This window comes from Astatotilapia calliptera, chromosome 18, assembly GCF_900246225.1.
Source record: "Astatotilapia calliptera chromosome 18, fAstCal1.2, whole genome shotgun sequence".
NCBI lineage: Eukaryota > Metazoa > Chordata > Actinopteri > Cichliformes > Cichlidae > Astatotilapia > Astatotilapia calliptera.
Window position 1 is genome coordinate 16,698,014 of NC_039319.1, and position 52,856 is coordinate 16,750,869.

Below are 52,856 nucleotides of genomic sequence, written 5' to 3' on the forward strand. Positions count from 1 at the left end.
GACAAGGATGCCCCCTGGGCGCCTCCTGGGTGAGGTGTTCCAGGCATGTCCCACTGGGAGGAGGCCCCGGGGCAGACCCAGGACACGCTGGAGAGATTATATCTCTCGGGAACACCTTGGTATTCCCCCGGATAAGCTGGAGGAGGTGGCTGGGGAGAGGGAGGTCTGGGCCTCTTTGCTTAGGCTGCTGCCCCCGCGACCCGGCCTTGGATAAAGCGGATGAAGATGGATGGATGGACATTTGATAGTGTCTTATAATTCCACCATACAAAATCGTGGACTGTGTTTTTTAATGTATTGACCAGGCCAACTCGGCATGCGGGAAGTGTGTTAAGCAAACAACCTTTAATAAACAGTATGGATCAAAATAAAGGAAATGATTCATCTCGCTTCTTAACTGGATTACGTGAGAAGAGCAGCTCGCATTATTATTGCTTTTGGAGGACTTGTATTTCCCTGTTGCCTGGGAGAATGGAGCCCGTTGACCTGTTGGAGCTAAATCTGTTGACTGCTTGAGTTTGATTGGCACAGATTTCTCATGATACAGGGATAAAGTGCTTATTTTACTCTGATAGTGATTATTGAATGTTGACCAGTGGAGCCTGGTTGGTCTGATTTAATTTATTTGTAACATTTTTTCACCCCACCTCATTTCCTGGTTAAGTCATAACATCACATGATGATCTCATCATCATATGACTGAAGAAGACTCAATACCTGGACTAGATTTTGTTAACTTTGTGCGTGTTAATGATTATTACATATCATTGCTCTTGGTTGGTTGTATTTGGTTGGTTGAACCAGACAGAACCATTGTTAAAAATAATCTATGACACAATTATCACTTTGGTATTTACATAGTGTTAATAAATTACTATCTTTTTACCATTCAAGTGTTACCCCTCAGTTATTCTGCTTATTACTGGGATATATTATAAAGTGCTACGATTTAGCCTTATAACTGTTTTGGCTAAAATATGTTGTATTACTGCATTAATTCAAATGTTTTCTCAAGAAATAAGGTGAGAATTCAACTACTAAATATAATGTAATGTGATGTATCATTATAATGTTGTTCAGCAGCATGCATGGAAATGCTTACATTGTAGCAGTGCAGGTCTTGTTACCACAGAAAGCAGGCAGCCTGACATGGTGGCCAATAAAATCAAAAGTACAACAACCCCTATTGAGTTTCACGGTCACATTTGACATCAATCACTGATGTCCAGGGTCAGCAGTGTGATTTTATCCACATGACTCCTCTGATCACTCCCTGACACTACTCAGCAATGGGCCTCTACATCAGTTCTTTACTGAAAGGGCACTTACTGGACATAAGGTTGTTATTGCCAGAGGTAGTTTGAAAAAACCCCCACAAAGCGGTAATACCACTGGAGATCTCTTAAACAGTGTTCTTCAGTCTATGAGCGACAAAACCTGTAAGTGTGCTTTTTTTTTTTTCGTCAGAAAGAGAGAAAATTGTGTTGACTTTGGAGTCTCTTTTGTTTCTCCTCATCACAGGAGTGAGGGGTCCAGTGAATTTAATAGGCCAAATGGCTGACATTTTGATTTTGGCAGTGGGCTTTTGACTTTGATGTCAACCCCTACAATTTTCCTTGCAAAACAGGTTGTGATACGTCAGAGCGGTATGTGCAATATTTACTGTATTTCCCTCTCTTTCTCCCGTGAGACCACTTTAAAGTGAGGAATCAGAATGGAAATGATCAATCACAAAATCTCCTAAAATCACATATTTACTGTTCAAATACTGCACGTTGTGTTCACGTATTGGCTTGTTTTCCACTCTCTTACTTAATCTGTTTAGTTATCTGGCTTATGAGCAACTTTTTGAGTCCCCTCACAGTTCTAACACACATTTAAGTTGTTTTTCCTGCCTTCAGTCTCTGTCCACCAAGTTACATGGAAATTCCCACCATGCAACGTGATAGTACAGCAACAAATCGAAAAGGACGCATGAATTCTGCTTACGAACATTAAAATCAAAGGTCACGCTGCAAAATGTTCACTACTGGACATATTGTACTCACGTGTGGTATATTCATAAAAGCAGCTAGTTACTCATTTCTATGCAAAATTAATTCTGATTTGACATGTCATGCTCTGCTGCCAGAATTCTGAAGCCAGATTGTGCCATGTGTTTTTGTTTTTCTTTTCTTGCGCATGTGAAAGACCATTTGGAAGCAATTTTTCTCTGTTAATATGAGTATTATTTTAATTGTGGTAATTATAGGTTAAACTGTTCAACCACTCTTAGGTGCTCAGCAACTTTTGACAACAGGTCAACTCTTTTTAGTCTATTTCATCTTTTGCATTACTTCTTTTTCCCTAAAATATGAGCACACACAATAAAAATCGTAAGACTGGTCATTTTTGATCAGTCTCTAAATACAATTAAAATAGTGGCATTTTTAACATTCCCATAAGAAATCTGTGCTCTGTACTTTTCAGTAATCGTGAACATACATAAAATAACATCTAAAGAATAGGGCTTGTTTTTCAAATAAATAACCTGTCTTTGACACAGATTACCACTGTGACAAATCAGCACAATAAGCAGCGAGAAACTGAGGAGAACGTTTTTAGCAGTTCGGGTGTTTGCTGACTAACTTCTTTGCGGTTTCCTGTTTCTGTGACCCCTAAATCACAAGAAAGATATAGTAGTCTAGCTTAAAGTCTGGCAAAATTTAACCTTGAGCAGACCTTAGTGGTGGGTGGTACAACATATTTCACCTAAATGAAGCCTACTTACAACTGAATTCTGCCAGCGCCTACAGTCTGAAATGTGACAACATCGTCATCGTTGTTTGTCCTTGCTAGTAGAGTAATGTCTGAATTGCAGAGCAGATTCTCTGTTTGTTTGAGCTGGCCCTAGAGCCCGATATAGCTCTTTAAAGTAGAATTTTCAAGAGAATAGTTTATGTAAACTGTATTAAGGTTTTTGTGAGAAAGTGAAAGTGGTAATTGTCCACATTCCAACAGTTTCAATCCATAAACTTTGGGACCATCAGCCGTGAACAATCCAGCTACTAGCAATTTGTGTAGCAGATAATAATCAGGCTACATGCAAAGCAGCGTTCCTTTGACAGGCATTAAGGCTGTGGCCCATGCTGTAAGGGATTTGAGACATTTAAAGGAATGGTTGGTTTAGTTTAAATAACCTTGGACAAGAGGAAAAACTAGACCTCCTCTGGCCACATTAACAATTTCCCTCCAAGAGAAATCCAGATCATTTATCAGGATAAACCAAAGTGTGGATACATTCATACTTTAGTCTACACAAAGAAGATATGTGGCACTCAGCTTGCATTTCATTTATTACCTCTTCTGCACTTCCAATTTTCAGAGGCTACAAGAGACAGCTTACAGAACCCAAGTGTAATCAGAATAATAACACAAACACATCTAACGACAACTTCTCCGAAGCAGCTATGACAACAATCTAATGTCTTCACCACATGCAGACACACGCAACAACTGCAGCGTCCTCAGTTGTGATTTATGCCCCTTCTCGCAAGTCTCTCAGGGTCCTCTTCAGCACATGGTCACCTCGTGAACAGCTGGGTGAGATAATTTGACTGGTACTGGTAGACTGGATTGCATGTCCTTTCAATGGGTGCTCTATTCTTAAATGAATGATCTGGTTTCATTTGAGTCAGATGGCTCACTCAGCAACGCTCTTACAGCATCAGGTAAGAGTGTTGCCCTAATCAGGCTGCTCTAATGTTTCCAGAAAAACTACGGGTATTTAGAAATGTGCACCAAATTGCTATAAAATAAAGCTGATGGTGTGTCTATAGATGGAGTAAACATGGTTAAGATGGGATAAACTTAAATTATAGACTGTGTCATTCTAACTTAAATTTTGCAAGCACAAATTTAGTACAAGTGATGTGAATTATATCTATATCTACATATGTCTACATAAAGTTTTAATGGAGTCCATCAGTCATCCTGATGGACCTGACGACTGGTTTTCAAGTAGCTGCCAGCTGATACATCGGGGGAAGTGTATCGGGTCAACAAAGAGCTGCCACTGATCTTGGTATTTTCTTCCTCATCTAGCGCTGCGCCAACAGGTGCTACTTCATTCAAAGAGATTAGGTGATCTCTGTCCTCAGATTCCTGCCCACTTGGAATGTCCCACATGCAGAGGGAGACAGACTTCTCTCTGCTAAGGTGGGAGGAGAAAGCATGAAAAGATCAGCCTTTCGTGCTATAATGCTAGAGCAAAAGCAAAACTTGCTATTCACTGAATCATTTAATTTTAAGGTAAAATAAATATTTCAGCTCATAGCTTAGCTTTTACTGGTTTTCTTTGTCTAACTTGTGATTGCTTTGGATTGCTAGTCAGATAAAACTGTCAATCCGGATCAAGATGTTAGATGTTGAAGAAGTTGTCTACTTGCATTTATTTTTCCTGTTGATGGTTTTATTTGTCTTCATGATAATATCCTCGAAATAAAACAAACGAGAAGAACTCAAGCAGATGAACAAATCTGATGGAAAAGAGGTGGCATTAAATAGGAGGTGAAAAGTCAGCAATAAACTTAGACTTACAAGGCAAGGCACAATGTACATTCCAATTCCTTTAATTTTAAATATGTTTATATTGTCTATCCTGTAAAATAGTCAGATATCTATTCATATTAATGTACAGAATTCACCAGCTTGCTGCTACTACTGCACATTCACCCAGTGTATATACTATATGTGTGTGTGTATATATATATATATATATATATATATATAAAAACACCCAGCACGCCCCTGCGGGCGGTTTATCCTTCAAGCTCGGGTCCTCTACCAGAGGCCTGGGAGCTTGAGGGTCCTGCGCAGTATCTTAGCTGTTCCCAGGACTGCGCTCTTCTGGACAGAGATCTCCGATGTTGTTCCTGGGATCTGCTGGAGCCACTCGCCTAGCTTGGGAGTCACCGCACCTAGTGCTCCGATTACCACGGGGACCACCGTTACCTTCACCCTCCACATCCTCTCGAGCTCTTCTCTGAGCCCTTGGTATTTCTCCAGCTTCTCGTGTTCCTTCTTCCTGATATTGCTGTCATTCGGAACCGCTACATCGATCACTACGGCCATCTTCTTCTGTTTGTCTACCACCACTATGTCCGGTTGGTTAGCCACCACCATTTTGTCCGTCTGTATCTGGAAGTCCCACAGGATCTTAGCTCGGTCATTCTCCACCACCCTTGGGGGCATCTCCCATTTACATATATATATATATATATATATATTATATATATATATATATATATACATATATATAATGTTCTTCCTCTACACCCCCCCCAATTTTTGCACATGTCGAGGAGCGTGTCAGGCTACATTTCACTGTGTGTTATACTTGTATAACTATGCATGTGACAAATAATAAAGAACCTTGAACCTTGAAAGAACCTTGAACCTTGAACCTTGAACATGCCGGAGATGGAACATTTTTCCTGTTTCCATCCCGTAGCTTCTGTCTATTATTCTTTTTCTTTCTTTCTTTTTTAGCACAACTGCAATTGTCCCCCATCATCATTATTATTATTATTATTATTAGTAGTAGTAGTAGTATTAATATTATTATTATTATTAGATATGTAACATGGGGGCCTGTCTTGGGGTCTTGGAGCAGGCTGTAACCTCAACTATACTCTACTTTAAAAAAAAATCTGCCTTGTCTGATTAATGGCTAACATAAACCTTTTCAAGTTGTTTTTGCCTATTTTTGATTGAAACACTGAAGAGAAGGGTACAAAATAAAGAGGGAGAGATTATGAAATTTTGGTACATGACTATGCAGTTGACTGCCAGACAATAGCTGGTGAGACAATGTGGCAAGCTCCTTAATTATATTTAATTACAGTGTTTTGATGCTTTCAGTGCTGTTGAGGTGAGAATAGGTGAGTTGTTCTGTGTTACATGTTCACTTCATGCTCTTACTTCCCATATTGCTTCATAAAAGAACCACAGTCCCATGCAAACGTCAGGTAGAGACATAATCACAAGATATACTGGACTTATATGAATTAAATGCTTCATGAAGTTTTATTTTATGTCCACTTTTCCACTTCAGCCAGGCTTAAAAAAATGCATTTAATAACAACACTGTTCAAATTTCCTCTGATATTTCTCTTATTTTTTTTGGCAAAATCTCAAACTGCAGAAATTACCTGTAATAATCAAAATAAAGTTATCTATTTATTCACGGGCATATTTGGATGTAAAATTAAATGGTATATCTTGATAAATGTTGAAGTATGTCACTACAAATTAAGAATGGGACCATGGTGATACAGTGAGAGTAGTTTGTAGATGGGGTGCAGCCTGGGTAAAAGGAGGTCACACATGCTTTGTGTCCCCCAGGGAGTCTTACTGGGCGAGACATGAGTGCAGTCTGCATTTTAGGTGCAGCTCCTGGGCGCCACACAGATGAGCTCATGAAACGCTATGCTGTCCCCCTAACAGGGGTTGGGGCGGGGAGGGTGAGAGGAGAGGGTATTCTTGCCATCAATCACCCAGGGTGGATCTGAGATCTACTGTTCCTGGATGAGTCCAACAGGCAGGAGGAACATGGGGCCAAGGCCACATTAAAGGCATTGCGTGTCACGCCTCAGCATGAAAGGGTTGGGATGGAGTCAAAGGAGAGAGACCATCAGGATAACAACCAGGAGGTGTGGTGCCACGCAACTGGAGAGGTGTAGCAAAGCAAGGAGACAAAGTGAAGAGTGGAGACTGGGGTAGGGGAGGGACACATCTGAAGGAGAAACTTGTGAAAATTGAAGACTGAGGCAAATGAAAAGGGACAAACACTGTCAGAACACCAGCTTACAGCATAAAGCGGTATAGTCAAAATCTCTATCGTTGGCCAAATTTATATAGTTTCTATCGTATATCGTTTATATCGCTCACCCCTAAAACATTATTTGTGAAAGAATGTGTCATTTTAAATCGCTCACTGAATTTGAGGGTGTTACCAATGCGGAAAGTTTCTTACCTCTTACCATCGACTGTAAGTGGTAATTTTGCAAAGTGGAAGCATTTAGAAGCCACAGCAACTCAGAATGGGCCACCAAGTGCAGACTGCTAGTGTGTAAAAGTCACCAGTGCTGTCCTGGTTCAGTTCCTCTTGCATTCATATCAGCACAAAAACTGTGCAACAAGAGCTTGATGTTATGATTTTCCATGTAGCTCCTGTAGGTGTACTGCGTAGGCGGCCAACTACTTTTTTCCATATAACTTATCTTCTTTTGTTGCACCAGACTATGGCCATCCTGATTTTTGCCTTAAAGTGGGGAATTCTAACATGTCTAACATTCATGTAGCTTCCATAAAATTACCCACTAGATAGTGATGTTCTACTAAAATGCCTAAAGCTCAGTGTTTTCACTGCTGCTATCCTGGTGTTTTGGAACCACGAAGGTGAAAAAAAAAAAGAAAACAACAATTGTTTCAAGAATAACCTGCTCATTTTTTCTCAGACATTAGAGAAGCATCTTCTCAACTAACGTTCAGCAAGAAAATGATTGCGTTTCCAAAAATGTCCATGTATTCTTTCAAATCCTCAAGGTATTTTAAAGAGTGCTGTTTATTTGTCTTTATCATCTGTTCTCTGAACCTTACAGGTCATCAAACAGCTGCCTACCCAGTTAGCGTATTGCCGTCCTTCCAGGAAAACATGGCAGCTGCAGCCAACAGTGATAGAGAGAGCGGGAGAGAGAGGAGGAAGACAGCAGGAGAGAGCATAGCTATGTGCAAGGGAACTGGGGAGGCACTGGGGCATAATTTAAACAGGAGACGGCTGTTTCACAGACAGGAAATGAGAGGAAGGCTAGTTCCTGGGATGGGACTGAATTGGATGGTTCAGACCCAGACCGGTATCAGAAGGAGACTTATGTGGTGTTCATAAGGATAACAGTAAGGTCATTGAGAGCAGCATTTCCTTTTCTGATCATTTGGCGAGCTTGTCAGCACCAGTATCTCAGTTCCCACATCCCTCTAGAATCATTTCTATGGGCTGGATTCAAACTCTGAAATTCAGGCCGGAGCTGAATAAGACCTCCTGTTGCTGTGCCTGTTTATAAGTTCAGCTCCAGTTCTTATATGCTGACTACTTTGATTTGAAGTTTCGGGCAGCTTCCATCCGATGGAAGGAAGTCAAGTTGAAAAGGCACAATATTACATAAAAAAACAGTATAAAAATATGCTTACAGCTGAGAATGCCCAATGCGACCTGATCTCTTTGAGACCGCAGTTTTGATTTAAAACAGACACAGTACACCATAGTCAGAATCCCACTCTACCTAACGGTTCTCATGTCAGTGTTCTGGAGGAGCAGGCAGTCCTAAGCTGCTCTGGACTGTGTAACATCCAGCCATCTTGTGAGTTCTCACTGATCAGACTCATGAAGAGCAGAGTCCTGTGCCAGCCCAGCAGATTACTGCCCCTAATCAATCTGATTAGATTGAGAGGGTGGACACCTTGGCTCACATCTGGGCTACATGCTCTAACTCCCCACAGTTTAGTCTGACAGCTAACAGAGCCAAAGCATTCAGCTATGCAGGAAGCTGATCATTCAGTGATACTGATGGTAGCAAACTTTTTATGCTTATGTGCAGTTCTGCAAGATACAGAGCGTGTGTGCCACTCCGTGGTATTAAGAGACCACCGAGCCGGGCTTTGATAAATGAAGCAGAGTAAATACAGTAATGGAGGAAATTCTCACATGTATTAAATCTTACTTTAGGTTAATATAATGCTTTGTTCTGGTAGATGACAATTTCAGGAACGTGTAGGAAGTGAGGCATCTGAACATATTAACTGCTGTCCCAATCTAGCTGTTCAAACACATCAATTTCTATAGTAACATTTCATAACACTCCCTTGTGAGGTCATTTCAACCACGCTTTAATGATATATGCGCGTAGGCCGAGTTCCTCTCACTTTTCTCTGCTCACAGGCAAGAATAACAGTCACATAAATCATCCCAGGCCTCCTATTTTAAACAGGTGTCACTTTGATGATAAAAAATGACATCTTAATTCAGAGGCGCAATGCTGTGTCAGAACGGATTAACACATCAGAAGCAATTTTTATTTTTTTTGGTTCCAGCATCATTTGGGTGGCGGTTGAGCGTGTCAGTAAATATTGGCCTCCGCTTCTCCTGGGAGGGCGCAGTGGAGTGACACAGTCAGCCTTGATGTCTCTGGAAGAGGAGTCATCTGTCAGGTGATCGCTGTTGGAGGGTCACCTCGAGGAACAGATGAGAACATTTTAAGATGTGTTTTAAATTATGTTGCTTAAGGTTCAATTTAAACAGTCATGCCTGTGCTTAGACTGCAGGACAGTTTGAGCTGCGTATCGTTATTGTCTGCCAGACAAAACTTTATAGTACCACTGTAATTTCAATTGAATGTCATAGAAGAGGTAAAGCTGACAGTATCAGGTTAAAATTACAAATGCGTGTGTGCTGTTCCAAGCTGGCACCAGCTGTGTGAATAGATTGCTAATATATATGTATATATATATATAAAAAAAAAAACACCCAGCACGCCCCTGCGGGCGGTTTATCCTTCAAGCTCGGGTCCTCTACCAGAGGCCTGGGAGCTTGAGGGTCCTGCGCAGTATCTTAGCTGTTCCCAGGACTGCGCTCTTCTGGACAGAGATCTCCGATGTTATTCCCGGGATCTGCTGGAGCCACTCGCCTAGCTTGGGAGTCACCGCACCTAGTGCTCCGATTACCACGGGGACCACCGTTACCTTCACCCTCCACATCCTCTCGAGCTCTTCTCTGAGCCCTTGGTATTTCTCCAGCTTCTCGTGTTCCTTCTTCCTGATATTGCTGTCATTCGGAACCGCTACATCGATCACTACGGCCGTCTTCTTCTGTTTGTCTACCACCACTATGTCCGGTTGGTTAGCCACCACCATTTTGTCCGTCTGTATCTGGAAGTCCCACAGGATCTTAGCTCGGTCATTCTCCACCACCCTTGGGGGCATCTCCCATTTTGACCTCGGGACTTCTAGGTTATACTCGGCACAGATGTTCCTGTACACTATGCCGGCCACTTGGTTATGGCGTTCCATGTATGCCTTGCCTGCTAGCATCTTGCACCCTGCTGTTATGTGCTGGATTGTCTCTGGGGCATCTTTACACAGCCTGCACCTGGGGTCTTGCCTGGTGTGATAGACCCCAGCCTCTATGGATCTTGTACTCAGAGCTTGTTCTTGTGCTGCCATGATTAGTGCCTCTGTGCTGTCTTTCAGTCCAGCTTTGTCCAGCCACTGGTAGGATTTCTGGATATCAGCCACCTCCTCTATCTGCCGGTGGTACATACCGTGCAGGGGCCTGTCCTTCCATGATGGTTCCTCGTCTCCCTCCTCTTTCTTGGGTTTCTGCTGCCTGAGGTATTCACTGAGCACTCGGTCAGTTGGGGCCATCTTCCCAATGTATTCTTGGATGTTCCTTGTCTCATCCTGGACTGTGGTGCTGACACTCACCAGTCCCCGGCCCCCTTCCTTCCGCTTAGCGTACAGCCTCAGGGTGCTGGACTTGGGGTGAAACCCTCCATGCATGGTCAGGAGCTTTCTTGTCTTTATGTCAGTGGCTTCTATCTCCTCCTTTGGCCAGCCTATTACCCCAGCAGGGTACCTGATCACGGGCAGGGCGTATGTGTTGATGGCCCGGATCTTGTTGGCCCGGATATATATATATATATATATATATATATATATATATATATGTATATATATATATATATATATATATATATATATAATATTGCTAATAGGTATCAGCGAAGCGACTGCTAATACAGGCCAAGGCAGTAAGCAAGGCCCATTTTGAGTAGCATTGCCTGCTAAATCTAAAAGACTTCCTCATATTTAGTAAGAATATCCCATTTCATGTTCTTTAATGATACAGCAAAATAAATGTCTGGTATTTATATACTCTAACTAAACACTCAAAGTATTTAAATACGACAAACCAGAATAACTCAAGCATACATGACTTTATTCTATGTACTTTAATTGCATTTTTTTATCTATTACCACCAGTGTTGGGACTAACGCGTTATTAAGTAACGCGTTACAGTAACTACGTTATTATTGTGGTAACGAGCACGGTAACTAGTTATTATGCCAAAATCAGGAACGCGTTACTCGTTACTGGGATTTGGATAGGGTCGTTACTCGTTACTTCGTGTGGTGGCTATCGCGGAGCTTCCACAGATTCAGTAACATTAGCAAGTGGTGGAGGCCAGCAGGTGGATGAAGGAAAAGGGACGCAGACGGAAAAGAGACCGAGGCGGCCGCCGGTCCAAGTGTGAACTGAACTTCAGGTAAGAAGTTATGACCTGCAGTCTCTCTGGGTCAGATATAAACCAAGTTTAGGTGGAGTTTATTTTCGTTATTCTGACTTTTTCCGTACTGCGTGCTAGCTAGCATGACGGAGTTTCTATACAGCTGGGTGGTGCTATGATGTTAACGATGTTAAACTTTATTTTGTTCATAAGTTATTAGAGTTGCCAACCGTCCCGTCTGGTATTCAGAGAAAATATTACGCGTTTCTTATTGAGGTGACAGTTTGTCCCGTAATTCAGCTACAATGGAAAAGGCACAAAGCTGGAGTTATTCTGTGTCTTTACGTTGCACAGCTGCCTCTTCTTCTCTCATTCTCTCCCCTCCCTCTCCCGTTTCTACTTCAATCATGAAAACTGATCAGTGATCAGCTGATCGTCTTTTCTCTCTTGTGTGTTTATCGCCCACTTTGCGCCGAAAGAGGAAACCAGCGGATGTCGCGCTAAACAACAGCAGCACGTTTGATCAGCTGTTGTTAGAATTTATTTAATATTAATTTCTAGTATCAGCTGATGTTTGCTGGAGCCACAGCTGCAAAAAAGCTGCTGGTCATGATATGGTTTGGTTATGTGGTGAGAGGGAAACATGAAGATGAAACCAGGAGATGTCCTTACTGGATCATCAGAGCTGAACAGGTGATGGAGAAACAGGTTTACCTTTTAGGTGACATGAATGAGTTGAAGGGAAGTTATGAACTGTTTCTGAGAGACAAATAACCCCAGGATCCTTTTCTAAGTAGCTGACAGCTGGTAACTGTGCAGGTGCGGGTCTAGCAAAGTGTTGCCAGGGGGGCAGGTAGGGCATTAACAGGGAATGGGGGGCACAAAGAAATACTTTTCTTTCTTATTCTCATTTAAAATGTCTAGCTTTTAAAAAATAATTATCTGAATCTTACAACAAACGATTGATAGATTGATGCATATATACCATCAGACAGTGTACATCACTGTCACAACAGTGTTTATTTTCATTCAAAGGCTTTATGATTTTTCCTATAATGGTGGGCCAGTCTCTAGTCAAAATGCCCGGGATGATTTTTTTGTCCCAGTCCAGCTCTGTATGCAGCTCATCTGCAGTCTGGTGTTACCTACATCTTCCTATTCGGAAGGCAGAATTTCCGAGTTCTGAGTACAATCGAAAGCACCACGACTGCAGTTTTTGTGTTGGATGTAAAAGGCGCAGATGACACTGTGACGTAGGCTAGAATCATGGCAGCAGTCAATGACGGTCCAGGCGTGGGATTTCTCTCGTGGAAATATGCACATTATCTTTTTCTTTCTATTGGTAGGTGGCACAGTGCACTTGTGGCAAGTAAGCAAGCTAGAAGACTGGCAAAGTTATGGAAGAAACACATTAACAAGAGAATTCTGAGTAAAACCAAAGTTACTTTCCCTAGTAACTAGTTACTTTGAAAGTAACGAGTAACTTGAAGTAACTGAGTTACTTTTGAGAGAAGTAACTAGTAATGTAACTAAGTTACTATTTTAAAGTAACTTACCCAACACTGATTACCACATGCCGATAGGTGCTTAGGGGACAGTTTGAAGTTCGGTATCTTGCCCAGGAATTGTCCAGCATGTGGACATGGAGTACTACCTACACGGCCTCTCAAAGTAAAGTTTAGTGATCTGACAAAAAGGTATTAAAGTAGTCAGTCAAATTAACCATGCTTTGTAAAAATGTGTTTATATCCTAAAAATGATCCTAAGAAATTTGAGTAAATTGAATAGTTCTAGTGAGGATAGTATGAGAGAACTGTATAAATTTTAAAGATATATTTCATCAGTATATGGAACTATGGGCTCACACTAAGTTTGACTTTTTTAAATATATGGTTAATGTTTAAGTCTCCATCATAATAAAACTGTTGGAATAATCCATCCTTCATCAGCTAATAGCACAAGGGAACTGACATGCAGGGGTCTCTGCAGACTTGCGCTTTCAGTGTTTATGGACACACCCGGTAGTTACCGTCTGTTTCTTATAAAGGATATCAAAGAGGGAGCGCTGCCTGAGCCACAAAGCACCTGTTTCCTGACACTTCCATAACACGTGTTTGCCGCCGTCTTCAAAAAGCTTTCAAAGGATGAAGACACCGGCCGTGCTGCCTTAGCTTACTACATTACATGTTAGATCTAAATCACAGAGCTGCGTTCATTTAGTTGCTGACTGAAAAGTTACATTTGTTCTACGCTGTCACCACACTCTGAAATCTCTCTTAATTTTGCTTTATCTTTGCAATTATCTCCTGAGGTATTCACATGTTATACATTTGGAGTTTTTACTCTTCCATCTGATAAAACTACAGTCACAAATGCAGAGATCAAAAGTACAAAAGGACACAGACGGTGTTGTATGCTTTGATACTGATGGTCAATATAGTCAGTATTGTGGCCGTGATAATGCCTGAGGACAAACATTAGCAGGAAGACAGGAGGGTTTTTGGTCTTGCTGTATGAATAGATAGTTCCATTTATAAACACACATGTAAAGTGATAAAGTCAAACCCAAAGGAAGGAGAGGAAGCAGTGTTATCTCCCTTGTTGCTGGTAACAACAGGGTGTCTCAGGTAGGATGTGATTGTTTCTCTCTCCATGTTTGTACATGTGTGGTGTTTTTAGAAGATCTGACGCCTTGCCTGCTTGTATTTGATCTAGTGACTGTAATCATGCCTAAATTAACCTTACTTACTACCAGGGGTTAAAGTCGGATTTGGCAGGTGGGGGGAGCCCTAAGATAGATTTATAGGGGCACACTCTGAAAGAAGAATTGCTTAGGAATAAATGAGAATAATTTGTTTTGCAAGCTCCAGTGAACATTTCTTTTTGTATGGACTGTGATCAGTGCTGCTCCTATTGTATTGTGTATTTAGCCAAATGAATTCAACAAGATATAAGAATATACCAACCACTAGACACTGTAAAGTTAGTATAAATGTCAGTGTTGGGCAAGTTACTTTGAAAAAAGTAATTAATTATAGTTACTAGTTACTTCTTCAAAAAAGTAACTGAGTTAGTAACTGAGTTACAATATTCTAAAAGTAATTAATTACTTGAAAAGTAACTATTGCGTTACTTTAAAAAAAAAAAAACAACCTTTAACCCTCTGGGGTCCAGGGTATAATTGGCCATTTTTAACTACTTTTGATTTTCCCTCCACATTTTACCTTTAAAATCGATTTACTTTGCCTTGTTTGGTATCATCCTTTTCAGCACAACCTCACGTGTCTGAATTTACAGTTATGTTTTCATTTTGACATACTGTATTAACACAACTGATCTAAAATCAGATAAAAAACATAAAATCAGAGTAGAAAAAGTTATATTTTTTACTGTAACAACCACAAACATGTTTAACGAATCATATTTCATAACTTTAAATGCAAATATAAATTGTCAATTTTAAAATCCTATGCACAAGTTTTGCAAACAACAAAGTTATTTGCATCCATTTACCTTTTACCTTAATTTTTTAAATAACCATTTCAAACTATTTACAGAACAATCAGCTGTTCTGCATTCAATATGATGCCACACAAATTATTTGTGCCACTCCAAATATTTCTGTCCACTATAAAGGAGAACATCACCGCCTGATACCTGCAGGTCTGACAGCAGCAGGTGTATCACTCCTTTTTCTACCTGGAGACAGCAGTCGCCTCATTGTTTTGATACACAACACAAAACTATCCACAACACTACATGCTAACTACACAAGACAACACATTAACTACACACTCCAAACACGCTAAACGTCACAAATCTCTCAACATCTTAAACCTCGCTCTCTCTATCAACTTACATTAAAATTGATGTCTGCTGAACTCGATATAACCAAGTAGTAGATGAAACCAGTGCAACATAGTGCATCCCTGTAAGTTTTATCATAGTACTGCAAATTAACCAGTTTAGCCTGCACTAAAATGAATTAGGACACTGTATTACAGTTTAAATTTCAAATTCATAAAGATCCACTGGCTGAGCAGTGCTTACCTTTCAAAATAATATCTTGTCTTCCTCTCCTTTCCTCTCTTTCTTACATCTTTCCCCATCTTTTAGTGTTGCACACTTTCTCTCTGTCCATGTGAAATACTAGCAGGGAAAAACATGCGCACAGTTGGTGAATTTGGTGATATTTGTTGAGCTGCTTGAAAAGTTGTGTTTAAAATTACCCGTGAATTTTAAAAAACGAACAAGATGTTTAAGTACCATGTCCGCAACTTTACAATTGCATAATGAACACATCCCGGGAATGAGAAGGTAAAAGAACATGTTTAAGGTGTAAGCTCACAATGAAATGTCATTTTTTGGTCTTTTTTTACTGAGCAAATATAACTATGCTGTCATTGGAAGCAACATCAGGCTGCACACGAACAACAAAGTCAACTCATTCAGCAGGAACATGCATGAACCTGCCTATTGGATTTAATAACTCATTAACTGAAGGTGCCAGAATGCTGCTCCCCTGCTTTAACCCCTGCTTACTGCCTTGTGGTTGTGTGCCACTAATAATCAGTCAAGGCGCAGTTTAATTCCATGTTGGACTCATAAAATATGTAGTGAAGACTTTAACAGGTGGACACCAATTCAGTATTTTACCAAATATGAGATATGGTCATAATCTTTCCTTCTGTTCCTGAATAATTTATAACATTGCATAATATTTTTTTGCCAAACAATGTAATTTAAGAACAGCACAGTGGTGAATGAGTTTGCATGTTCTCACTGTGTGTGAGTGGGTTCTCTTTGTATAAACCGTCTTCCTACCACAGTCTAAACAAATTCAGGTTAGTTTAACTGGTGTTTTTAAACTGGCCATGAATAGTCATCCGTCTCACTGTGTTGGCCCTGAATTAGACTGGTGACCTGTCCATGATGACCACACAGTTTCACTTCCATTATATACATAAACTGTTAACACTTTGTAATTGATCAGCATTAACCCAGCAATTCCTGGATTATGGTCAAAACACATTTTGTGAGCTCACAGTTAGCTTAAGTATTTAGCGACAAAAAGCAATCAGTTCCGAATGAGTGTGAAGTTAACCCCTAAGGGTGTTGAAGAGCTATCACATTCCCAAAATTAAGATGGACTGAAGCATGCAAGAATGATGCTGGTGTAGAGGCATAAAAAATCAACACTGTGTTTAGGAAGACATTTCATGATGTGGCAATCCAGCTGTCACATCATTAACATCTACTTGTTAGATCTATTCACACACTGCTATAATGCTTTAAATAAATTCTCCTCATTTTAAATACTAAAGATGGATTTCTGCTGCTTATCCACCTGACTTGTAAAGACCTAACCAAATTACCCCGAGAAAATATCAGACCACATACTTTACATGCTGGTCCCACTAGTAAAGCGTTAAGAACCTTATGTAGACTTTAAGTCTGATGTTTTGATGTCACTGTTTTTGAATCTTTTCATTTTTCCACACTTGTGTCCCATCAAATTCCCCAATCTAAAGTCTAATTTAAAGTTCTTGCATTGCAGTTTCCTGATTTGAAAATGTTCCCAAAATCCAGATACATCAAACAACATGTGGCCACAGTCATTCATGCATATCGAGTGTAATATAAACAAAACTCTGGATTATGTTCAAGCTTTAAGTTAGGCACACTCAGACAGTCTGTAAACATGGCAAAAGCATCTACTTTTGCAAGAAAAAAAATTGGCTGAATTTGCTTTTCAGTAATTCTCCACTCTTAGTTGTGGAAATTGATTTACATATGGGATATTTGAGAAATTAGGTTACCTCTGTAGCCCAGTCAGCTATGTGAATGTGTCTGCACTGAGAAACTCACACTTATAGTCACCTGCTCCTTCTTTTCCAGTGAGAGCATGTTTAGCAAAGCAGGGTACTGCATGAAGAGATTTCCCCCCCAGTTTCTGTCTGGCTGTTCAACTGCCAACCCCATCAACAGACATTACCTACCTAACTTTGTAAAAGTCAAAGTATTTCGTCTGAACAACCAACCAAGCCAAGGGAATCAAAGTCAGGCAAACAAAAGGCAACTTGTGGGAGCAAGATCACTTAAAAGTAATTACAAAAAGTAATGAAGCTACATTAAAAGGTGCTATTTGTCTTTGAGCAGTGGTCTTGCTTTAGAAGTGAACTGAAGGGTGTAAGTACATGAACCAGTTCTTCACAAACCAGGTCTGTTGAAAAGTCGGCGGTTCATGAACGAAAGCGGTAAGGTGGTGAGGTCAGGCGAATCAGGAATCAAAGGTTTGTGTACAGTATGTGCATTCTGGTGTGGTTCACAGGCGAATCTTGATTGATGACCACATTATCAGAGTGTTCATACAAAATGCTGCTCTGTAACTGATTCAAACAAGAAGTTGTCCCAGCAGAAACAAAACAGGATGCTTAGTAATGTCACATGAGTTAGCCACAGTTCCTTGATGACAGATAGCTCTGCATAAAGGGTGATGTTTTGTCATCTGGATGTCGTCAGCTCTGTCTGTCTTTGTCCTCACAGTCTCTGATCCATCTCCCTACAGGGCTAATGGCAGTACTTGTGTTGACCATTACATACAAAACATATTTACTGTTCACATGCACACACACAGACACACACGCAAAAAATCAGATAAAACATCCACATTAAACTACTACCTCTACTCCCCTTTCTTTTTTTTCTCTGCCCTCCCCCCACCCCTGCCTCTCCAGTAATGAAAACAAGATGTTCTTAGTCTCCATAGACAGAGAGTAGTAGCAAGTTAGGGCTCCAGTCTCCGCTCCACAATTCTCTTAAACCCTCATCTGACTTTCTTAAATATGTGACAAAAATGCATTAACGGAGACTTTAGGGGCAGCACCTTGACTGCTGTAAATAAAAACGTGCTGCTCAATGCGAACTTTCCCTCGCCTGTTAAAGGTGGGGAAGTGGCTGAGCCTCATGGAAGTGGGTACTCTGAAGGACTGAGATGAAGCTCGTTGAATAGGACATGAGAAAATTGGGAGTTTCTCTGCCGGCAGGCATCTGTCTCTCTGCATATTTGTGTGTGTGTGCATACTGTAAGCATCTGAGTGTGCACTTTCCACTAAAAAGAGGTGAGTATTACTACCAGACTCTGCACCTGACCTTCATTTTTCAATTTGTAAACCAATCTTCTCACAATTGGGCACCAAATTAAAGGATAAACACAGAAGATATTCATCGTGTTTACTTCAAAGCCCTAAACATCACTATACCTTCCTTGCTCTGTCCCCTTCACTTAAGCCCCCATCAGCAGCATTCCCACCCAATCACTGCTTCTTTTCCTGCCATACATTAGTCCTAATCACGGTCAGTCCTTTTTTTTTTAAGCCAGTTATCGCTTGTCACTCTGTAGCAAGCGTGTGATGAAGACATATAGTTGTTGGTGCTTTCATTTTACATGTACTTTCTCATAATCAAAGTGTGTGCTTGTGTCCTCCTTCTTTAAGACTATGTGCAATTTAAAATATGTGTTAATTGTGACTGATGCACACTGTTAATGGTTCCGATCAAATATTCCTATATTCCCTGTGTTGCATGTCACTGTTTTTTTTAACATGTTTTTTATATATGTAGCAATGTTGCTTCTTTCATGTGATTTTATCTTAGCAGAGGTTAAAACAAGAGAATGACTGTTATCATGTAGTTGAGTAACCCTGTGTTAGCAAGTTACAGGTATCCATGTTTATCCAATTTTAATACAGGAAATTCGTTTTACTTTACTTATCATTAGCAGTTATTTAAAAATTCACTAACAGCAAAGTTAGCAATGTAATATCCTCAACCCAATGTTTCACTGTGCTACACACGACACTATTTTTCCTTATTTGACACAGTTTAATATAGGCCTGGCCATTTTAAAATTTGATTACACTACAGAAATTGTAGGAAGATATACTACATAACACAAAAGCAAGTTGTGTTATGTCTAGATTGTTTCTGATTTGTGAATGTCTGCATGTTGTTGTTTCCCTGTTTCAGAGCTTTCAAGCTTGAAAGCGCAAAATGTGCGTATGTTTACTTGGACTGACACTTGTGTTTAGTTAGCTGCCCCTCAACACATTTTGGGCAGACTGTGTGAGTGGGTGTCTCAGGCCGCCAGTTTTTCAGAGCTTTCAGACATTTTAGTCTTAAATTAATTTAGTACTAGTTTACATGGTAAAAGTGTTTGGGAGAGACATTGATCTCAGTCAACAGTTCATTATCTTTAGTGGGCAATTATCCACATTGTCACGTTTGCATTTATCCCTGTGACTCTAAGGTCACAGGGGTCTAGTGTAATTCAAGCTGCATGGATGACTCCATGGCCTTAGTCTTTAGGGTAAAGTACACCCAAGGGAACTGTCTCCACAAGCACACAAAAAGCCAGTTTGGCTCAACCCATTTTGATACCTTTGCATTTTTTTTAGTGTAGGTTATTTATCTTGCTTTTGTATTTGCAAATACAGATGTGTTCAAAGTCACCTTCACTGTCGTTTTCCTGTAACTATAATAACTCACCATACCATAAATGTCCATCTATCAATTTATTTTCTGCTCGTCTAGTTCAGGTTGGTGGGATGGGGCTGAAGTGTACCTCAGCTGTCATAGGGTGAGAGGTATAGCACACCCTGGACACATCGCCACTTTGTTGCAGGGATAACACAGAGAAATAGACAACCATCATGCATATTGTGAAGAAGCTGAAGGAGAGAACCCACACAGACACAGGGAGATCATGCAAACTCCACACAGAAAGGACTGGATTCAAACCTAGGACCTTCTTGTTGCAAGGCAGTGGTTATTCCCGTCACACCACCATGCTATCCCGTGCCATAAATAATTTTGTAACTGTTGTTTTACATACTTATCTACAAGTTTAAATACCCAATCTCTACTTGCTAACACTTGTTTTATTATGTGCAAATCATTTGCCAAAAAGAGAGAGGGAGTTAAAATCATTTGATTAAGAACTCATTTAAAAACTTTTTTTTTTTTGGCGTAAATACTGAACAGATATTTGATTGATTTGTATACATGATTATAATTAGGACATTATTTGAGTTGCAAGTGCAACCTTTAAAATGAAAACTGTTGTAGCAATACAACATCATAGGAAAATTTATAATAAGCACTGGACTTGTATTTCTAAATCCACCAGATGAGTTACGGATGTATTTAATATAGAAATGCACTTGAATCACATACTTGTTTCTTTTGGCAAGTTATCGAAGATAATATTCGTATGTTGATGATTATGAGCAACCATGTTGTGGTTTTGCCAGGCTAGATGACTCCCCCACCACCACATGTGGCATTTGGCCGTCAGAAACTCCTTAAACAATTTCTCCCTATGACAATACACAATACTTCATACCATAACTGACCCATATGTGTGCAAGTTCTACAGTTGTGTCTGGTAAACAAGATCAGATTTCGATTTCCCTGATTTTGAAGCCAACCATATGTGTTCAGACAGAACGTGCACATTTTCTGATGTGGTTTGATTGCACATGAAGTCAATGAAAATACAAGAGAGGCATAACCAGTTAAGATCAAAACAAAATTAAAATGTTACAGCTTGCAACTCTGGCAGACGCTGGCATGCTGTCAATGCATTTATCTCTACCTCGATCACTTAGTATGCTGGTTGTTCGAGGTAAATATGCTCAAAGGTCAAGCAGTAGACTGTGAACTGCAAGAGGCAATCCTATATAATCAACAAATCTATACACTGGGCCAGCTTTACTGACTACACAGCAAATTTAAGGATAAACAAGTTACTTTAATCTACATCATGAACCTGAATGCATAACTAAAACTCTGCACAGTATGTATGTGTGAGTTGTAATAGCACAAAAATAATATCTGTGTGTACAAAGCATTTTCTCTAGGTCCAGAAGCAGATTATCCCCAACATTTCCAGTTGTTTTGCAGGTTTTCAAGTGAGATCATACTAACAGCATAAGCTTATGAATGACTCATTTTTAGTTCCAAAGAGACATGAGGGGTACTTACTAAATCTGACATGCACTGACTCTTCAGCACAAACTTCTCAGTTATGTTACATCAGTTGCTGCTGCTGTTTAGTTTATATGGATCCTTATTAGGTACACCGATGCAGCTGCTATTCTTCATATGGTCCACAAATAGCTTCACACTATGACAATATAATAACTTAACAGAGAACACAGAGACATAAATTCTCTGTGTTAAGCCGTTACAGTGCACTGCTGAAACACTAAACTACTAAACTACTGTTAACTGAATAATTAACTTGAGCAGCAATAACTTAACTATAACTTAATTTGCTTACAGCTGTAAATGTATACCAGCAGAACTGAACTCCCTGCCCTGGTCCCTCCCACCTGTAAGTATACATGCACTGGCACGTAACTATCAATCCAATTATTCATCCATCTATCTATCCATCCATCCATTTTCTGATGTAATGTAATTCAGGTTAGTGTTAGAGTAAGGCTGGGGCCTGTCCCAGCTGCCATAGGAGGAGAGGCTGTGCACAGCCTGGACAGGTTGTCAGCCTGTCACATTCTGACACATAGAAACAGACAAGCATTCACGCTCATATTCACACCTATGGCCAGTTTAGAATAACAAATTAACCTAACGCTCGGGTCTTTGGACTTTGGAAGTAAAGCCAGAAATTTCAAATGTAACTTAGTTCAAGGTTAAAATATAGCAGCTGCACCTGAAGGCAAATACAAAGGTATAATTTGCATGTATAACGTTTAAGGTGTTGAATGATGCTTGGTTATGCAGGATGGAAAGGCATTATGCGGTGCACTCTCAGAAAAATCGCTGTGGCTATATTTCATTAAAAATTTCAGGGGAATATTTAAAATAGAGAAAGGCTATCCAGCACAAATATGAATGGCTGACTTTAAACACCTTAATGGCCCTCAGACCAGAACTTGGCAGTCACTGGAGTTGTGAGTAATATCCGTCTGCAGGCAGCTAGTTCATTTAAGAGACGAGCAATAAATGGCTCAAGTGAGGGGGAAGAAAATACTGTGGTTCATTTTAAACAAGGTATGGGCTTGTCCATTTCCTTTGTTTTTCAGTTCCAGAATGGAAATCATAAATAATAAATAATAGCGACTTTTTTTGGTTTTATATATAGTATGGCACAACAAGGGTGCACTAACAAATAATGGCATCAAATAACTTGTAAAAGATTAACCAAATCCAGATTTTAGGTCACAAGTTCAAATATGCATCACTTATTTGAAGCTTTGCATTCCAGCTTTGACCTTCTAAATGACTTAAAAGTCACAATGAGAGAATGAGTCACAGCGTTAGTACTAAGCACCATCTCCCTGCAGTGACACATTTTTTAAGCAGATCCTCATGTTTTCTTGAGCATTGCCTGTCTTAATCTTGGGAAAAAGGCCTATTTCCTTCTGGTTCCAAGTTCTCCCACTGAGGGACAAAGTGTGTCCCTAAGTTCAAGCGGAACCTCGGGCAATGTAAAGGGGTGAGGAGGACAAGAGGTAGACCCATGTTAGAGCCAGGATATACTGTGGGAGTGTGTGGGAGAAAACTGAGAGGTTACTGACCTTACAGGGAAATAAGTAAAGCTTGAGAAAATACACAATAAACAAGAGACAGATTACAATCATCTTAAGTCATGGAACTGAAGAATATAGCCTCCATGACATAGAAAGGTTGCAGCAGAGAAGAAGCAAAGAAGAATATCCTGCACAGATACAGCACTGCCATCACTACTGCCACCATCCCTGGACTGCGTGTTGTTGTAGATTTAACAACATTAAAACACAATAAAAATTGTATGAGTGAAATGTCTACATAACAAAGCTTAACCAAACATTTAAACATGCTAGCTTAAGTAAAGAACTGTTTGCTGGTGTGACTTTAATGACAACATCTCCCAACAAAGAGACCATGCTTCCAGCAAAAATTGATGCTTTTACAAAATCTATTGAACATTTGATTAATAGTTCATCATTACAAGTGTTCATAAGAAAAGCAGTTATTGAGGAGGAGATCTTTGCTCTAGTTCACACAAAAATTGTTTTTGTGTCATTTGGATTCTTACTTGAAACAAGCAAACCACAATTTCAAATAAAATTCTAGATAACAAAAGAGCTCAGCGCTGTTTCTGATGTAACAAAACCGAAACAGTTTCCTATTAGAGTTTCCAACAATTATGTGTCACCACTTCCCTATACCTCTTATCAGAGCCCATGTACACAATGGAAGTGACTGACCTGTGCAGCTCCGATGACATACAAAATGCTCCCAGAGGCTTTTGGTCATGTAGCAGCACCAACAACCTTAGTGGACGTACTTGGGAGGTTAGCTGAACTCCGCGCAATTATTCAGTATCTCTGGGCATCTGTAAGACATTTTCTATGATATTACACAACTGTAATATTTTCTGTTAGTCGGAACATGTGATCAGATATAAATTACACAGACTTCTTACATTTCACAAATTCATGTTTAACCTGATACTTTAAATGAAAAATGTATGATTGTGAAATATAAATGGAATCACTGCAGCACACACAAACACATGCCTGGATGCCCATTAGCAGTTTAGCAAAGGAGATAGCCCCAGTGTGCAGAAGGGTAGAAAGAGAAATGTTGTCACAGGCCAAGATTAGAAGGTAGGTTGATAGATCCTCTCCTGCTTCTAATGAAGCCCTGCCTCATATTAGCCCTGGGTGAAGGAAACAAAAAGGGAGGGTAGCGTAAGAGGCTACAATAGGGGCCAGGAGGAGAGAGTTATCTCATGCTAACTTAGTTAGCTGATAGGCTCCAGGGATACAGGAGAAGAAGGGTCAAGACCCCTACCAACATCCCTCTGGGGACCAAAGCACAGAGAAGTCAACATTCCTGAGAAACTCGGAGACTTTCCTTCCCTGGAGAGATGGAAAGATGAGGGAAAGACTGATTGAAGGGGGAGACACAGTGGGCCTAAGAGAGCAAAAGAATGAGAGAACTTTGCATGTTCTTTCCATTTAGCCTCCTCACAGAATGACTGCACACACAGACACTCACTTCACTTTATGCATCACATACGTTTTCCAAGCCATTTACAATCCCAGGCATTGTTAGTGACTCATAAACTCACATTGACCTATGTACACTCATTCCTGTCATTATTTGTGAAATATTTTTAGGCGAACTCCTAAAATAGTCTTTCTCTCTCTTCTCCCCTTGGGTAAGTAATTTCCAGAGCAGTGGTGAATGGCGCCTGCAGAAGTCTGAGGGCCAGGAGGAATTCGTACTCTTTGGCAGAGAGCCTTTGTTAAAGCGATATATCAGGCTTATCGGTTGCATGTGCATGCAAAAACAATTTGCATGATCTGTACCTGTGTTTGTTTACAGACAATATGGGGACGCAGCTAAAGTACCAAATACCATGCGGGGGGCTGATTTTCACTTAATCATCAGCCTTGTGTTAGACCTCTCTCAGCTGATGTTCAGCTGAGGCATGAACTGCCAAATATGTGAACATTAAATTTTGGAGTTCTTGAAATCAAAAGATTGAAAAGGTTTAAGTTTGAGACTTTTCCCTCTGTTTCCTTAAGCCTTTTTTGTCGATTCAATGAACAGTGAAAACCATTATAATCAGGGGATTATTTTGACCACAACCCCCCCCCCCCCCTTTTTTTTTTTTTAAAACAAATTGTAATATTTTAGAGTCTTTGAAGAAACTACTTAGCATGAATGTGGCCCAGACTGTGTAAACTGTGCCGGAGCCAAGACCTCTAAACACAGCAGATTTCAAGGTCTTACAATGATGCATTTTAATGGCACTTTTTCTGACCTCCCAACTAAATCCCCATCACTCCCCCTACTGTACAGATAGCACACAGAGGAATTTGAATCTCAGCTTCGTGTGGGTTTGATCGTGTTGTGAAATCAGGAACACTTAAGGAGAGTACGCACACTGACACAATGGACATTTGTGTGTGTGTGTGTGTGTGTGTGTGTGTGTGTGTGTGTGTGTGTGTGTGTGTGTGTGTGTACTGTTTTCATGTTTTCAACATTCAGCTGGCAGAGGTGCAGATCAGAAGGCCAGTGCAGAATAACAAAAAACCAATCTTCTGTTTCAGAGTCATTTCCCATTCCAGACTGAGTAAGCACCAAAGAAGGGAACTCCGCCCTGACAGACTGAGTGAGTAAGTCACCGAAAGCAATCATTTGTCTTTGTTCTGCACAGCAGGCATTATTTTGTCCTGTGTGTAAGCATTTGCCTTTCTTCATCATCATCTAATACAGCGAAGCTTTGACAGCCCTCATTCTGCTCTAGAACCCAGCTTGTCGTCTGCATCTCGCTCATGACAGCCCCCACAGCAGAGTCCTATGCAAACATGTAGGAATGTATGAGAAATATACCCTCCTGGAATGCCCCTGGCAATCACTGCTGGCCAGCGAACGAGCAAGAAGGCGGTCACATGTCTTCACAAAGGTCCAGGCAACTTTACAGCATTCTCAATCACTCATCGATGGTCCCTTTTTTTGGCAGTCATCTGTGGGCTCTGTGCAGCGAGAGAAAGTAAATGTAGCATTGCCAGAAACACCGCACAGCGCTGCCGCGCTGCTCCGAATAGGAGCAATGCCCTCCAGGCACCCCTAGTCTGGGCTCAAAGCCTCCAATATCTGGCAGCAGTTGTTAGTGTGCTCAAGGGGTGGAAGGATATTCAAACTTTCATCCCTGGTTAAAAATAGGCTGGCCCTCACAAAAAGAAGGCCCTGCTAATAATCACAGCTCTGTACTGGCTGTCTGAAGCATCTGGTCTGAGAATGTGTCATTTTTTAGGAGGGGCCTGGGAAACTGTAGACACCATGCTTGCTGCCCAGAATAAGAACCATGGGAATGATTGAAGGGGTCTTTTTTTGTGTGTGTGGGCCGCTGAACTAGGACTAGCCTGTCTGCAGGATTGGACAGCCTTCCTTGCTGCCTCCCGGCTGCCAAGTCAGGCATAACTCACTTAATGGCTGGTTTGCCAGAAACAGATGATTTTATGGTAACACATAAATGGCTGGGGACACAATGAGGTCAGGGACTCGTGGACATGGGAGCGATGTCAACTCTTGAAGGTCAAAAAGAAATCTTATATCGACAAGAGAGCGTTTCAGCTGGTTGCGGCACATGTATTCATGTAAATTAAATACTGGGACATTAGATTTGGGCTATTATTCCAGATATTTCCTTTAAACTTGAGGCTCACTTGACTTTTACATGGCGAGAGTTATTTTCTTCTTTTGAATATGTTTAGACAAGAGTTCATTTAGAAGATCCATGCCATTGTCATGTTTATATGTGTGGTAAATGTAGTTGCTAGCCATTTAGGGAATAGAACTGCATTTGATTAAGATTAAAAATATGTATTTTTTGTATGTAAATATGTAGATTTATGTATGTAGATTCTTTTATGTATAAGAAAGATAGCTGTTGCCCTTATTTCCAGTCCTCATATCAATCTAAGCTTTTTGGGGTCTACACAAAATCACATAAAATAATAAAAAGGTTCAATTCACAACGTACCAGCCAACTTAAAAAAGTTTAAAAAAGGAAGACAATTTGTTTTTTCCTGTGTTTTAAAGTGGAATGTACTACTAAATAAATGTGTCACTGTTGCTGACTAATTCCAAATAAACCACTTTGTCTGTTTATATTATATATTACAAAGTGTGGGAATGCTCAAGTATTACCACTATTCTTAATTTACAGGAAATGTGACAGGTGCACTGTGAATTGCCTTTTCTTGAGGAAGCAAACTTGCTGCTGTCATTAACCTGGCTAACAATTAGCTTTTAAAACAGAGAGAGGTGTTCATGGGAGACAAACTGGTTAATGAGTTGTCAGACCAGTACTTGGCTTGAAAAGCTTCCAGAGCTGAACCTGGGAGGGATGAAAACCATCGCAGAGCAAAATGTCACAAATAGTCTGAATAGAAAATCCGTGATCTGCAACTTACATAACCTGTTGTACTTTTATTTATTTATATTTGTGACCCAGTAGTTGTTGCTCTGAAAATAACCATTGCAGAAATGTGTTAAATTTTATAAATAAATGGCATTAATCTGCAACCTAATGCGAACAATGCATGAACAAATCCATTTTATTAAATCCATTTCATCGTGTGAACGAGCCAAAGCTTTTCAGCAGTGCTGCAGTATTAATCAATCCAAATTTCGGTTTAAATGGATATAATACTTGTTTGTTTTTGTAACTGTATATTACTTACCCCATTACTTGTGTTTAAATACTCGAGATCTAAACAGTTTTTGTATTTTTCTCTAACTCTAACATCTTATATTTTAAATGAAACTTTGCACATGTTTGCCAACAGTTGTATCCAATATAAACCTGGCTTGTTGCTATACTAATCAATTATGATCTGTTATGGATTTTCAATTTTTCTCGCTCATTATGGAGTATGGCCATAATGAGCAAATGACAAACTGTGAATGAAGTACTTGATTTATTTTTGGATTATGGCCCTGCTGAGTATAAAACTGTCATAAACGAACAGAGGATGACCACAAAAGCTTTGTGTCCGTAATTTGTGAAGAATTAACAAAGACACATGCAGTCTCTGTCACGTAGTGAAACTCGTGACCTTTGACACCCGCTGACCCACAAAAGCACAAGCACACTTGGAGCTGCTGGACTTCTGGCTCGGTTCTGGAAAAAGGTGTATAATGATTGGCTGGGTGAAAAGTTTAACATCAATAGCACTTTAAATGAAAAATGACCGAAGTAGGACAAATATAACACGACTTAAAAAAATTGCTTTTGAGAATATTCATTTAAAATCATGCCTGAGGATGGTTTTTTTTTTCTAAATCTGTACATTTTGTACTTTCCTGGTAAATAACCTTGCGGTAATGTACAACTTTAAAAATTTATCAGCTTGTTTGTTTGACAGTGAACATGTGTGTCAGTACTGCCTGACCTTTTTTCCAATAAAAATAAATCACATATAAAGTCCAAATCTGTTACTCCATGGTTAGTGTATAACCACAAATGAAGAATTCACAGGAGGTGAATCAACACACAACATCTTTATAAGAACAAAAAGTACATTTCAGATTAAAGAAATACGAATCATTGGTTAATTAATCAATGAAAAATTTTTACAGCTTTTGTTGAGTTTGTAAGTCTGTCCTTATTTTGATATTTTTCACTTCTAATAGTTCTGCAGAGGTGAGGAAGATTGTAGTACATTGAAGGAGCTCTGTATGTGTGTTTGTAATGTGTGTGTATCCACTTACTACTAATAAAGCTCCATTACTCTTGCGTTTTAAGGCATTAGAGATGTCAACATTGTTAAGGCATGTGTATTGTTTTCTCAGTCAAGGAAAATTAGAAAATGAATTCCTCTGGGCTGAAGTGGAGTGTGTTCACAAGAGAGGGTAAGTGAGGGTGGTGCTCATGTGTGGGGGTCAGAGGGGAGGTGGTGGTGCTGCTAGGAAAGGGATGCCAAATTGTGCTCAGTCACTGGCAGATCATTTGCACTGAGACAGCTGAATTGTGGGAAAAGAGGAAGCATGGTGGCTCTACCATTTGTTTTACTTGTTTTAGCCTCTTACCCACACATGCTGAGTACATCCTGGCGTAAACTCACACTTTTCTATTCGATTTAGTAGTAATTTTATTAGATAAAAATATTCCTGGAAACTGACTTCATCAAACTCCAACCCACAGTCTTTTTTATATGATATTGCAGTACATTGTAGCATATGTGTAAGTAGCTTAAAATATTTGTCTTTGCAAAAATGGTGCATTAACTAAACCATATGCTCATTATGTGTTATATTGGTACTGACTGACTGTATACAAAGAAACTCTCTCTCTGCATCCCCTCCTTTCTCCATCCCTGGCAAGGAAAGAGCAGCTCAAGCACAGTTGAGAGCAGTTATGGCATTAGGACAACAGAGGCGTTGCCTGGCTTTAAATAAGGGGACTAATTGTAGCACAAGGAGGGCCAGGAACCAGCAGTGGCACATGGGAGGTGGCCCCTGAGCAGCTCGGCAGGGTCAACCCGGCCTCCCAACCACGTGAACAGGAAAGGTGTGTGAACTTTTGCCTTGCCTCGCTCAGTCCATCATCCAGCAAATGGAGCACATCAGCCACACTGCAGGAGAGAGGCGGGCTGGGGTGGGAGTAGGTGAACACCTCACACAGGCTCCCTTTGTGCTTTGGGCAAGACTTCGCATTACTGTGAGGGGCAGCTGTGGACTTCAGTTAGGGACATGGGCAGGGTATTGTGAAGCAATTCAAGGAGAGGAAAATACTGCTGGAACAATTACCACTTTGGCATTATGATAATCACATGTCTTCTCCATATTTGTTCATTTTGTGTTTAAGATGAAAACTGATCTAATCAGATCTGTGGCTTTAACTACGACCACCTCAACTGACACATACATAACAATTAGACCAAGCAGGAAACGTCTGTGCAAACTCATGTGTTGCTTTCTGTGGCTTTAGATGTTTCTACCTAAAACTCATTCAAATACTTGCCTAAAATAGATCGAACTTTTTTTGCATGTGTACTTAAATCAGGTCCTAAGATGGATTATTAGCCTGTATGTTTATTTTGTATAACTTCTCAGACTTGTTGGTGAGATGTCTCAAACAGCAGCCATCCTAAAATTACTCTGACTTTTCACAGTTTGACTGTCAAACACTGGCATCTTACAATAATATATGAAATCCATTTTTGTCTGTCTGTTTGTGTGTTTCTTTGTCCAGTAACCCCTCCTAGATGGTCAAAAGTTCAGTAACCACTTGGAATTCAGGTACATGTTAGACCTATGAGGGTCTTTATCTATATCAGATGTTATGGATGTAAGGTGCCTAGCAACTACCTAGAAGTGAGCTAGAATTAGCATAGATTTAGCATTTCTACACCTAAAACACCATATAAAAATCATATCATTTTCATTTCACAACAGTCACATCTAATTTATATCCACAAAAGCTGAATGATGCCTGATGTACTATGACATATTGCCTGGTAACCACCTATCGACAGGCTAAAATGAACTGTTTTTTAACCTTTATTCACCTACAGCAACTTATGAAAGTAGGTTGTTGTTTTCATTTCCCTGCAGTAACATCTCATTTACAGCCTCAAAAGAATGATACATGCCTAGCAACCGCATAGCAACAGGCTACAGTAAACCATTTTTTGCCATATCCACAGAACTGACCACTTGTAATATTTTACTTTTCTAAATGCAATTAAGAATATCAGTTTGCTGACAATACCAAAAGCCCAAATAGTACTACAGCATGGGAATGTACAAGTAACAAATAACACAAATTATGGCATTTGCAATGCAGTTGTTCAACAAAAGGAGTATTCTGCAAATGGCTCACAATACATACGTAGTTCACTGGCACACCTTAATAGAACATGGCCATGGTTAATGTTATTAGTCGCTTTCCTTCCACAACTGGTGAGTAAGTCCTGCCACGACTGGTGAGTAAGCCCTCTTTTATGGACTTCTAACTTTTAATTATCTGTAGTGAAAGTACTGGTAAAGTATGCAATACAGCCAGTTTATTTTACAATGCCAATTCCTCCTCCACTCAAACCAGAGACGAAATTTGTTAGTTGTGCACCTGTGAGCAGATTTTCAGACTGTGAGACATCAAAATTAGATTAGAAGTGAATCTTGAGCCAGTCTGATGTGGAAACTATAATTTTTCATCATATGTACACTAAAGCCATTTTGACACATCACCTCTGGAAAGTATCTGGAGAATCGGTTCAGGGCTTTGTCCAAAGTTAATTTTCTTACCACACAATGGGCGCTTGCCTGAATCAGACATGTTCTCACCACTGGAAAAGCATTCTTTAGTTTACGGCGTGTACCTCAGTAGAGCGTCCAGAGCATTAAGAACACATAACTCTGAATTTATGAAACAACAGGATCCTGTGCTATTACACTGGCTCAGTGTGACCTTATATGGCCTTTGTATTAGGGAGCTGGCATGGTAAAATCGATCTACTGTAATATTCTACTGATTTGGACATTAACATTCTCACATAGATCTCTGCCAGGTAGATATTTTGGGCATGTCATTATATTTATAATTTCATGCCTGGGACTGGGGGGTACAATGCTAGCATTGTACCACGTTTACATTCCTATTTGGTGCTTATATGTTGTATTAAAGTTGGTCGATTTTGTAAGGAGCAAAGTAATAAACTTGTAAAAATGACTCAAATGATTCTTCTGTTCTATGTAGATCAACTGCTGATAATCTATTTATCACATTGCCTCCTACAGCCCTGTGCTTTAATAAAATCAGGGATAACTAAGCTTTTAATATGGTCTTTATAAGTCTCTGATTTAAAAAGGAAAGGAAACAACAACTGATTGTGAAATTTATTTGTGTAATCTAATTAAGATGTCACTGAACAGACGGAATATTGGAGGGGGAAAAGCCACAGATTTTGTCAATCTTTACAATTGATTTAATTAACTGCAAATCTCTTGCTGTGACCCCTATAATCCTGTTTTTTTGCCTTTTTTCACCCGCTAAAAATTAAAGTTTAACTATAAATAGAGGTGGATAATGCAGTTGACCCGAGGGGTTAATTCTCAGGCTTTTGGATGCTTTCATCCCCTAGAGGCCCCCGGTCTATGCTCTCCTCATGTTACATTACCATGAACTCGAGAACCACCACAAGGAAATTAGTTCATATGAAGAAATCAAGCCAGGATTTGGTCTGCTTGGGTACCTTTGCAGGCGCTCCTAAGACAAGAGGCCCGAATGGGCTGTGCCTAAGTCCCGGTTAATGCTCTGACTTTGTGCAGCGTCATGAGGTCAAAGGGAATTCAGACAAAAAGAGAAGCTGGGGAATAAAAGAGGCGAATCGCTGATGAGACTACAGCACACAGGATTGGTGTGTTAGAATGTGGAGTAGCTTTCTTCTCTCAACGCCTGTCAGAAAGACAGACAAACACACGTGTGAGATGGAGAAAACTTAAATGAAATATCTCAATTAATACCAGATGAAAGTTCTTGGTGAGTTCAGCCAGTGTGAGCAGCCTCTGTGAATACTGCACAGCCAGCAGCATTGCTGACTAATTGCTCCTTTACATAATCTTAAAATGTTTTTACATAATCTCCAATAGTGTTTACACGTGAAAACTTCTTAGGATTAGCGTTATAAAGGACTTCCCAGTGCCAGGATAAATATACATCTTGTGCAAGCGAGCCAACCGTTTTAGCATTTATCTTTCTCAATTTGTTCACCTAATCAAAATAGAGTTGGATAAATAGCTATATATGGCCTGAGTATACATACAGAAGTCAAACAGCAGATGACATGTCAGTCAGTCCACACCTTTATTTGCAGTATTTATTTGACCATGTTAGTGACACATAGAACCTGAGGCCATTGGATTTATGTCACACCAATATGATAAATGCATCACGCTACAACACATTCGCACACCACAAGCTACACAGAGTCACAGTGTACAAACAAACACACGTGTGTGCGCAGCTACAGTCAACCCAAATTTAAGAAACCAAACTGATTGCCTGAGCAGCTGAGGTCTGGAAGCTCAATTCAAAGTGCTACTGTTGGACCTCCTGGAGTGCTGAAGTCTGGGAAAAATGGCCACTGAAGATTTGTTACTGAGGGCATCGAGTGACACAAGACATTGGAACTTAATGGCACGTGCACTTTTTTATTGAGTACATAATTTTACAACAAGCTGGAAAAAACACCCTGTTATTTCCCTTGTATTTTAAATGCAAATCCAAACCATGTGTTTTACACATATATACTAGATAGTCGATCAGAACGGAGAAAGGAAAAGAAATTTTAACTCCCAAAAAACTTGAAAAAATATAAAGAGAGGTCAAATAAAGTATGCATTAATTCCATTAATACAATACGTCCATGCTTTCTTGATTACCTTTAAAAAAAGAAAAGCTTTTTCATTTCTTGTTTTTGTTAATGTTTGTAATGCTGTTGGTCATTTTTTCAACACCAACTTGCAGATTTCCCTGTTACTTTGAAGGCTTCAATTCATTTTTGGGGGGGAAACGTGTTATAGACAAGTTTTCTTCTAAATCTAAACATAATGTGAAGAGTTTAGATTCATAATCTGATTAGAAGATATTCTTAGTAAATGATTGCCTGTTTTATGTTCCAGCCCTGTGATTAACCTGTTCTCATATCAGCTGGGAAATTTCCTTTCCCTGCCACTACTATCTAAAAGATAAGCAGGTATATTTGATAGATGGATAGATAAAACATTTTCGTTATACTCCTTACAGTTGCATCCCTGTACTACAGCAAGGGGGAATAAAAGAAGGTGTAAGATTTCTTCATCCCTGGGTTGTGTACATGTGTGGGTGTGAAAGCAGTGTTGTGATGCCCAACTGAGTCAGTCCAGCCCTTGCTGTTTATCCATAGCTAACTGCATTATAAATGGTCTCAACTGCTTGTGCACTCAGTTACAATGACTTATCACGCTTCAGACACCTTATGGACAAAGCCTGCAAATTCTTCTGCCATTGCAGGACATCCTATATGAGCAGCTCACAGTGTGCAGAACTGTCTTGAATCATTCTTGGTCCAACTGCACATGCCCCCCAAAGTTCCCCCCAGTGTCTCAGAACCCTGAAACCCCCAGTGCATGCATTAATCTTGTACACCCGGGAGGGAAAAATCCAGCAGCTGCCAATGTAGTCCCACCCAGCAAGCTGTGTCCCAGGAGTTCTACTAATTTCAAGGTCATGTGGACACCGCCGCCCCTTTCGCCTTACTTTGCCTGCTTACCTCAGCTGTGAGGATAGGAGAGGAAGTGAGAGAGCAAACAGCAGAAGAGCATGGAGAATGCAAGGCCTTCAAAAGTAGCACTGCCACACGGAGCTCGTTGGCTGTCAAGTGAGAAGTTCCCTCATGCAACAAATCCGAGAGCACAGATTACTGGGGTGTGACAGGGCATGTATTTCTGGAAGAGGGAGGACAGGGGAGGCCCGATGCTGTCTTCAGAGTTCTCTCCATATTCAGTGATTGAATATTTCATTACTGGCGCCCAGACCAGTACCAGACATTCCTAAACCTCCCTCCTCCTCAGTGACCCCTCTCAGGTGGCAAAGGCAATAGATGTGGCTTCTATTAACCCTTGTGTGGTGTTTAATGTTTTTGCTACTCATTATATTTTTGGGTTTACAGCTATAAAAATATATGTAAAAATACTTCACAGATGTTTGCTTTATTTCACCTCCAAGCAGAGAACATATAAGAGTCTACTTATAAATAAAAGTGCATTTTTTACGTGATATGTTATTATAAAATAAAAAAAAATGATCATAATGGTGGTATAAGTGAATGAAAAGCTAAAAATGAGATTTTATGTCCTGTACATCAGATGTTTGTGTTGGTCCTTGTTGTAAGACTAATTCCTTGGGCAATGAGACCATTAAACCTGACAACTTTTTGACATTCATATTTCTCCACTTTGTGACTGCTGAGACTAGTTTTGGAGCTGACTTCTGGTCAGGCTCATCCTTGTCTTCAAAGTCACTGTAAGACTCGAACTGATGGTGCTGAATTGATAGGTCGAGGCTGAGTACTGAAGGTTTCAGTCCTGGGGTTCTGGGTTGCCCCAGACCATTTCCTGTGTTTCATTCCCCTTCACTATCTCCCCACCTTCTTGTTTAAGTTTCCTGTCTAATAACAGCAAAAATAAAAATTTTGGCATCTCGGTGAATAAGTGGCTGCATAGGCAAAGGTGTTTATTTATTGTGTCCCATCTCCGATATGCAGCCGGTAGGTAGTGTGAGAAAAAAATCGAATGGTTCCCACAAGACAGGATAAAATGTGTGGGAAGAAGCAGGTGTAGGTGCCTAAAATGTAACAATGTTGGAATTTGTGCGGCAAGAGCAGGAACGCACACACATAGACACACAAACTCACACATAATATTAATGCGGAAAAAAGCATTCTAAATGTGTTATTTTATATGTTCTTCACAGAAAATAAGTCAAAGGTAAAGACTCTGGGGTTGAAAGACTAATAAATCATATTTTTTTCTTTTGGTAAATGTTGAAACGGGTCCCAAAAGACACACAAGAATTAGTCTGAGTCCACGGTGGAGACACAGAGGCCTGACCAAAATCTGCCTTGCTTTTGCAGATGTCTGAGAAAAAGCAGAAAACAAACATGCTATATTGGTTAAATATCAACTGTGTTTTGTAGTAGTTTCCAGTGTTCTTTCGAACAGCTGTGTTAGATGCTACCCAGTCAGGATGCTGACGTTTAGAAATGTTTATATAACAAATATGTACTAAATTAAAACACAAAATAGTAGAAATAATATACCGATAGCATGGGGAATGGATTCACAGAGACCCATTACATGAAAATTTTGCCTAAATTACATAATAGCAAATAGAATTACTTTCATTGTTCTATTATTATATGCTGTATGTATGCAAAACAAATATTTCTTAGTTCACTTGAATCCAAAGAAATGTTTTTTGACCTTTTTGAACAAATTTGACCCTTTGATTGTTATTGACTGCTCACAGTCACTGTACCGTTAAATAACATTTATAAGTTTATATTACCAACAATGTCTGCATGGAGAATGCAAGCTATGTAACAACAACCCAAGACAGTGTGTTCACAAAAAATTTATTTTGCCTGCTGTAAGTCAAAAGGAGATATTTAAAACAAGAAAATAAATGTTTTATTTTGGTGTAAGCCTTTCTTTGTTGTTTCGAGCCAACTCTTATGACTCTATGCTTACATGTTGCCATGACTCACATACTTTGTTCTGCATGAGTGAAGTCTTTTAGCCCTGTTTTCTCAACACTTCTTTCAGTGTAGGAAATGTGTTGAAAGGATGCCTTCTTTGTCTTGGATATAAGTGAGATACTCACAGTAATAAATAACTCCTTCAGTCAGCAGGATGAACTTTCTTGTCGACCTGGGATGTGCAGCAAAAAGTCAAACTTTGGACAGAGGTCTGCGACTCCCTCTCTGCAGAGATGCCTGCTATTTTGGCATAGCACAATATAGCGTTCCGAAAAAATGGAATTACATCAAACTTATCACCTGTTTTAAGTCATGCATAGAGAAAGAGTGTGCTTAACATGTACCGTGGCTAAGCTTTTGTTTTTGTAAGTAATCAAGTACTTTTTTTGTCCATTTGCCAACCCTATGTTTAATTCTAATTCAATCAGCAGGTCCATATGTTGCAGCTTTTTTCTCTTTCAAGAATGGGGCCTATGAGGCTGTTTCATTAATCATGCCTTTAAGTCAGCTCTCCCACCACTGTCCAGCAGACTCATTAGCTGAATCTGAGATGTGGTAGTCATAAATTGTGCTGGGTGGGTAGGCAATGGTATGTGACAGCCATGGGAGGAATTATAAGCTAGGTGATCCTATTGTTAAAAGAGAGCATGGTTACCTCCAAGAGAGGGATGTAGAGGCTGGAAGAGAGACGTTAGGTGTCAACAGACCCCAGTACCCGATTCTCAGCGCAGGTTGGTTAGTAGTAGGACACTGACAGTGGGAGATGAATGGGAGGGAATTATCTACTCACTCGGTCAGATAATTGCTCCATTTGGCCCTGAGTTAGAGAATAGCTTCTAATTAGCTCCCTGCAGTCCCCTAGACCTTCACTCCTCCCCCAAAAGTAAACACTCTCACACATGTTGGATATTTAACCAACTGGGTCACTTTGATGAAACCTACAAAGATGCAACCTCCTCAGCCACTTGGCAACATGTCAAATTTAAATGATTTTCCACTTCTTAAAAAAGTGAGGTTATTTGTTACTTACAACTGATTACCAGTTTGGTGCAGGTTTACTTCCACAGTAACAGAATCCGATAGGTGTGAATGATTTGCAGCTCTGCAATCTCATCTGCATATATGGGAAATGTGTCAACAAGGTGCCAAGTGATATCAAGTAAAATAAAAAGCTTTCTTTGCTTTAAAAGGACTAGTTTAGGGTAATGCTCAGAATTTGGTGTTTATATCATATACTGCAGAAAGCCATTTTCAGGTGCTCCCTTATTCACAACAGGTCCGCACAGCGGGCAGCTATGCATATTTGATTTTGCATATTTATTTATTTATTTAATATACTGGATGCCCTTCCTGAAACAACCCCCAGGGGAGGATCTCTTGCTGGTTAGGTAAATGTGTAAACTACTACACTGTAGATTCCATTTATATCGTTATGGTAAATGTGAAGCTAGCCAGCAGCCAGTTAGCTGTAAAAGAAAATGTTGCACTGGCCAAACCCGGCTCCACCCTCCAAATTAAAAAACTAAATAAAAAAATCTGCATGCCAGTACCAGTAAAACTCACCAATTACTAGCTTTTATCTTATTTGCACAATCCTTATAAAACCATGTAGAAATAACTTCTGGTCTGAGTCAGATACTGAGTCATCCACTGTCTTAATTTTAGATTTTCTCATCAAACCAGAAAGTATTTTCCTCTAATGGTGAACTAGAAGAAACCTCACTTCTGCTCAAATATAATTCAAAATTAATCACCCTTACTATGGAGCTATTTTTTCGTCACCATTAGCTATTGTCTGTGATATGCATACACCTATCCTCTTCCGTTCAGCTGAAAGATTTAGAAAGAAAAACAAATCAAATTTGCTACAACAAACTTGCATGACCTTTTGGGCTGTTATCACATTTACAACCGCTGAATGGCTGTTTTCACCATCAGCGGGAGGCCATTTACAACTGAACTTCTCTAATTAGCATTCTGTTTATTTCTTCTCACAGTTCAAGAGCAACAAACCTCGCCCATTTCCTCCTGTTGTTGATAGGATCCATAAACCCACAGTCTCATCAGTAGTCTAGGCTTTACACTACAACCACAGTCTTCTTCAATATTTGTTGCTCTGTGATTCAATACATCTCACTAAATCCTGACCTCTGTTGAAAGTTGATGAATATCTTTGTGTGAATTCAGATCCCTTGCTTAACCCTTCGCAAATCTCAAATCTTGATTTAAAGACATTTTAAAGCAGAGGAAATAAAAGTCATTCAGAGGGCCATTTGGGACTTCTGTGGGGAAGATAACCTCAAGCGCTGCTGCAGTAGAAGGCGGTGACAGCTTTAGTGCACATGCCTGTGTCCCTGTGAGTGGACTGCGTAGGGACCTCTGACATGTGCAAGCCTGCAGAGTAGCCCAGTTTTGTGCTGCTGCTGCTGCTGCTAGGGTTGAGTGGGGTTAAAGTGGGTGATGATAGCTTCAAGGATTAAAAAGTCAGGAAGGGTTTATAGCACTGTGATAACCACCCTGACAACTTCTCCTGTTAGCTTGAGATGTAATATGGACACCATGCCACGAGAGGCATGATGTGAGTGGGACACTACATCAAATGTAGACATGCTACATTAGACAGACTATGACATTAACACTGTCACTGATGCACCGAGTGCTCTCAAAATGGTTAAACCAGGCTTTGTATTCATGAATTTCTCATGACAGTCTCAATTTCAGGTTCATATTTTTATATTTGTGGAGGTCCATCTCATCTGTCAAATGTTTATTTGAAGTGACTTCAGATATCTCAGGGTAACACGGGAACTACGGGCTTCGGCGATTTCTTTGGCAAATGGGTGGAGATAATGGGGAAAGCACCCTGGGAAAATAAACTGCTGCCAATGATCCTTGTGTGCAACAAAATCCCTTCTCAAACTCCACTGTTTATGGATGTTGGGATTTCTTTCTGCAAGTGTGAAATATTTTTTACCGAGGTCATGTGACTGCTTATTAAAGCAAAGATGGCTTTAAGGCAGGGAAACAACAAAATGCTTTGCTCATTGCCAAAGCTGACATAATTGTCCCAATTTGTGAGTTTAGCAGACATGTTCAATTGCAGGCAAGGATTCACTTCTGACTACAATTAATGAGGGTTCGGCAGTGGTCCTTAGAGACAGGGGGATATCATTAAGTCATTAGTATTGTTTGACAACTAGGAATTTATCACTTTTCCTTTGGAGGACAGTTGGAGTAAATAGGGGGTGAAAAGAACATAAAGACTTAATATGCCTTTAGATAGGAAAAGTGTAGTTACCTGTATTGATAACATTTTCAAGTCAGATATTGTGAGCATGTGCAAAACTCTGGATAAAAATTAAAATAAAATTAAAACATTAGCAGGACATAACCTAGTTTTGGTTGCTCAAATAAGCATAAATCATAATTTACAGAAGATATTGGTGAGTTGAGAATGTGTCACACGTCACCTGTGGGAGAATGAGTGTAGCAGAGCTCAGCAAAGTGGATGGAGCTGATAAAGCTGGATTGTCTGGCTGTAATCAGAGCCAGATGTGGTCAAGCCCCCACCACGGTGGTCCAACCACATCTGCTGTGTCAGAGGGACAGGAGAGGGGGGGAGGGGGGCACAGCTGGATGACCTCTAACCTAAAGAAGGGAACCACGAGCCTAGGTTGACAGCTGCCATGGATGAGGCAGGCGACCTGCTATCATATCCGTTGTTTGCGTGTTTTATGAAAATTTCACTTCAACGGTGATACTTTAAATGTCGAAGTTTAAAAAAGGACAAAAAATGAAAGGAAAAAGAAAAAGTGAAAACATGCTTCAAATGTGGACTGAATATTATGTGTAGCTTGTAAACGCACATTTTTGGCCATTATGATTTAAACTGTGTTTCCATGCCATTGTTATGGGTATATCAAGGTAGTGTCCTTTCACACTAAGTCGGCTTCCTGTTGAAATGCACATAGAAGCGTTTCTTTAAGTTTTTGTCCACTGAAGGAGTTGGGTGCAAACAGCAAGAGGAAATCTATCACTACTGCAGCTAAACTGACTGACATTATCTCCACGTTCACTCTAGCCCAGAGACGAAGGGAACTGTAGCCGGGTGATGGACAGCTTTGTGCCTGGAGCTATTAGTAGATCATGGGAGAAGCGTACCCTTCCTATTCTCAGTTCTCACTGGGAGGAGGGGGAAAAAAAGATACTGATGTGATTTAGCTTACACGACCACATTGCTGCTGAGGTTAGCCATTTGTTCCATCTCCATGGAAGGTGAAATCCTACATAAGCATTCATTTGTCTGTTCATTTGTTCTTCAAGTTTCTCTCCATGTTTATCTTTCTAATATTCTGTGTGTTGATTTTCTCCACCTTTTTCCCCCTGAATAAATAATAGGCACTAATCCTCTCTGTTTTTTAATGTATTTTTTCCCTTTAGTGTGCACTGGACTTTATGTATTTTCATTGCTAAACAGTCTTACCCGTATACATGGAAAATATTTGTTGAATGTGTTTAACATGTGTCATCAGAAGCCCACAGTGTAACCCCCCATTTCAGCCAAAAAGATGACACAAATCAAGGCCTTTCATATTTGGTCTTGATTGATAAGAAGGGCAGGCAGTCAAACATAACTCCCTATACTTGAGGTCTGTGAGGTGCAGTGATAGGGGTGGGTCGTCATCACCGTGGCAGCGGGTGCTCTATCTCCTATGCCTGATGATGGAATTGCCATAAAAAAAGAGATTTATCTGTCTTCACAGCACCAGAGATGAAGGAGGTGGTCCATGAAGTATCCCCACCAAAGCCTGTCTCCTTAGTTTCACTGCTTCAGGTGCCTCATATTTCCTTCTCCGTACCCCCTCATTTTACTCCAGTCAAGGTATGCATTTATCAAGAGGAAGAGAACTAAATCATTTCTTCCACCCAAGCTAGGGGTTGGAATGCCATGGCTGATATGGCTGAACACACTTGTGCTTGAGTGTGCATGCCTCTGCTTATGTGCAGTATGTCTTGTTGCTGTTCAGGTTTTCTCTTCAGTGTGCTCTAAAGGACACTGGAGATGACTCCAGGTTAGCCAGGAATTACATATTTACATTTCAGTTTAGGATTTACAGCCTTCATTTAGAAATAATCTACAATGTGTTTGATGCATTTTGGGTTATTCAAGCCCCCCTTTATGCCTGATTAAAAGTAAAAATGTTCCAAAACTATTGGTCCCTGTTACAGTATCCCGAGTTCAAGTCTGCCCCAGGTCATTTCCTGCCACTCATCCTTCTTGTCGAAGCAGTGGAGGGCAATAATAGCAATAATAGCTTGCTGTACATGTAGAATTTCTCCATTTGCTGACGTCAAAAGTCTCAGTTCAGTACAATATCTTATTTGTCTGTCACCAGTTCTCTCGGTGCCATAATTACCAACAGTAATTGTGTAGGAACAATAGGAAGAGAAGCTCAGAAGGGGTGTGATTTTTTTCCCCTTCCTGTTATCAGGACCCAGCACTCCATTACATAAAAGCAATAACACCCAGGACTATGCTAAAAGTAACAGAAGGAGGAGGGCTTGGGGGTGGGATGTAGAAACCACATACACCTCCTTTAGAGCTCAGGTATTTCCTTCTGGGATATTCCCCTATTTTGACCTTTAATGGTAAAAGAAGAAATGGTGTTAAGCAGGGAAAAAGTGAGTGTAAAAGTTGCAGTGTCCATTAAAATGTTTCCTCCTGAGGCTCTGAGGGTTGGAGGGTAGCAAGCTACACTGACCTTTAATGGATTTGAGTGACAAGCAGTCAGCGGTGGATCAGCCAGAGAGGAGTGGCTGGAAGGAGGCTCTTTGTCCATTGTTCTCTCTGTGACGTTCCCTGCCATGCTTCAGTGAGGGCAGGTGCTTTAGGGTGTCAAAATAGGAAGACCCACGGACAGGCTTGGCTGCAGTCCATGCTCCTTTGACATATGACAAAAGCCCCAGTCTCACTTCAGTACAAAAGGGAGACCAAAAGTAAGAGCAGGTCATTTACAAAGAGCTGCTGGAGACTCTCTGTGCTGTGCTTAAACGGGAAAGGGCTGACTAACCTTTGGACCTAAATGAGAGCATTCTGGAAAGATTTTCTCATCTCCTTTTTTTTCTCTCTCTCTGTGTGTATGTTGTTGTTGTGTAACTTTGCCATGATACAGGTCACACTGATAACTGTTTCTCCATGGGAGATGGATGATATCACCATCTAATAATTGTTTTGTTTCTTTTTGACTTTCCAACAAAGAGCTTCCCTTAGTAACTTTAAAACATCGTCAGAAATCAAGTGACCAAACCACACTTTAATGGCTTGTGCATGTTTTTATTGAATCATTAAAACACATTAAAACATGGCAAAACCAACGCAAGATAAATAAATAAAAGTCACAGATAATACCAAGCCAGAACTGGACACTACCCAACTGAAGACTGCAAGAAAAAGCCAAGTTGTTATCAAAGCCCAAGTTATTATTTTCCACAAGATTTTCCTGTCAGGATGTTATGAATGTCTCCATGCTCAGTGGTCAGTGATAAATAGTGTCACTTTTGCTGTGCTGATGTCACCCGCAGCCTAAAGCCCTCTTGTCCTGTCCAGGGCAGATGGTATATATGTGTGTGTGTGTTAATTCAGCATGGTGTAGCTTTGTGCTTCCATACTTTCCACAACTGTATAAAGCCTTTAGGAGGATTTTAGCCACAGTTAACCCGCACAATCCTCACTTTTTTCAAGTATTAGAAGACTGAATGCAATTCTGTACAGAAGCAATTGGATCTATCATCATTACAGCTGCTCCAGGGGACATTATTTACACTAGTTACTACATTATTGATTGTATTTTATCCCTAGTATGTGCTATGGGAGAGTGGAATGTATTTTTGTTGGCAGTGAAAAATCCTTCCACCGCAATAATGTATGCCATGGCATTGCATTAACAAGTCTCTATGCATTGTTTGTTTTTATAGGGTATCTGGCCTTTACTTTGCATTTAGGTAATTGGGGTTAGGTTTCCTGCTGTGTAAAGAAAGACATGGGAGGAATGTGAGCATTTCACTGATGCACTGTGGAGGACAGTCACATAAAGCATGTTGAATGGAGATTTCAGTGGATCATGTCACTGCCTTCAAACCGATCTGCTAACTTTGTGCGCTCTAATTGTGGGAAAGGAGTAAAGGTGTATTATCATTACTGTAGCATTAGTAACAAGAAATCCCCTAGAACCCACTTTTAAGTCTTCTGTCCTTTTGAGATAGTGCATTAGTTATGTAAACTCCAAAGAAACAGAGGGGAATCTAATGTGTGCGCATGCATGGAAGTGAATATTCCAGGATTCCTTTTCCTTATTTTCCTCTTAACGTTATCTCTTCTCTCAGTGCCAGCGAGATTGCAGGCTGAGTAACTTTTCCCGATGCCATGGGAGTCTGCGGCTATTGTTCTAGGCCCTGACGGCAGCATAGCTGTCGTTGATGGACAACACCACTGATTTGCCTGTGTTTCCTGTGCAGACCCAGACAGAGCACACAGTTTGCTTCGCTGGCCTTATCATACAGGTCACAGTGCCAAGAGAGAAGGGGAAAAAAAAAGGGGGGGGGGGGGGGGAGTCGGGGGAGTATTAAGAGCAAGAAGAGGGTTTTTCCTTTATTCTTCTTTGCTGGACAAAAAGTCCACAGTTAGCCTGAGTTGATGGCGTATTAGTTTCAGAATATCCAATATTTATGGCAGAGCAAGTAGCTAAAACGCTGCTTTCATTATGATTCGGTTTCTCCCTGTTTGGGCACGATGAGGTGCAAGATTGTTGCTGCTGATAAGATAAGAATGTAGCAGTCGCTTTGCTGGTGAAGAAGGAGGAAATTCCTATCTGATAGGATTTTCAAATTGGATTTTGAATGGCCAGACAGGGAAGGAGAAAAAATATTTACATAAGTGACATCTCCATCAGTGGGAGCTGTAGGCATGGGCCCTGGGCAGTATTATAAACAACAGAAACACATAAAATTAAACTGCTGAAGTTTGCAAGATTAGGTGACACTTGGCTTTGGGGGATTTGCTGATGTATTTGTCATAGTTTGACTCACTTCTCTCCTTTGTCTTTTAAACTCATTTGATATATGAAGTGTATTGTTTTATGTGTTGACATGTGCTAAAAAATCCACTAACTGAACGTTTAAGGTGCAAATTGTATCAATATAATTCAATCTGATGAATTACATTCCATGCTATGATAGCATAACATGTGACGAGAATATTAACACCTAACCTGCATTTACATAAGTCTGAGCATAACTTCAACCCTGTTTTAACTTTAACAATGTCCACTAAAATACACACAGTTCTTCCTCTTTATGAAAAAATACCAAGCTATTTTCCTCACAATAGAAAAATAGAAAAAGTTTTGAATTGCTTATATTTTTGTAGTAAAAGATATTGTGCATAAAGACTCCAAAAGAGAGGGGAAAAAAAGTTTATTAACTCTAATGAAATTTTATGGTTACCCATCAACTGCACTGACGCTGGAAGCACAGCCATGGAGCCACCAGCCCGCATCAGGAAGGTGAAACCTGTGTATACTCCCACATGGCCCCTGTCTACCTGGCCTTACTGTCCGCTAGCATTCACCACCCACCAAACATATCTCTTTCTTTACTCGCAGAGAAAAGGCACTTGAGTTGAGTTGTCCAGATCAGATATGCAGGATGAGGCTTGTGAAGGAAACGGGTTCAAGCATATGTGTACATGAACAAAAGCAAATTTTGTAACAAATAACAGAGGAGACACAAGGCTTCTATTGTGTCTGTTTTCTTTAGAAGTAACATTTACGCTGCGCATTATCCAAGAGTGTTCAAATGCTTCTCAGTTGCTTTGCTAAATAGCAGAAAACCACCAACAGAAGCTAAATTAAAGGCACTCAAATGTGGACCTACTTACTGGACTCTTGACCAGTTGTCAGACCCCATATGTCTGCCCAGTAGTACAGCAAATGCAAGTCAGTTATAGAAAAAGTGCATGAACAGAGGGGTCAGTGTTTTTTGAGAGTTTGCAACCTCCACACGGCAGATTGATGGCTCCCTCACAACAGCCAATGAAACACGCAGCCTGGGACTTTTATAAACTTCAGAGTGGCCAGAAACCCTGGCGCTCAATTTGAAGAAGGTGCTGTGCCAGGTGGCTCAGGAACAGAGCTGTTTGTTTCTGTGAACTGCAGGGGACTGCGGTCCTGCAAGCAGTCCCAGAGCCTTCATGTTTCCCCCGTACACCACATGCCCTATGCAATCCGCCTGTTATGAGCATGAAGTAAACAAAACATTAGGTCATCATAAATCACTGGCCAATGACATGTCTGGAACTGAGATTAGACAACCAGAGTAGAGCAGTGGAGCACAGGGAAGCCAGACTCTCCTCCTGCAGCCTGCAGCTCCTTCGCTCCTCCTCGGTCCCAATGTGTAAGATCATTATTAAAATTGCAGCTCAATTAAGATAAGACTAAATTACTTTCTCTGTCTACCTCTTTGATGTACAGGGGATTTTTCTGCTTTCTCCAGATGAAAAACAGGCAGTTTAAAAGGAGCAGGGGCAGACAATTGTTCTGGCTGTGCTTTGATGTTGGAGTTGTAGCATTGCATGGGGCTTGGATTTGATTGGAAATGTGCATGATTATTTTTACCAAGATTATTTTCAGACAAAGCTCTATTTTCAAAAGTGAATGTTACATCTCATTTGCTTCATTGCAAAGACAATTTAACCTTCTGGCAGAATTGTGCATTCACATGTGTTTGCATGTGTGTGCATGTGTGTGTGTTTCATTCCACTTTTCCTGAACTCTTCATTTTGGTGGCCAAAGGCTCTGAATGCTGAAACGTGACTTTTTTTTCTGGGTCAGCCCCTGGCTATGCTGAAGTCATGTAATTGGGCATGTTTCCTATTGCTTGTAGAGTGTGGTGTGCAGACCAGTGGGTGTAGAGTGTGGTTACAGCTCCCACGATGTTGCAAGAAGGGATAAGAAATAAAATAATAATATTTTAAACAGAAAGGAATTTAGCAACATTGGCAGTGTTTTTAAATGTTTGGTAAACAGAATGAAAAATTAAAATTAGATTTTTTTATGCAATTACTAATGTTTTATCATAAATAAACACCCATTTGCGCGATGGAACAATTATAATGTTTCTCTATAATCAATTGAAGCATTCGGCCACTCAGTCTATTGTTCGCCCTTGTTCTCTTTGTCGTAAAGTTAACATATTTGCCTGACTTCTCACTGTAAACACAAAGGCCGAAACATCAGAGGCCCATGAACTGGGGATGTTTATATGAGCTGAGAACCTGGAGATGGAACAGAGATATGAGTGCTGATCTGTGAAAGGAACCACCGCTGTATCGCTGTTGCTCGCCATCACACACAAACACCATCTGGCTGTCTCTCACCGCACAGAGAAAGCCTCACACCTGCGCACATAACAGAAATTCATGGAAAACCACTGGCAATATTTGAATTTGTCCAAGCAGTTGGCAGTGCCTTTTGAGTGTCAAGTTCTGACTTTTGGGGTATGTTAGGTGTTTTCTAAAGTCAATACTAAGAATGAGAGAAAGCAGAAAGCCTTCGCCCCTGCTCCTACATATATGTAGCACATTATATATGTGTGCATGCGTGCGTGCGTGTGTGAGTTAATTTTCTTAAATTATCATACTCACCCCTGTGTTTCTATTTCGAATTCTGCTTGTAGCACAACCAAGAATGAAAACGGAGAAAGGATTACTTAAAAAAGAAAATTGTTAACTGGCTGAAAAGTAAACAACTGACTGCTGAAACGGACCGTCGGGAGGAAGGCTTTCCTTCTCAGAGGTCAGAGGGCAGTTTGTCCGCTTGACACAAACTCAGACAGCTGACATTTGCACTACATTTCGAATCACTGTACACTTCAAATGTAAGAGCATCGCATTTTCCACAGATGGGTATATCGTATTACGAATTTTGCAAGAATGTGTGAGAATGATGGAAGTTTACTTTGTGATTGTAAAACGTTTCATTGTTCTCTGTCTTCTAATATTTCAATTGACTTGCTTCAGGTCACAAATTACATGAATAATGGAGGCAATAGAGCCACTGTTGATGAAACTTCAAATTTGTCCTCATCAGTTACTCTTTTCAATGGTAGCAATTTGTTTTTACTTGCCTGTGTTTGACTGTGTGTGTGTCAGTGTGTGTGTGTCTGGAGGGGGGTGCAGGTAAATCCCTGCTTCCTACTATTCTGGTTGGAGATGTAACAGGAAGCAGCATGTGTGAGTGCAAGCCTGTCTCTTGAGCACAGCCACACCAATGGGTCAGCACATACACTCTCTCTCTCTCTCTCTCTCTCTCTCTCTCACACACACACACACACACACACACACACACACACACACACACACACACACACACACACACACACACACACACAGAGTTAGTGAAACATTGTGTTGTATACTTTTTTTTTAAATGCTATTTTGACAATTGCTGTTTCTGACCTGAAGGGAAATTCATTAATAAGATCAAAAAAAACATTTAAAGCTTGATTATGTTTCAAGCTTCAAATTGTGTTTAATCATGATGCCAGCTATCATCACATAAATAGGAGGAATACAGCCGTGCAATTACTGAGTGACTGAAATAAATCCAATGATTACTCTAAACCTCATTTGCCTAAACATCACTTAACAAATCTGTCAGCAATATTAAAAAGGCAGGAAGGACTGAGGATAAGAGGGAGGAAAGAGTGGCGTGAGATTTTCCCTAATTACATGTGTTATTGTTGACATTCTGATTAGCTGTAGTAGCTCTGAATTGTCAGCACTTTTTAATCAGATAATTTCATGACCTGTTGACCACCATGTAGGCCATGACTGAGAGAAGCAATATGCTATCAGATATTTTCATCTCTGACTCGATACATTATATTGGATTAGTGTAACCTCAGGGGCGCAGAGCTGTTGTCAGCATTGTAGTCTTTTTGATTTTAAGATTTTATCTGAAGATATAGCAAAGACCCTTTATAAGACCGTAGCAGACAATTTGGATTGCCATGCGTTTTTTACAAAAACAAACTCTGAATTAATTATTACACACATACTGAATATTACAGAAGAGCGCACTCTGCCAAAGTCTAAATGGCAAAATGATGGTTTAAAACCATGCACTGATTTACCTCTTTAGTCACATGTTTTCCTCAGTGATCTACCTCCTGTGTGTGTGAAGCCACGCTCCTATTTCTATTTTAAGAGAGATAGCTTTTACTCTGAAACCTAATTCATCACTGTCTCTGCCTCAGTTGGTGTTACAATCCTTTTTCTTCCATGGAAGTACTATAGAAGAGGTGGAGTCGCGAGTGTGTTTGAAAGAATCACTTCCAGGACTGTCCTTTTTGTGTGTGTTTTTTTTTGTTTTTTTGGTCACCCACCCACCTTCCTGAGTTTAAAAGATGTGAGGAAAAGGTAGGAGTCTGGAGAAAACAAATGAAATGTGTGTATTTGGACTGATCAACTGAAAAGAAAATAAATATTTTAATCGGCATTTCTTGAAAATAATAGTTATATTAACCTTCAATTATTTTTGGAATGTCATGAGCAAATTTATTTCAAGAAAATAGCGTTGACCTTTGTTTTTCGGTGTCTTTTTATTTTCCAAGTTTCAGTTTCTTTAATTCAATTATTTTTGACTGGTAAAATGTATTCAGTAAATGAACAAAAATATATATAAGGAAAACTACGTTTGCCTTTTATAAACTATATTTTATTCAAATATTCCGATATATTAGTTCAGTTCTCATGATAAAAACAAATATTGTAGAGTCATAATAAAAACAGTTGAAAGATTCCGTTTGATATATATGTATCTATCTATCTATCTATCTATCTATCTATCTATCTATCTATCTATCTATCTATCTATCTATCTATCTATCTATCTATCTATATATATATATATATATATGTGTGTGTGTGTGTGTGTGTGTGTACGTGTACATATATATATGTGTACATATATATATATCGGACTTACAGCAGTTTAAGTCTCCTGGCCGTGTTTTCATAGCTCAGTGGCCGCCTTGCGCCATAAATGAGAAGAGACCCGCGAAAGACACAGACAACTGCTACTGTGGCTCAAATAGCAGTAGCTCGACAGCTTTGAAGTGTCCCTCTCTTGACACAATGTTACGAAGTTCAAGTTGGTGCATTTTACTGCCTGCCATCAGAAACACTGCAACCGAATCCGTTCTTCACAAGAAAACTTTTTTTTTTCTTTTAGCTAAGAATTGTTTAAGTATGCAGGTATACATGTATGAGCGTCGTATTCACCCCTTGTAAATATAAGGCCTGGTTTGTTTGTTAACAGACCGTTGAGAACTTCTTAGATAAATATTGTTAATTTTAAAATTGTGTAAACCGCTTTGTTATAACGTTTCAACTCCATATATATATATATATATATATATATATATATATATATATATATATATATATATATATATATATATATATATATATATATATATATGACTTCTTTAAAAACACATTAATTTTCATCATAACCTGCACATGGCACATGGCAATAAATCAATGCAATGCTCCACTTTTGATTAGGACGTTCAAGTACTCGGTGTCTAAAATGTGCTATAATTAGAAACCGCAGGCCTGAGCGGCAGAAAAGCATGTTTTGTGTAACTTGAAGGCAAGTCTGTTCGTTTTTTAGGTATTTCGCCAGGGCTGTCGGGTTATTCGCAGGTCGGCCGTTTCCCAACGGTATGAATTCACAGTACTCCATTATCCCACCCTTCCAGTGGTTATGAAGTCTGCACAAGTACATTTCTTTTTTTATTTGAGGATGCTTTACGATTTCAGGATCATTATTTAATTCAGAAGCTTTGTTTACAGCTCGCTACTCGGCCTGTTTTGACAAAGCGGGGTGAATCATTTCTTTGAAAATTATCATTTGTCTCGAAAATGAGACGTGCAGGATGAGAGGCTGCATGCGGCGGTTATTTTTCCCTCAGAAAGACAAGTGTTGGACCTCCAACCTTTCACTCTTTTGGCCGCAGAGCAGACAGAATTTGAGTCTATGGGCTCCTAATTAGAAACAGATGGCGCTTGTAGCAACCGAGAGCTAAAACACAGCATTTTCCATACTGGGCTGTGCTCACTCAGCCATACAGGTGCACAAAGTCTGCAGGGGCTCGCTGAGCCTTTACCTCATTTACTTTCTCCTTTTCTGCCCTCCCCCCTTTAAACCCAGCGGAACAGGGGGGAACAACTAAAAAAAAAGAAGAAAAAAAGGTGCATATCCGAAATTACGCATTAGTATATTCCTGTTTGCAGGTAGTGTTAGGAGGAAAAAGTTCAGTCAAGGTAGACCTACTTTACGCTTTATACACAGCTGGTCGCAGTCAAGGCCAACGTAATAATCCAGTATTTAAATAGTAGTTGGTTCATGAGTTATAAAAAACAACTGCAAATTTTATAAAGGCCACTGTTTTACGACCTTAAAAATACTATAGAGATGGCGAAAGGAAAGTGAACTGTCTTTTGTCCTGGTAAAATATCCGTGTTTATATCAAAGAAAACTTCAAACTTTTATCCACAGCCATAACAAGTTATGATAAAACAAAATATAAACCTCTAATCTGCCATTCTGCCATCACATTGACTGAGACAAGTCAAATCTAAAGCTGGAGTGAAGCTTTGCCTCTGACTTGCTACCTGCATGCGCATCACTGTTTTTCGTTAGCTGTAATCTATACATTGAGGAGAATATATTATGTAATGTTGTTGCATATATAAATATGCAACAATATATATATTGTTGCATATATATATACATATATATATATATATATATATATATATATATATATATATATATATATATATATATATATATATATATAACTCGTATATCAGTTGTTTACTTCTTAGGTGCATTTGTTGAACTTTGACCTGACCCACAAACAAAACCTCCCGCTTATGGACGCCGTAGTGTGTCAGTCAAACCTATGAAACATAAATTACGACCAAGCTGTATTTGACAAAAATCATACTCTATAATATATTTCAAAAGAGGAAGCTCGTGTAACACGACTTTTATCTGCTTTCAAATCAACGATGTAACATATTTAATTTTTTTTTAATTCTTTATTGTTATATTAAAGACAGGACCAGCACTGACTCTTTTATCTTTGCTAGATGACCCAAAGCAGTGAGGGATGTTGTGCATTTTCAGGAATGTAGCGGAACGTTTCAGGGAGAAGCAGACTAAAGCCTCTACACAGACTCAGACAGTAGTCTCCAAATGTCTGCTTGTTAGGGAGCCATAAAAAGACGTGCCATGTTTAATGACAATGAGCTCTGAGCAACATCTGATTAGAGTGTTTTGCTGTGAGAAATAACGGTCACAGCCATCTCTACTGTAGGTGGAAATATAGCTGTAAGCAAATGAATAAGAAAAAAAAATTCATTCTAGTCCTTCCTTCGAAAAAGGAAATGAAGGCGAAATTTAATTTGTACCTATTTTGCTGTGGGAACCCTCGGGATGGATGAAAGCCCCCGGGCCCCACGTAGGAAACTTCCAGCATGCTGCTGATTCCCCTGCAGTATCATTCTAGTACCACCTATAATCTTTTTCTTTTCTTTTTTTTTGTGGCATGCCTAAATTCTGCACATTTGAAAGTCGTTTCTGAAACATTTTGTTCACCATGTTTACAGTTTTAAGCAATCGAAATCATATGGGATAAACCAAACTAACTCATCATCCTCTCCCTCTCTCTCTTTCTCTTGCTCTCTTTGTATGTGCTATGTCCTGTTATATTGTTGATGGTGCTCTGGCGACCGACATCCTCCTCATTGACCCCCGTCTCCCTCTCTGCCTTTTCCGTCTCATGAAAAACGATTCCAGCTCTCTGATTGAATTTTATTCCTTCCTGACCTGGTCCATTCTGTGAGAGCGCCATCAATCTTTTGACTAACACGACGTTTGTTTATTAGGCCTACACTTGAGAAACTATCTAATGACTTTTATGAGCCTGATTATGGTGCAATCGGAGACCCGGAAGACGCACATAAGCAGGCTTTTGTGCTAAGTTGGACTTCTATTCATAAAAATATAAACATGCTTTAAGGCCTCATATTATATTCACGTGGCATGCAGTTATTTTGTTCTATTATCCTTCATGTTGATCTAAAGGACTGCAGCTGCCGAAAGAAAAAGATCCAAACCATTTTCCATTTTAGAAACTGGGTTTTAAAACATGCAATAAGAATTGTCGTCAGTCACGGAGTTGTAGACGCGTTGTCCTCCGTTTCTGTTCAGTGGGAAACTATTTTATAGAAATCCTCTAAATTATCCTCAAAAAGTAAGTAAAACGGCGTTAACAGAAACTCGAGTAGAAAATCTGTACTGTAGCTTATTACAAGTTATTTGCCAGCTAAAGGCTATCATTCCTGTTTCATTAAACCATATATATATATATATATATATATATATATATATATATATATATATATATATATATATATATATATATATAGTACCACCTATAATTGCTATATATATATATATATATATATATATATATGGTGAGATGCCTTTATTATTATTATTATTATTATTATTGTTGTTGTTGTTATTATTGTTGTTGTTATGCAAACTGTAGATCTTTATCAAGGCTATTT

General features: G+C 39.8%; 1 long non-coding RNA gene across 1 annotated transcript; it reads left to right on the plus strand.

The window, feature by feature from the left end:
* Positions 1-1,326: 1,326 nt before the first annotated feature.
* LOC113010934 (uncharacterized) lies at positions 1,327-26,888 on the plus strand. Its single transcript, XR_003270406.1, has 3 exons — positions 1,327-1,439; positions 21,666-21,717; positions 25,454-26,888. It is a non-coding gene; the product is annotated as an uncharacterized LOC113010934 (long non-coding RNA).
* The last annotated feature ends 25,968 nt before the right edge of the window (positions 26,889-52,856 follow it).